At 48.2% G+C, this 72,089-nt stretch overlaps 1 pseudogene; it reads right to left on the bottom strand.

Moving 5' to 3' along the window:
* Window positions 1-46,320: 46,320 nt before the first annotated feature.
* LOC141182934 (U2 spliceosomal RNA) lies at window positions 46,321-46,410 on the bottom strand (annotated as a pseudogene).
* Between the last annotated feature and the right edge of the window lie 25,679 nt (window positions 46,411-72,089).

Raw genomic sequence — 72,089 nt, 5'->3', positions numbered from 1 at the left:
GTCATTTTAGCAGCTAATGGTCAACCACTGAATCAGGTGGGGTTTAGAGAGGTGACAATAAAGCTGGGGAGGGTGAAGATGAGATGCCAGGGGTTATGTGTGGTAGAAGATGACCCCAATAACAAATGTCCTTACATGGTGCTTGGTACTAATGTGATTGAAAACTGCCTTGAAGAAGTGCTGTTTTAACTCCAACAGATTACAGAGACTGCTGGCATTGGGCAGAGGAGAGTCCTACAAAGAGAAATCCGTGCCTTAATTCACAAGCAACAGGTAAATCTGTCTTGAGGGGAGATTGGCAGTGCGCGGGTAACGGACCCGTTTCCCATTGTATTACCACCAAACAGTGAAATGATGATATGGTGTCGAGCAGCTATGGGTATCAGAAGAAAGGAATACCAGGCAATTGTAGAACAGGTATATTCAGAGCATAGACCTACACTGCTGACAGCTAGAGGGGTGGTGGATGTAGGCAGGGGAAGAGTACCAATCCGTGTGTTGAATTGTGGTGAGGAAGAAGTGAAACTACCCCGGTATGCTACTGTAGCAAAGCTGTACACTGTCAGTAATAACAACATACAGACACTAGAGCCCTTGCCCCCGTCAAGTCAGGCGGAGGACAACAACCCCAAGGGACAGCTGGAGGAGTGGTGTCAGTGTGTCACCCCAGGCCTGGATGCCACAAATACTAAAGGCTGTGTCTGAGAGCAGGAGGGAGGTTCCCTGGTCAGGGACAATTAGCATACAGCACCTCCTGTCCCAGGCCAGTAGGGGGAGCTGGCTGCCCCTATAAAAGCTGTAACTGAGGGCAGGGTTAGGGAGAACTGGACGACCTAGCTCAGGACTGAGACTAGTCCCAGAGAAGTAGGGACAGTTCAGCTGTAGCCAAGGAGTCCGTGAGGCAGAGGAGAAGCTGCGAGCCAGGGACAGAGGCGACGAGAGCCGGTCCTGGATGAGAGAACTACACTACCGGACATTGGGGTCCGAGGCTGTCAGGGTTGTAAGCCCAGCAGCAGAGTAACCAACCCGGGAGGGATTTCAGGTCCCTTGGCCTAAGAAGCCTGGAGGCTCCGCCACACAGAGGGACCAGTACAGCACGGAGAAGCAAAAGTTACCTAAGGCCCGAGTCGCAAGCCATACAGGCGAAGTACACGGCCAGCTCAGGAACGTGGGCTATTACACCACGAAAAGGGGGATAGTCAGCAAGGGCAGAGAGAGAACGGTAGGCCTTCACACTCACCCTGACCAGTGGGGCTCGCCCGAATGCTCTCAGACACCCAGGCCCATTCCTACCCAGTACTCCTGTTGGGTCAATAGTAATACCTACAATAAAGACCCTGGACTGTTTGAAGCGGACTCTGAACTCTTATTACTGCGGCCTGCACTATCACCCCCAGCATTCACCTACACTGCCCTGAGGCTACACTCTTCCCGTGGGGAGTTGTCCTACCCCTGTGCTGCACACCAACATCAGCCTCAGTGGTCTGCCTCGCAGCGGCGGTCATTCCTGACCGCAATCCACAGGTGACGTAGTCGGACATTCAAAAACACTGATAAATAGGCTGCCACAATTTGGTCTGACCACCCTGAGCCATGGGATCGGGTTGCCACTACTACCCCCAGCATCGCATAGAAGCCCGGTTCCGGGTACCCCATGGCCCAGGGGGCGAGTCAGCTTTGGCGTAGTCGGCAGGATTGTGACCAACCCGCCACAAACTGGTATTGCGTGCCTGAAAAAGACTTTATACTTACCTGAGTGAAGTTTCCCGCCATGCGTAGCCATTGCCCGCCATCTTCAGCCGTTTCCCGCCATCCTCAGTCGCTTTCCCGCCATCGGGCGCCATCTTCATGACGCCGCGCGGGAAGAAGAGGGGCGTGGACGTCCAAACCGCGCGAGACCCGAAGCACCGCCCTCCTCACCGACGCTGCGCAAGGTCCTGGAAGGAGAGAAAGAGACGCTGACGTCACCAGGACGCGACGCAAGTCCTCGCCCGGAGCAGCACCAGCGGAGCCGCAGCCTACGAAAGAGGAACAATGGAAGGTAGGCCACGGTTAACTAGGGGGAAGGAAGATGTCGGACGCGAAGGGACCTTCTACCACCAGCGTGGCGGCAGCAGCGGTGATGCCGTTCTCCATGCCCTACATCCCCGGAGCGGCCTGGCTGCCCCAATACTCAGGGGAATCCCATACATTAACTGACTTTAAGGAAAGACTGCACAGTTTATTTAAAGTTTATCCCCTGACAAAAGAACAGAAAGTGAGCATTCTGACGGGGCAGCTAACCGGTGCAGCCCAGCGGGAAGTGAAATCATGGTCAGATGAGGAGAAAAGGACTGTAAAGGACATTCTGACCCAGCTGCGGAGTACCTTTGATACCCGTACCTCAGCTGAAATTAAAATGCAGTTCTACGGATGTAAGCAACGGGCACAAGACAGCATTAGAGACTATGCCCTAAACTTGCAAGAAGCCTTGAGAGCAATCAAACAAGCTGACCCTGACAGCGTGCAGGATACAGATAAGCTATTAACTGAACAGTTCATAGAAGGTCTGCTGTCTAGTGCCCACAGAACCCAGCTGCGCCTCATGGCCTTTCAGAACCCTGGCCTGACCTTTGCCCAGTTTAAGGATAGGGCCATCCGGGTGCTCCGAGAACCCGCGCCAGGTGGCGCTATAGCTTCCCGGCGCCCTGCCATCACTTACCACCAGGGGGCAGCGCCCTATCCCGCAGACCTTGTGGGGGCTGATGCGCAGGCCCTAAATCCATCCCCGCCTGCAAACCTGCACCATCAGGTCCAAGAACTAACAAACCGTGTCGCTGTATTGACCAGGACCGTACAGTCGTTACAGATGGACCCATCAGGACCAATCAAGCTGGCTTCAAGTCCGGAGGATGTCCCGTGGCGTCGACAGAGGAGGATCCCGTCTTTCAGAGGGAGGCCCGCCGACCGTTACACTGAGGATGGACAGCCGATTTGCCGCCGTTGCAGCCAGCCGGGACACATAGCCAGGTACTGTACTTTAAATGGGTCCGACCTGGGGCAGAGGGCCAATCCCCAGGCATAAGGTCATCAGGCCCGTATAATTGGCGTGATAAGTACGTAGGGGGACGCCCGGTTTTACCCGTAGTGCTGGACGGTATCCCCATGAGAGCACTGCTGGACACCGGGTCCCAAGTGACTACCATCCCCTATGTACTTTTCAAGCAGTACTGGAGTGACACTGACATAACCCGCTATCCAGACAGTGACTTGAGCATCATCGCCAGCAATGGTCAACCCGTGCCGCAGGTGGGGTTCAGAGAGATGACCATCAAGATTGGTAAAGTTGAACTGCCGGCACAGAGAGTGATCATTGTGGACATTGACCGTCGAGAAAGTCACCCTAAAATAACCTTGTGTACTAACGCGATTGAAAATTGTCTTTCAGAAGTGATTGTAATTTTGCAGCAGGTGGCGATGAATGCGAGCTCCAGCCAACAGAGGGTCCTCCAGAAAGAGACAAGAGCCCTGATGAGACGGCAACAGGTAGAACTGTCTGGTGGTGAGATCGGTAGCGCGAGGATGAGCGACCCGTTCCCCATTGCCATGCCTCCCAAAAGTGAAATGATGATCTGGTGTCGGACTGCAATCGGGTTAAGAGGGAGAGACTACCAAGCCTTGGTAGAACCCGTGTACTCAGACAGCAGGCCCACCATTTTGACAGCCCGGGGGGTGGTTGATGTCCGTCATAGAAGGGTGCCCGTCCGGATCTTAAACATTGGGGAAAGGGAAGTACACTTGCCCCGGTACGCTACATTAGCCAAATTGTTTGCTGTCGAACACAATGCTCTCAGGGTCGTGGAACCCTTGCCTCCATCTCCACCGGTGGAGGGTAATGGCTCCCAGAAACCTAAGGAGGACTGGTGCCAGAAACTCCACGTGGGTGCTGACTCCACTCCCTTGCACCAAAAACAAGGAGTCTAGCACTCGCTAGACTTCGGCAGGGTGAAAGGGGTAGAACACCACATCCCCACGGGGAGCCACCCACCAATAAAAGAGAGATACAGACCTGTACCCCCTGCACATTATCAGAACGCAAAGGGCATGCTGAGAGAAATGAAAGAAGCCGGGGTCATTAGAGATAGCTGTAGCCCCTGGGCAGCCCCCTTGGTTCTGGTAAAAAAGAAAGATGGTACCATGAGAATGTGCGTGGACTATAGACAAGTCAATCATATCACCCATAAAGACGCGTACCCGTTACCTAGGATAGAGAAGTCTTTAGCCGCACTAAAATCAGTTAATTTCTTCTCTACTTTGGACCTTACTTGCGGGTACTGGCAGGTTCCTGTGGCACAGGCTGACAAGAAGACCGCCTTCACCACCCCGATGGAATTGAGTGAATTCAACTGTATGCCATTCGGGCTCTGCAATGCACCCGGGACCTTCCAGAGGCTGATGGAATGCTGTCTAGGGCACCGAAACTTCGAGACGGTCCTACTTTACCTGGACGACGTGATTGTCTTTTCGAAGACTTACGAGGACCTTCTAAAGCACCTGGCCGAGGTGTTCGAAGCCCTGGCAGGCTATGGCCTGAAAGTGAAGCCCTCAAAGTGTCACCTGTTATAACCGAAGGTACAGTACCTAGGGCACGTGGTGAGTGCTGAGGGAGTAGCCCCCGACCCCGACAAGGTTACAGCCATCAAGAGCTGGCCAAGCCCCTCTAACATCAAAGAAGTGAGGCAATTCCTCGTTTTGGTAGGCTACTACCGAAGGTTCATCCCCGGGTTCACTAAGATGGCAGCTCCAATGCAGGACCTCCTGATAGGTCAGTCTAAATCCAGAAGTCACAAGCCACCCTTCAAGTGGGACAAGCCGGAAGAGGAGTCCTTCCGCCAGTTGAAGATGGCCCTCGCGGGGGATGAGATCCTGGCCTACCCCGATTATGGCCAGCCTTTATCCTCCACACAGACACCAGTAATGTGGGGCTAGGAGCCGTACTGTCCCAAAACCAACAGGGCAGAGAAAGGGTGATCGCGTACGCCAGCCGGAAGCTGAGTCCCACTGAAAAGAACCCGGAGAATTACATCTCCTTCAAGCTAGAATTCTTGGTGGAGGTGTGGGCCGTCACAGAACAGTTTAAACATTACCTGGCCTCCGCAACGTTCACGGACAACAACCCGTTGACACACCTGGACAATGCAAGACTTGGTGCCCTAGAACAGCGGTAGATGGCCCGGCTATCAAATTATGACTTCACAATCAAATACCGGGCAGGCAGAACCAATGCCAATGCAGACGCTCTATCAAGAATGCCCCACCTAACCGAAGGAGAAGAAGACTCGGGAGAGCTGGAGGAAGTAGAGCTCCCTGCGTTCCACCGGTATGGGGCCACTCAGTATTCTCACCGGGTAAGAGACAAAGATCTAACCACCGTCATGTTCAACCCCTTACCACACCACGGCTGGGCTGAAACGCAAGATAGTGACCCTGCAGTTCGCCTGGTGAAAGACCTGTTAACCCAGGCAGACGCTAGCCCTGGCACGGACGCTCCAGAGGAAGCCAAGCAGTTATGGAAGGAGAAAAGCAGGCTATTCCTCTACGAAGGTAAGCTGTGCCGAAGGCTGGTCAACCATCGGACGCACGAGCTGACCTGGCAAGTAGTGGTCCCGAGACAGGATGCAGCAATGGTCCTGGAGGCCTACCATGACAGAGCGGGACACTTCGGGTGGAAGACACCGGAGTTCCTACCGAGAGAGCGGTTCTACTGGATCGGTATGAGAGGGGCCATAGAGAAGTGGAGCAGGGACTGCGGCCCATGTCACCTCAGAAGGAAGGACCATACCAGCCAGAAGACACCCTTGAGGCCCATCGTCACCAGGCAGCCTCTTGAGCTGGTAGCTCTGGACCACGTGAAACTGGCTCCAAGCCGGTCGGGCTACGTCTATGCCCTGACAATAGTGGACCACTATTCCCGGTTCCTGGTGGTGGTTCCTGTTAAAGACTTGACAGCCCAAACAGCGGCCAGAGTCTTCCAACAACACTTCTGCCGTCCATACGGGTATCCAGAACAGGTCTTGACAGATCAAGGTCCAGCGTTTGAGGCGGAAGACTTCCAGGAGTTTTGCAACCTCTACGGCTGTAGGAAGATTCGGACAACGCCTTACCACCCGCAAACCAACAGGCTGTGTGAGAAAATGAACAATATCGTCATCGATCTCCTCAAGACGTTGCCCCTGAAAGAACGCAGCCTGTGGCCGGAGAAGCTGCCAGACCTGATAGACTTGTACAACCATATCCCGGTGAATGCTACCAACTGCACCCTGGCTTACCTGATGCAAGCAAGACCAGGTAAGCTGCCTATGGACCTGGAGATGGGAGTCCTGACACCCGAGGACACCTCCCCAGATGCGGACTGGGATACGGAACGGCGGCTACAGTACAAGAAGGTACAGGAGAGTGTGGAGTGGAGTCTGGCTCAAGCGAGAGAAAAGCAACCAACACGCCCCTGCTGGTCCCCTGGAACCTGGTGAGCAGGTCCTGAAGTGGAAGAGAAGGCTTCACAAGCTAGATGACCAGTGGGAGAGCGACCCGTACACAGTACTGCCATCCAACCACGACAACCCTAAAGTATGTGTAATTACCAAGGATGGAGGAGAAACCACTAGCACTGTCTCCAGAGACCACCTAAAACGATGCCCCGAGCAACTGCAGAATCCAAGTGAAGATCAAGATGACCTTGAGCCAGCAGTGGACAAGGAGCAAATGGTCAGCACCATTCTCGGAGAGTTCCCCCGGTCCTGGACTCAGATAAACGATGCCATAGTGGTACCCATCCTACACTTCCTTCAACTTACCCAGCAGGAGCCTACAGGAGAGCAGGAAGAACAAGAAGAACAAGCAGCTCCGGAGGCAGAAGAACCCATGCCAGCAGCCCAGGAGAGTCAACCCTCTGCTGACAGTGAGCCTGCCATGCCTGCGGTAAGCCAAAGGACCCGCAGACAGCTTCCTGCCCTGCCTGTAAACCCAGCTAGTAGCTGTACCCTAAATGCTAGTGGGGAAAGCCAGGTTAGACCACCACCAGACAGTGAGTTACGCAGGTCAACCCGGAGCACTAGAGGTCAAATACCAGCTCGCTGGAGGATCTAAATGCACAGTGTATATATTTAATGTTTTATGTTTGTACCCTGGTTATTAATGATGTGTTTCCAGTTTCCCTAGATACAATGGACTGACAGGTTATGGACTGTGAATAACCAGAACTACCATGTAGATAGTTGCACTTGGTGCCCTCTTGTGAAGATGGCCACAGAAGAAAAACCTGTCCCTTGGCCTAAGAAGCCTGGAGGCTCCGCCACACAGAGGGACCAGTACAGCAAAAGGTACCTAAGGCCCGAGTCGCAAGCCATACAGGCGAAGTACACGGCCAGCTCAGGGACGTGGGCTATTACACCACGAAAGGGGGGATAGTCAGCAAGGGCAGAGAGAGAACGGTAGGCCTTCACACTCACCCTGACCAGTGGGGCTCGCCCGAATGCTCTCAGACACCCAGGCCCATTCCTACCCAGTACTCCTGTTGGGTCAATAGTAATACCTACAATAAAGACCCTGGACTGTTTGAAGCGGACTCTGAACTCTTATTACTGCGGCCTGCACTATCACCCCCAGCATTCACCTACACTGCCCTGAGGCTACACTCTTCCCGTGGTGAGTTGTCCTACCCCTGTGCTGCACACCAACATCAGCCTCAGTGGTCTGCCTTGCAGCGGCGGTCATTCCTGACCGCAATCCACGAGTGGCGTAGTCGGACATTCAAACTTAGTCCTGTTTAGTTTTGCTATCTTAGGTGTTTAGCAAGCTCAAGGTTTCTCATGACATATCATCCTATCCAAGGGCCCCTTTAAGGTGGCATGCCACTCTGCCTCTTCATTGAGGTCCAGGTCGCGCTAATCTCTGTCCCCTTAGTCTCCTTTTGGTAGCTCACCCAACAGCAGCACTGCTCACAGACACTTCTTGCTGCTACTTAAAATATACATATATGTATTTGTAACTTAAACCATGTGTCTTTTAGTACCCTTTTTTAATCAATTTCTATAAATAATTGTGTAACTTTAGAAAGTCATTGCATCACTTATCGTACTTACAGTTGGGAAAAAAAGTATTTAGTCAGCCACTAATTGTGCAAGTTCTCCAACTTAAAAAGATGAGAGAGGCCTGTATTTGACATCATAGGTAGACCTCAACTATGAGAGACAAAATGAGAAAGCAAATTCTGAAAACCACATTGTCTGATTTGGAAAGAAACGGTTTTCAAATTTTGGTGGAAAATAAGTATTTGGTCAATTACAAATAAGCAAGATTTCTGTCTCTCACAGACCTGTAACTTCTTCTTTAAGAGGCTCCTCTGTCTTCCACTCATTACCTGTAGTACTGGCACCTGTTTGAACTAGTTATCAGTATAAAAGACACCTGTCCGCAACCTCAAACAGTCACACTCCAAACTCCACTATGGTGAAGACAAAAGAGCTGTCGGAGGACACCAGAAACAAAATTGCACCAGGCTGGGAATGTTAGAACCCTCCTGTTTGCTTTTTCCCATCTTGTGTTTTGCGGTCACGAGACTTTATATTCTAGCTCCGCCCTTTTGGCTGTGCTGGACTTCTGTGTTTGACTGTTTCTCTAGCCAGGTGCTTCTATGCCTTTCTCTGTCAGTTCATTTGGTCCTTCTAGGACCTCTAGTACTTTTTTGTCTGTTTGTCTTTTTGTGTTCTGCAACAACTTCTCTGTTTAGGAGGTGTCACATTTTTGTCCCAGTCCTTAGTTCTTTTAAGGACCCCTCCCCTTATGCTATAGGTCTTCGTTCAGACTAGCCGAGGACTAAGGCGGGTCTATTCGCTAGGAACAGGCAGCTCACTACATCGTAGGGAGTCAGCTTAGTTTTACTGTAGGGACAGTTTTCCCTGGTCTTTCCTTAGTACATGTTGCAGATCATAACAAGGAAGACTGAATCTGCAATAGGCAATCAGCTTGGTGTGAAGAAATCAACTGTGGGAGCAATAATTAGAAAATGGAAGACATACAATACCACAGATAATCTCCCTCGATCTGGGGCTCCACACAAGATCTTACCCCGTGGGCTCAAAATGATCTTAAGAACGGTGAGCAAAAATCCCAGAACCACACAGGGGGACCTAGTGAATGACCTGCAGAGAGTTGGGACCAACGTTACACAGGCTGCTGTGACGCCCAGCTGCGCTTGGTATCACAGATCCTAGAAGGGTGTATTGAAGGATTCCTCCACAAGAGGCCCCTATAACCGTTCCCACATCTCCACCTTCCACCTCAGACCAGCAGAGGGAGCCCGTTAGGGATATAAAAGGGAAGGTGGAGCCAGGCAGCAGTGAGTTGTGAGTAGTGTTGAGCCACCCCCGTAGTGTTCGAGTTCGGTTCGTCGAACACCCGTATGTTCGCCGAACTGTTCATCGAACACCTTCGAACACCGTTAAAACCAATGGCAGGCAAACAAAAACACATAGAAACACATAGAAAACATGTTCAAAGGTGTCCAAAAGCTGATAAACTGCTCAGAAGACACAACAAACACATGGAGAAGTGACAAGTACATATAGTCATGCGAAAAGAAAAGCGGTGGAGGAGTAAAAGGAGGGGGAAACACAGATATAGGCATATCATGCCCTTCTAAAACCAAAAAACTGCAAAGCCGACACGGCCAATCCGTTCCTGCCCGTACGACCTCCGTGTCGCCGGGTTTGTGCCAGAGCCGCGGTGGACCCTGACGGCCAGCCCCCCTCTCCCAATACTGGTGCCTGTCCGCTGGTGGGTCGAGCGAGCCCCCCTGCGGTGGAGGCAGGTCTAATCTTTTTAATTTAAATTGTCTCTCTAATTTGAATGAGTACACTTTAAATCCTTTTACAAGGATCTATTGGAGGGCAAGTCTCATGCCAGCAGCCGCGTAATTCCAGCTCCAGTAGCGTCCACTAAAGCAAATGCAGTTAAAAAGCTGTTATAAGGATCGAGCTTGGCGGTCCACCGCAAGGCGTCCTACTGCCAGTCCCAGCCCCTGTGCCTTGGGGTGCCTCCCCGAAGCTCTTCACTGAGTGTCCCGGGGGCCCGAACCATTTCCTTTGAAAAAATTAAGTGTCCAAACTACAGGTGGTGTAGCTTGCTTAACAGCTGGGATAATCCGCTGACTAGCAGACACTGCTATTAGGCACAAAGTATTTCCTGGGCTAGATGCAGTTAAAAATTTGTAATTAGATACTCTCGTTGGATGCTGAGAAAGCATTCCATAGAGTCTCCTGGCACGCCATATATTATGCTCTTAAAAAGCTTGGGGTAGGGGTCTAGGGGACCCTTTTATAGGCAAAATCACGGCCCTGTATCGCAATACGTCACCTAGGCTGAAGATAGATGGAACATTTTCATCACCTTTCATAATCACCAATGGGGCAAGGCAGGGATGTCCTCTGTCCCCTCTCTTATACATCCTAGTGACGGAGCACCTGCTCTCATCAATTTGCCATAACCAATATTAGGTGGATTGAGGTGGGAGGCACCGAGTACAAGTGCTCTGCATTTGCTGATGATGTCCTAGTATATATCACTCAATCACATATATCCATCCCTGCTGTTATGGCTGAAATAGATCACTTTGTTACATGGTCAAATTTTAAAATCAATGCAGCGAAGTCTGAGGCCCTCGATGTCTCCCTCCCCAAATCCATACAGGATTCCATCCAGTCCAACTTTCCCTTTGCCTGGCCCTCACAGGGTATCAAATACTTAGGAATTCGTATTCATAGAGACCTCTCCCGTCTATGTTATCTTCATTTTGGGCCCTTTATTGAACAACTCCATACAGACCACGGTTGGCAAGTTAGAACTGTAAGATTCACTACGTGAACCACTGGTGTTTTGTGGAAAAGCACATGTACACTGTGTTCCAAATTATTATGCAAAAAAGTGTTTAGGAGTGATAAGGTAAGAATCTTTTTGTTTGTCAGTTAAACTCATTGATGGTGATGTGTGTCAGGGCTCTTTATATCACTGTAAGCAATTGCAGACACCTGTGCTAATTAGTTTGGCAGGTGTGTCCAATGAAAGGCAAGACTACTTAAGAAGGCTGTCCCACATTATTAAGCAGCCTACATTTTCTGCCAAAATGGGAAAGAAAAAGGATGTGTCAGCTGCTGAGAAGCAACAAATTGTGGAGTGTTTAGGTCAAGGCATGACTACAATCAACATTCCCAAGACACTTCATCCTGATCATCGCACAATGAAGAAGTATGTAGCTGATTCACAGTACACACGTGTGCGTGCTGATAAGGGAAAATTGAGGACTCTTTCCTACAGGCAATTACGTCAGGTTAAAAGAGCAGCGGCAAAAAAGCCTTGTCATAGCAGCAGACAAGTTTTTGAAGCTGCTGGTGCCTCCAACGTCCCCCGAACAACAAGATGCAGGGTCCTTCAGAGGTTTGCAGCTGTGCATATGCCATCCTGTCGACCTCCTCTATCCACTTCACACAAGCAGAAACGGCTCCAGTGGGCCAAACAATACATGAAGACTGACTTCAAAACTGTTTTGTTCACCGATGAGTGCCGTGCAACGCTCGATGGTCCAGATGGATGGAGTGGAGGATGGCTGGTTGATGGACACCCCATGCAAACACGGCTACGGCGCCAACAAGGGGGAGGTGGAGTAATGTTTTGGGCTGGAATCATGGGGATTGTCGGCCCCTTTAGGATCCCTGACGAGGCAAAGATGAACTCCATAATGTATGTGGTGTTTCTCAAACAGCACTTCCTGCCATGGTTCAAGAAGAAGAACCGTGTATTCCGCAGCAAGATCATTTTCATGCATGATAATGCCCGGTCTCATGCTGCACATAACACATCTGCATCTCTGGCTGATATGGGCATAAAAGGGGACAAACTTATGGTGTGACCCCCATGCTCCCCTGATCTTAACCCCATTGAGAACCTCTGGAGCATCATCAAAAGGAGTGTCTATGATGGCGGGAGGCAGTTCACATCTAATCAACAGCTCTGGGAGGGTATTCTGTCCTCATGCAAAACAATTGAAGCAGAAACCATCCAAAACCTGACAAATTCAATGGACGAGAGAGTTCAGAAGCTCCTTTCGAACAAGGGGTCCTATGTGCAAATGTAACATCACCTAGAATAAAGTTTTGAGTTGAAAACTGTTTGATTTCAGTTTCTAATAACCTGCTAATGCTTATAATTTCAAAAATGACCATTTTTTTGTTCTCTATTAAAATGAAAAGGTTGATCGAAGAGTGTGGGGGATCTAAGTGTGTGGCAACCCAGTAGTCAGGATTATTTTGAATTCTGACAATCTGAGGATCATGTTGCAGGTAGTGCAGCAAGAAGGCACTCATGTGTCTTGCGCATCTAGGAGCTCCAAAATTATTTTCCGGGCTAGATGCAGCTAAAAATTATTATTGATTTGAAATCTGGTGGAGTTTAGTATAGATGGCCTAATAGAATCAGTACTGCTAACTGCTACAAGGCCCAAATTATTTTCCAGCCTAGATACAGATAAACATGATTAGCAATTTGAAAGCTTAAAATGGTTGGTGAAGTGATTTTAACAAATCGTCAAGCTTTTACTCTCCCCAGGATGACACAGGGGTAGAAAAGTCCTTTCGGATCCATAATTTGGTCATCTTTATGAACGGGAGTCTGTCTACATTATCAGTGGAGAGCTGCGTGCGCTTATCTGTCAGCACACCACCAGCAGCGCTGAACACACGTTCAGACAGAACGCTGGCTGCGGGGCATGACAAGATCTCCAAGGCGTAAGTGGCGAGCTCCGGCCATTTATCCAGATTGGAAGCCCAAAAAGAGCAAGGGTCCAGGGACACAGTCATGGCTTCAATGTTTACTTGGAGATACTCCTGTACCATCGTCTCTAGGCGCTGACTATGTGTCAGACTTCTTGTCTCCTGTGGCCTTGCAAAGCATGGGCTAAAAAAGTGGTGAAATGATTCCGCAAAATTGATGTTACCAGCAGATACTGTGTTTCTGTTACGGTTTGAGTGCTGAACACTCGACGGTCCCACGGTTGGCAAGTTGGAACTGTGAGATTCACTACGTGCACCACTAGTGTTTTGGGGAAAAGCACATGTAAGATTCTGCAACAGTCTCTGCTGATACTCCTGCATGTGTGCATCTCTTTCTATGGCAGGAATAATTTCTGAAAATTTACTTTTGTACCGGGGATCTAACAGTGTGGCAACCCAGTAGTCAGGATTATTTCTAATTCTCACAATTCGAGGTTCATGTTGCAGGTAGCGCAGCAAGAAGGCACTCATGTGTCTTGCGCATCCAGGAGCACCAAGTCCCTGTTGTGTTGGTGGCGAGGTAACAATCATGCTTCCTTCCTCTGCCCTCTCCCCCCCCAACCTCGCACAACAGAAAAGTGATCAAGGTCTCCCTCATCTGATGAGTCTTCCATCAGTTCGTCCTCCACTTCTTCCTGGGCTCCTGCACCTTCCTCACTAGTTTGGCTGCTACCATGCGCCCTGGTAAAACCATCTCCCCCATCCTCACATGCCTGCCGCCTTGGTGCTGCCGATCGTCTGGACCTTGCAGATGTTAGCCCTTCCGCATACAACTCCTCCTCCTCTACTTCCTCCACCTCCTCTTGTGCCACCACCTGACTCCGAATTCTGTTTAACATGTGCTCCAGCATGTAAATCACCGGAATAGTCATGCTGACAATGGCATCGTCAGCATTAAACATCTTGGTCGCCATTTCAAAACTGTGCAGAAGGGTGCATAGGTCCCTGATCTGAGCCCACTCCTCCAGCGTGATTTGCCCCACCTCTGGATCTCGTTGGCCCAGGCTATACGTCAGAACGTATTGCTCCAGGGCTTGTCGGTGCTGCCACAGTCGCTGCAACATGTGCAGAGTTGAATTCCACCGGGTAGGCACATCGCATTTTAGCCAGTGAAGTGGCAGGCCCAATGACTTCTGTAGAGATGTAAGTCGCTGAGCTGCGGGATGCGAATGGCAGAAGTGAGCACACAGCGACCGTGCCCTCTGCAGAAGGCCATCTAGTCCGGGATAGTGGGTTAAAATTTGCTGGACAACCAGGTTCAACACGTGAGCCATACAAGGCACGTGTGTGACATTGCCCCGGCGAAGGGCCGCACCCAGGTTTGCAGCATTGTCGCACACGGCCTACCCTGGTTGCAGGTCCAGTGGAGACAACCATTCATGAAACTGGTTCTCCAGAGCTGACCACAACTCCTCAGCTGTGTGACTCACATTTCCCAGACATTTCAAAGTAAAAACCGCCTGATGACGTTGAGCCCTGCTGCCAGCATAGTAAGGAGGTGTGCAGGATCCCTTCTGCACAGTTAGAAAGCTTGTGGCATGACCAGACAGGCTTTTGGTGCAGGTGGAGGACCGAGAGGAGGTTGAGGAGGCAGAAGCAGTGGAGGAACTTCGAGATAAAGAGGATTGACGCACAACTCGTGAGGACGGCAAGACATGGACAGCAGCCCCTTGTCTTGCTGTCACCATAGTTACCCAGTGCCCAGTCAGCAACATGTAACGCCCCTGTCCATGCCTACTCGTCCAAGTGTCTGTGGTGAAATGCACCCTGTCACACACAGTTTCTCAAAGAAGCGGTGATGTTGTGTGCGACATGCTGGTGGAGCGCAGGCACACCTTTCTTTAAGAAGTAGTGCCGACTGGGCATCTGGTACTGGGGCACTGCGACGGGCATAAGGTCTCGAAAATCCTCTGTGTCCACCAGGCGGAAAGGCAGCATTTCTGTAGCTAAGAGCTTGCAGATGGTGAAATTCAACCTCTTAGCTTTCTCATGGCTAGGAGGAAATGGTCTTTTACTTGTCCACATCTGAGGGACCGAGGGCTTGCTGTTGTGCTTAGACAGGGTTGAGATGGGTGTACCCGGCAAACTGCCGGTCTGTGAGGAAGATGCAGGCGGACATGTTAGGTTGCCTTGATCCAAAGGTGGTGCTATCGATGTCGGACAGCGCTCAACACCAGCTGGTGTTTCCACCTCCAAAGAAAATGATGACCTGCCAATCACGCTGGCTGTTGTGGGTAAAGAGGTGGCAGGTCTGCGTCCCAAAACAGGTGTGACTGCTGTCCCTCCCAGTCACAGAGGATGAAGAGGCCGCGGATGCACAAGATGTGGCAGACAGTGGTTGGCCCGGCCGGTAAGGCCGCATTATAGCACAGTGAGCTTCCCACTGCAACTTATGCTTCATATCCATGTGCCGGTTCATGCATGTAGTACTCAAACTATGTATTTTTTGGCCTCTACTTAGCTTTTGCTGACAAATGGTACAGATAACACGAGTTGGGTCATCCTTATCCATCTGAAAAAATGCCCAGGCTATGCAAGGCATAGCACCCATGCGACCTGAAGAGCCACCACGACTTGTGGTCAGAGGCAGAGTTGTGTTTGAGGATGCAGTTGTTGACGTGCTTCCAGTACTACGTCTCTGTCCAGGAAGGCGTAACCTAACCTCGTCGTCACTAGCATCCTCCTCCACCTCCTCTGCTGACCTAATCGACTGGCTGACTGTGGGTTGACAGTAAGTGGGATCTCCAACCTCGTCATCATCACCCTGTGTGTTATCACACCCGTCGTCCTCAGAGCCAACCTCTTCCTGCCCTGACCGAAAAGTCAAGTTGTCGCTCCAATCAGGTATTTGAGTCTCAACATCGTCTTCCTCATTGTCTCCACCAACAGGAGTTACTGTTTGGGAACGAGGGTCTACACTATGGTCAGAACCTTCTGCGTCTGGTCCTGGATCCGACTCAAAGATTCTGGGCATCAGTGCAGATCATTTCTTCGTCTGGATTCACAGAAGCTCTGGAGCCGACCTCTGATTCCCAGGCTATAGTATGAGTAAACAGCTGTGCAGACTCAACCATCTGTGTTACCCCATACTCAGACGGGCAGCTGGAGACTTGGGAGCTGTGAGGAAGCAAGTGCCATTGGGGTGACACCTCTGAGGACTGGAGTATTTGTGATGTTGAAGTTGATGTGGAGGAGAGCCCACTTAAAGGAGCACTTGATATCCGTTGAAGCACCTGCTGTTTTTGTGCCTCATCTGGAATTTTTAGCGATTGGCGTGGCCGTAAGAAAGGGATCTTATCACATTGTCCGCTAAAAGAAGTAGACATTTTAGTTTGGCTGGAAGATGGTCTTTATTCTGCAGATGTTACTGTTGCTTTAACACCTACCCCACGGACACAACCTTTTTTTCCCTTCCCAACACGCCTATTCCCCTTTCCACCAGCAGCAGGCCTTTTCCACTCATTTTGGTGGTTAACTAATTGACAACTCTGGAGTTGTTTGCACAAAAAACAATGGATGGGAACCGAGCAGAGCTGAGTACCAAACTGTGGTATTAGCCCAAAAGTATTGGCTGGGTTAGATGCAGAAAAAAAATATATTGAATTTGCAACCTGGTGGAGGTTAGTATAGATGGACTAATAGAACAAGTCCCACACACTGCTACAAGCCAAAATATTTTTTCAGAGCTAGATGCAGAAAAAAATATATTGAATTTGCAACCTGGTGGAGGTTAGTATAGATGGACTAATAGAACAAGTCCCACACACTGCTACAAGCCAAAATATTTTTTCAGAGCTAGATGCAGATAAAAATTATATTGAATTTGCTACCTGGTGGAGGTCAGTATAGATAGACTAATAGAATGATGCTATGCCCAAAAGGTTTTACTTCACTAGGTGCAGTAAAAAAATGTGTATTCTATACACAGGGGGTGTAGCTTGCAACACAGATAGGCTACTCCATTGACTAACACACACTGCAAGAGGCCAAAAAGGATTTGCTTTGCTAGATTTAGCCAAATGCTGTGAAAAAAACTTGAACAGCACTGACAGACCTGCCTGGCAAAGAGTGATAGGAACTGATGTAACCTAGCCCTGAAAAGGACTGCAATTACAATTAGTCTTTACTCCCAACCTATCTATTTAAGAGCACAGACCTGCCTGATAAAAGTCGTAGGAAATGATGTAACCTAGTCCTCAAAAGGACTGCAATCACAACTATTCCCTACTCCCAAGCTATCTGTAGATTTGTGCGAAAATTGTCTTGAAATTAACAAAGTATAGCGCACACAGCAACAGCGGTGCCGTCTAACACGCAGCTGCAGCAGTGAGAAAATGGTGGCGACGTGGAAAATGGCTTGGTCTTATAGGGCAAGGACATGTGACATACACTGCCAATGACACATGCCCTTGCTTGTGTGAAAAAAAGCAGTTTGCTCCGTGTGTGCGCTGCTGATAGGCTGACAGATTGCACCTCCCCACTGTAAATGCAGGAAAGAGAAAAAAAAATGGAGATCTTCATTATTCCTGCAGAGATCTATCCCCTGCCCCTCCCCCCGCTGTACACTCAAACTGCGTATTAACATTAATTTTGATCATTACTGAGAAAAAATCCAGTTATGATTTTGGTGCACGAACAGTTATCGAACATAACCTCGAACAGCCGAATTTTTTTCAAATCGTGCGTGTTCGCCGAAAGGCTCGAACACCGCCCAAAACAGCTCGAATTTGAGATTGGCGAACAGTTCGAGTCGAACACCTCTCATCTCTAGTTGTGAGTCTATTCTGGTTTAGCAGTGAGTCCAGTGCAGTCTGAGAAGAGTTACCTCAGAGGACAAAAGCCTGTTCCAGCTCCTGCAATTGCTATCCTGCAGTGGAGCTTATCCAGATCAAGACTCAGTCTTACAACCCAGTAAGATATAACTGGAATCCCTGGAGAACTACAAGTCCCAGGATCGCTAAAGTGCTGATACGTAACAGAGCCAGGAGACACATAGGCCCGCAGCTAAGGTGCGTGTACTCCAAGAGAAGGCCCTACCACAAGGTCAGCCAACGCAGGACAGAGACAAAGTTAGGCCTAGCTCCAGGCAGGTCAGAAACTTACTACGCAGAGGCAAGAGACAGGAGGCCCAAAACCCGCTTATTGGGGAAGATCCTGACATGCACCCTTCACCCTACAGTGCTCAGGAACGTGCCTGAATTCCATCAGTAAAAGGTACTGAAGTGACTACCGTGTCTATTCCTGTTCTTGCTCTGACCCGGCTGGGTCTCGTCTGTCCTGCATTCCCCGTCCGCACGCTGCCCTGAGGCCTAGCTCCACCTGTGGGGAGCTATACCATCCAGCTGCCTTATCACCGGCCTCAGTGGACTGCGCAGTGCTGGTGATCCTCACCAGAAGCCACAGGTGGTGTCACAAACTTTCATAAACTTAAACTTCATAAATCGCCAACCCTTTTTAAAAGGAGGGACTCCAGGGTATGGGCCCGGGAGCCGACCACTGCGACATCCCCAAGGCAAAGTCCCGGGTACAGAGTCTTCCCGTTCCCCTGGGTGAGTCACTACCATCAGTAACAAACTACGCCGCCAGGGACTCAGATCCTGCAGTGCCAGACGTGTCCCCCTGCTTAAGACATTACACGTCCGGACCCATCTGAAGTTTGCTAGAGAGCATTTGGATGATCCAGAAGAATATTGGGAGAATGTCATATAGTCAGATGAAACCAAAGTAGAACTGTTTCGTAGAAACACAACTTGTCGTGTTTGGAGGAGAAAGAATGCATCCAAAGAACACCATACCTACTGTAAAACATGGGAGTGACAACATCATGCTTTAGGGCTGTTTCTCTGCCAAGGGACAAGAATGACTGATCCGTGTACATGAAATAATGAATGGGGCCATGTATCTTGAGATTTTGAGTTCAAACCTCCTTCCATCAGCAAGGGTATTGAAGATGAAATGTGGCTGGGTCTTTCAGCATGACAATGATCTCAAGCACACCTCCAGGGCAACGGAGTGGCTTCTTAAGAAGCATTTCAAGGTCCTGGAGTGGCCTAGCCAGTCTCCAGATCTAAACCCTATAGAAAACCTTTGGAGGGAGGTGAAAGTCCGTGTTGCCCAGCGACAGCCCCAAAACATCACTGCTCTAGAAGAGATCTGCATAGAGGAATGGGCCAACATACCAGCAACAGTGTGTGCCAACCTTGTGAAGACTTACAGAAAACGTTTGACCTCTGTCATCGCCAACAAAGAATATATAACAAAGTATTGAGATGAATTTTTGTAATTGAACATATACTTATTTTCCACCAAAATTTGAAAACAATTTCTTTCCAAATCAGACAATGTGATTTTCAGGATTTGTTTTCTCATTTTGTCTCTCATAGTTGAGGTCTACCTATAATGTTAATTACAGGCCTCTCTCATCTTTTTAAGTGGGAGAACTTGCACAATTGGTGGCTGACTAAATACATTTTTTCCCCACTGTATGCCCAGTTATCTTGTATTACATCCCAGATCTACATTCAAAATGATTTATGCTTCAAACCCCACATTTTCCTGAATAACTACCACATACTCACCTTTTTATGTAGATTAATTCTATATATAACTTTTAAATGAAAATGTAAGGTGACTTACCCTTGAAGACAATGTAGTTATATATGCAATTAATCAGCTGGATTGCTGTGCTAAATACTTAAACCAGAGGCTGTATAAAGTAGGCTCAAGAATATCTATCAATCAAACATTGAAAGCACTCCAAAGTATGGTGGTAAATAAGTCAGCATTCGTGTATAAATCAGGAATGGTCTATGAATTAGCAATGGTGTATAAATCGGCAGTGGTGTATAAATTGTCAGCAGTGTATACACCAGCAGTGGCTTATAAATCGGAAGTGGTTTACAAATCAGCAGTTGTGTAGAAATCAGCAGTGGTCTATGAATCTGTACTGGTGTATAAATCAGCAGTGGTGTATAAATCAGCAGTGGTGTATAAATCAGCAGTAGTGTATAAATCAGCAGAGGTCTATGAATCAGCAGTGCTGTATAAATCGGCAGTGGTGTATAAATCAGCAATGGGGAATCATAGATTCATAGAAAGGTAGAGTTGGAAAGGACCTCCAGGATCATGTCCAACCCCCTGCTCAATGCAAGATTCACTAAACCATCTCGGACAAATATCTGTCCAGCCTTTGTTTGAAGACTTCCATTGAAGGAGAACTCACCACCTCTCGTGGCAGCGTGTTCCACTCATTGACCACCCTCACTGTCAAAAAGTTTTTTTCTAATATCTAATCTGTATCTTCTCCCTTTCAGTTTCATTCCATTGCTTCTCGTGTTTCTATATGCAAATGAGAACAAGTATGATCCCTCTACACTGTGACATCCCTTCCGATATTTGTAGATAACTATTAAGTCTCCTCAAAGCCTTCTTTTTTTGCAAGCTAACATTCCTAGATCCTTTAACCGTTCCTCATAGGAACCATCGTGGTAGCTTTTCTCTGAACTTGCTCCAGTTTTTCAATGTCCTTTTAAAAATGTGGTGCCCAGAACTGGACACAGTATTCCAGATGAGGTCTGACCAAGAAGGAGTCGAGGGGGATAATTACTTCACGTGATCTAGACTGTATGCTTCTCTCAATACATCCCAGAACTAGGTTTCCCTTTTTTGCTGCTGCATCACACTGTTGACTCATGTGCAGTCTATGATCTATTAGTATACCCAAGTATTTTTTACATATGCTGTTGCTTAGTTCTTTTCCTCCCATTCTGTAGATGAAATTTTCGTTTTCTTACCCAGATGTAGAATCTTGCATTTCTCGCTGTTAAATATCATTCTATTAGTTGCTGCCCATTGTTCAAGCTTATCTAGATCCTTCTTAATCCGTTCTCTGCCTTCTCTAGTGCTAACTAGATTTGCATCGTCTGCAAATTTGATTAGTTTACCTTTACTTCCCTTATCTATATAATTTATAAAAATGTTGAATACTAGGGCCAAGACGAAGCCTTGTGGTACCCTTGAAACACTCTTCCAATTGGATTTGCAACCATTTATTACCACTCTTTGATTATGATCACTGAGCCACCTAAAGGTAGCCTTGTCAATCCCATACTTGGTCATTTTTTTAATAGGGATATCATGAGATTCTTTATCAAATGCTTTGCAGAAGTCGAGATATACTATATCTACCACATTTCCCTGATCCACCCCGTCAGAGATTCCATCATAGAAGGAAATTAGATTAGTCTGGCTGACTTGTTTGCTACAAACCCATGCTGGCTCGGTTAATTACTGTATTCTTATCTGAGTACTTACATACACGCTGTTTCATAATTTGTTCACAGACCTTTTCTGGTATAGAAGTAAGGCTCACTGGCCTGTAATTTCCTGGCTCCATCTTTTTTGGTTTCTGAAGATTGGGACAACATTTGCCCTTCTCCAATCTTCTGGGACTTCTCCTGTTTTCCAGGAATTTTCAAAGATTCTGGCTAGTGGTTCTGCAATTTCCTCTGCTATCTCTTTCAGTACCCTAGGATGTAATTCATCTGGACCAGGAGATTTAAATTCATTTAAAATTAGCCAAGTGTTTAGTCTCCATCTCCCTGTTTATAGATTTTGTGGATTCTTTTACTCATTTCATAGCACAGTGAAGATCAGTCGATGTTACATTTGCTTTATTAGAGAACACAGATGCAAAATAGGAATTGATGGATCCAGCTATACCCAAAGATCTTAAGACTCACGGCAACTCTTCACTCTTTCCACAATACACCGGAAATAAGCAAATTACCCTCCTCGAGCTTCAATTCCTGGTTTGGAATAAATGAGTAGTGATGTATAAATCAGAAGTGGTCGAAGAATCAGCAGTGGTGTATAATCTCGACAGTGGTGCATAAATCGACAGTGGTTTTACTCACCATGTGACATGTGATGTTTTAATTCACAAATATGCCTAAGGCTATGTGCCCACGATGCAGAAATGAAGCAGAAAATTTCTGCAGCATTTCTGCATCTCCCTGGCAGAAAAAACGCATGCAGATTGTGCATGCGTTTTTCCTGCAGAATACATGCGGAATACATGCGGATCTACATGCGCTAACGCATGTGTTTCCGCATGCGGACTCACAAGCACTTTCCAGGCGATAGCGTCACTTGGAAAGTGCTTGACAACTAGGTCACACTGTATAAATCCATGCAAACTGCATGGATTTATACAGTGTGACCGTAAAAATAAAAAGCTATACTTACCTCCGATGCCGCCGCGTGTGCTGTCTCGCTCCTTCCTGGCTTGCCGGCATCTCGCGAGACCAAAATTAATGAACATGCTGCGGATTTATGAGCGCAGCATGTGCATTGACATTGCGGAATGCCATTGGGGACCATGGGGTGCGGATTACCATGCGTTTTTGATGCGTTTCCGCTGCGGAAATTCCGCAGCTGAAACGCATGAAAAACGCATCGTGTGCACGCAGCCTTAGTCTTTCTCCAGCAATGACAAAGACTTCGACATATTTGGGAGTTGAAGCATCGCATCACATGCAACAAGGATGAATAAACCACTGCTGATTTTTTTTACCACTATACTTTGGAGCACTGCCAATTTTTGGATGATTGATAGGGATTCTTGGTTAAAAATATTTGCTTTCAAAGGCTCAGACATATTTAGTCGAAACATCACATGTCACATGGATAAATAAACCAATGCTGAATTTCTACCACCATTCTTTGGAAAGCTGTGTTTTTTTGGATTATACGCAGGAGGATTTTGAAAGGTAAGCAGCGGTATTCAAATCTTGTCAATACTTAAAGGGAACCTAACAGCAGAATTGAGACCTATAAACTAATTGAAGGGCTGCTTTTGTCCTTTAATGGTGATTACAGACAATCCCAATTGTGTGGAACAAGTTCACAGTATATCGCGATTCTCACCTTTTCAAAGATAATTTTTCGCACATTCTTGTGAATTGGACTAGTCCAAGATGCGTCCAGATTGAAAGCAGTGCTGTGCTGAGCACTCTCCAGGGTAAGTGTAGCACCCTGAGGATTCGGCTGCTACAGGAGTATTGCACCTCAACCCAGAGGTGTGATATTCCACTCCCGGACAAGGATGGAGTGTGGAGCTGAGCTCGGTAGGCTGCATGCACTACACACATCCCATTTCCGGGGAACAGGCCGACGGTACTCCCACTTAGAAATGTGCAGGTACGACCGAGTCTGTTCCTGGCTGGAGTGGGAGGGGGGTGGTACATCCCATGTAGTGTAGGGGCAGATAGGGGGAGCAGCCTGGGTAAAGATAGGAGCTCATTGGGTGCTGGTCACCTGAGCTCACACATAGAGGGTGTATATAAGGTGGGCACCAACTAAGATCAGGGTCAGATGCAGAGGATCAGATGCAGAGAGTCAGTCAGCTGCAGAGAACAAGTCAGGAGCAGAGGAGAGAAGAAAGACAAAGACCCAGAGTGAGAGAGGAGAAAAGAGAGAGACCCAGAGCACAGAAGAGAAGGACTCTGAGATCCCAACTAAAAGCACCGGGTGAAGAGTCGGCATCAGGGTACCGGAACCCAAGCTGGTGGGGGTAAAAACATTCCCCAGCCAGAGACCGGAGACCGTGGGCAGCGTCTGCCACGGTCACCCATCACATCCACCCCGAAGGCACACCACATGAAGGGTCAGGGAACCCAGGGCCAAGGGTGTCCCAACAGAAGGCCCGAGGGAGCTGGACCTAGGTGGATTACCGGTGGGGACGGCCAGAGAACGGGACAGAAAGAGAGCTCAGGGCCACGCTCCGGACTTGTTTGGGGGTTGGCTGGATCCAGGACCTGGTGGACGCAGCACGACTCGGGTGGTCACTAGCAGCTGGAGTGACCAGTACAACATCTGCAGTAAGTAAACACCCTTAACTGCACAACCCGACTCTGTCTTCACTGCCGTCTGCACTACACCACCACAACCCCCATCCTCTGCGCCTGTCCCCTCTGAGGCTATACCCCTCCCGTTGGGGGTTATCCCACCAAGCTGCGCACCCACCATCAGCCTCAGCGGACCCTGCTGCAGCGGCGGCCACAGTGACCGCATCACAACGGGTGGCGTAGTCGACACAAAAGAACTCTTAATAACATCTGTAGGACTGCCACATAACACTGAGCTTGACGCCCTGGGCACGGGCCGGGTCACAGCCGCTCGGAGACTACAACCCCCCATCTGATCCGGTGCCGGGTATTCCCCTCAAAAAGGAATATGTCCCAGGGGGCGCGTCAACTCTGGCGCAGTCGGCAGGATTACGTGCCCGCAGCACCCGGGTACTGCGTGCCTGAAGAAAAGTGCAAGTTTACCTCAGAAAGAAGTCTCCCGCCGGTTCCGGAGGGTCCACGCCATCGGACTCCATCACCAGTCGTTTCCCGCCGATTGTCCGCCATTTCCAGCTTGTTCCCGCCATCTGCAGAGTTTCCCGCCACTGGGCGACGCTTCCCGCCAAAACCGCAGATTTCCCGCCTTGGAAGAGCAGCGGACGCCATTATGGGCGTGCCAAAGGAGGGCAAGAGGCCACCTCCCATCGTGGGCCAGGACAGAAAATGGCGCCAAAAGTGGAAACCGCCCCCACCAACAGAGACTGTGATGCTGGAGGTGTCTGTCAGCGTGAAAGAACTACCCCTGGAGCTGACAGTCACCGAGTTGCCCCGGGACCGCCCTCGAAGTGGGAGGAGACGAAAGAAAAGAACGAAGATGGGTGCCGCCTGGAGCAGTCTGGAGCGAGCGCACCCGGAGACAAGAAGTCTGGAGAGGAGTAGCAGAGAAGCTCACCCGGAGATGTCCAGAGAGCAGAGCAGCACCGGCCCGCTGGCCAGGAGCCTGCTGGAAGAAGAGCAGAGCAGCACCGACCCGTTGGTCAGGAGCCTGCTGGACACCACGACCCCACTAGGCCTAGTGGAGGTCCTTGCACAGCTCCCCCGAGACCGGGAGTGTGCGCAGACTGCCCTGGAGGGCCTCGCACGGAGGATGGCCCGGGTACAGCGCGAGATATTGGCGGAATGGAGCCGGGAGATGGCCCAGCAAGCTGAAACCAAGACCCGGAGCACGCCAGCCGAGATGAGGAAGGAGACCGCCTCCGAGGATGGCGCGGGAGGACCCAAGGCCGGAGACGGCGCCGAGGAGGGAGCCGAACGCATGGAGGCAGGTAAAGGGGACGCCTATACCCCAAGCCGTGACACCGCTTACCTGCCCCAGCTCCCCGTCGCAGAGCCCGAAAGTCCCCCTGCTGTGCCCGAAAACGCCATGTCACCGACGCAGACTAGGCCCCAACCGGAAGCCGCCGCCGCGACCCCTGTGACGTCACACGCCTCGACCCCGAGCGTGACCAAGCAGGAAGTTCCACCAGCCTGGTCGCAGGGCCTAGAATTCCCGGGCGCCGCAACACCAACAGCGCCCCCTACCTCCGCGGAGCCTCCGGCCTGGCCGCAAGGCCAGGTAGCCCAGGGTGCCGCCGTATTAACGGTGCCCTTCACCTTCCAGGTGCCCCAGGCCTGGCCGCAAGGCCTGGGCAATCCGGGCGCCACCACCACCGCGCCCGTGCCCGTAAAACCAAGGGTGCCACACCTGGGGGAGGACTTGTTCAGCCAGCTCACATGGCCGGACGGGTCTGAAGTAACAACCAGCTGTAAGCAAAGAGCAGGAGGAAGACGCCGTTGAGTGCGGCAGAGAAGTGATGTAAATAGTTACCCGACCGGGTACCAAAGAAACTGTTGATACTTATATATAGTCCCCATTGGGACCAGCTGAGTGAACTGTTCACCCGTTAACCCCTTAATCCCACAGGCTGAGGACTGTGAGCAGCCATTCCCTTTCCCTCCCTACCTGGCCGAGGACTGAGAGCGGCCAACTTACCCTGTATATAGTTGCGCTTCCTAAAGCGCCCCCTACCGGTTTTATAGAAAACCAGTTTTTCTAAGAGACTGTCGCACTTTTCCCGGACACACGTTGCACAGTGTCCGGAGGAGGAGGAACCAGGAGCCTGAGACGACGAGAATGTTTATATGAAAAGTTTTATATATATAATGTTTTATATGTTTTATTATGTTTATATGAAAATTTTGTATGTTTTTGGTGTTTTTGTCTTTACAGCCCGAGGACGTGCTGTGATTTACCAGGGGGGAATGTAGCACCCTGAGGATTTGGCTGCTACAGGAGTATTGCACCTCAACCCAGAGGTGTGATATTCCACTCCCGGACAAGGATGGAGTGTGGAGCTGAGCTCGGTAGGCTGCATGCACTACACACATCCCATTTCCGGGGAACAGGCCGACGGTACTCCCACTTAGAAATGTGCAGGTACGACCGAGTCTGTTCCTGGCTGGAGTGGGAGGGGGGTGGTACATCCCATGTAGTGTAGGGGCAGATAGGGGGAGCAGCCTGGGTAAAGATAGGAGCTCATTGGGTGCTGGTCACCTGAGCTCACACATAGAGGGTGTATATAAGGTGGGCACCAACTAAGATCAGGGTCAGATGCAGAGGATCAGATGCAGAGAGTCAGTCAGCTGCAGAGAACAAGTCAGGAGCAGAGGAGAGAAGAAAGACAAAGACCCAGAGTGAGAGAGGAGAAAAGAGAGAGACCCAGAGCACAGAAGAGAAGGACTCTGAGATCCCAACTAAAAGCACCGGGTGAAGAGTCGGCATCAGGGTACCGGAACCCAAGCTGGTGGGGGTAAAAACATTCCCCAGCCAGAGACCGGAGACCGTGGGCAGCGTCTGCCACGGTCACCCATCACATCCACCCCGAAGGCACACCACATGAAGGGTCAGGGAACCCAGGGCCAAGGGTGTCCCAACAGAAGGCCCGAGGGAGCTGGACCTAGGTGGATTACCGGTGGGGACGGCCAGAGAACGGGACAGAAAGAGAGCTCAGGGCCACGCTCCGGACTTGTTTGGGGGTTGGCTGGATCCAGGACCTGGTGGACGCAGCACGACTCGGGTGGTCACTAGCAGCTGGAGTGACCAGTACAACATCTGCAGTAAGTAAACACCCTTAACTGCACAACCCGACTCTGTCTTCACTGCCGTCTGCACTACACCACCACAACCCCCATCCTCTGCGCCTGTCCCCTCTGAGGCTATACCCCTCCCGTTGGGGGTTATCCCACCAAGCTGCGCACCCACCATCAGCCTCAGCGGACCCTGCTGCAGCGGCGGCCACAGTGACCGCATCACAACGGGTGGCGTAGTCGACACAAAAGAACTCTTAATAACATCTGTAGGACTGCCACATAACACTGAGCTTGACGCCCTGGGCACGGGCCGGGTCACAGCCGCTCGGAGACTACAACCCCCCATCTGATCCGGTGCCGGGTATTCCCCTCAAAAAGGAATATGTCCCAGGGGGCGCGTCATAAGCATGTATGATAGACTGGAGTTTGTGGCTGTTACTGGGGAATAAGTGCACAAACGACAGATTTAACTTACATGCTCTAAGTTGTAATGTTCAGGATACAGTTTTCTGGGAGGACAGTGTAAGGGCGACTCAGGGATCGGACCACAGCTCAGTGGGCATGATACGGACAGGTTGGATAGGACTGGCCCGCACATAGCAGAAATTTCAGACTAGTCCAATTCACAAGAATATGCGAAGAACAATCTTTGAAAAGGCAAGTATTGCAAAATTCTGTGAATTTGCCCACACAATAGTTTTGCCTGTAATAACCATTTAAAGACAAATGCAACTAGATAATTAGTTTATAGGTTTCAATCCCGCTGTCAGGTTCCCTATAAGAAAGTATGAACTAGGTTTGATTACCTCTGATCACACAGCTTTCCAAAGTACAGTAGTAAAAAAATCAGCATTGGTTTTTACCCATGTGACATGCAATGTTTCGACCTCTAAGCATGTCTGAGCCTGGAAAGCAGGCAGTATGATGTACACGCATTGGGAGACAGTTTCCTTTGTATTGTGTAGTTATGAATAAGTCATTGAGAAACATCTAAAATGCTTTGAAATTACAAATAAAAGACAATAATCTAATGCAAGTAGTCGACAAAACGCAGGCTCTGGTATAAATATTACATTGCTTTACTGCTCTGGTTTAGCAATGCCAGCAGACAACAAATTGCAGACTCCGGTATAAATATTACATGGTTTTACTGCTATGGCTTAGCACAGCTACAAAAAGATCAAATATTAGAGACCGTCTTACTAACTCTTTTCTGTCTTTGAGATATGTGTCACGTTGAGTGTTTCCTATTATGACACTGCAGCTAGATGATTTTGTTTTTCTAATTAAAATAATTCACTTAAATATCGCTATTTTATTGACTGCGTGCTTACAGTAGTTAAAGATGACCCATCATTTACTCATAAAAAATGGAGTTTATTTGTCTTGTAAAAATCTTTGAGCTCCCCTGAATCTACCACTTTTTTTTTTTTATTTTGCGATGTATGACTAAATTGCAGAGATATTCACATTTCTTGCTTTTGGAGTGCAATATGTGAAATCTCTGCTTGCAGTTCTTCAGAATCAGAATCTTCTCTGGATTTGCTCTTTCACTTCTCCCTCCCAATTCTGGCTCAGTGGCGTCTAAGAGTACTAGACATCTAGGTCAGCAATGCTGTGCAATACTGAAAAAGCAGTGGAATCAGAGAAGCTCAGGGCTTTTTTTTTTACAAGTTATTTAACTCATTTTTTAGCAAGTGACAAGAACTTTTTAGAGATTTGTGGATGTTTTGAGATTCAAATTCGCCTGCTTCACCAAATTTTCCCCCAAAATTTGATTTGTGGCAAATACATTCTCGTGAATCTCAATACTGGAAAGCTTTTAATTGCTCAGAAAATACAAGTGGGGAAAAGAGAGAGAGAGTGGAACCCACTGACCTTAAGAGCTTACACATACTGTAGTAGGTGCTTCAGTAGGAAAGCAATGCTGATTTTGTTGTTTTAAAGCAGATCAAGATGTTCAGCCACTTTACTACAAAATTGGACAACCACTTTAAGTTGTTCACAGGTGTATGATTTTTAAACTTTTTTTTCTTAAGAAACAGTATAGTAAAGCTGGTCATATACATGTCATAGCTGTCAACTGAATGTTCGTTTGGCTGAACAGTCTTGCAACTCCCCCATATACATACACCAAAAAAATGACACATACACACGCGGTCAAAATTGTTGGTACCCCTCGTTTAATGAAAGAAAATCCCACAATGGTCACAGAAATAACTTGAATCTGACAAAAGAAATAAATTAAAAATCTATGAAAATGAACAAATGAAAGTCAGACATTGCTTTTCAAGCCTGCTTCCACAGAATTTAAAAAAAAATTAAACTCATGAAATAGGCCTCATCAGAAATGATGGTACCCCTAAAAATAATGTGACAAAAGGGACACGTTAAATCTAGTTGTGTCCACTAATTAGCATCACAGGTGTCTACAATCTTGTAATCAGTCGGTGGGCCGGTATATAAGGCTACAGATACTCACTGTGCTGTTTGGTGACATGCTGTGTACAACACTCAACATGGACCAGAGGAAGCAAAGTAAAGAGTAGTCTCAGGAGATTAGAAAGAAAATTATAGACAAGCAAGTTAAAGGTTATAAGACCATCTCCAAGCAGCTTGATGTTCCTGTGACTACAGTTGCACATATTATTCAGAAAATTAACATCCATGGGACTGTAGCCAACCTCCCTGGACGTTGCCGCAGGAGGAAAATTGATGACAAATCAAAGAGACGGATAATATGAATATTAACAAAAGAGCTCAGGATAACTTCTAAAGAGATTAAAGGTGAACTTCAAGCTCAATGAACATCAGTGTCAGATCGCACCATCCGTCATTGTTTGATTCAAAGTAAACTTCATGGGAGACGACCAAGGAGAACACCATTGTTGAAAACAAATCATAAAAAAGCCAGACTGGAATTTGCCAAACTACATATTGACAAGCCACAAAGCCTCTGGGAGAACGTCCTGTGGACAGATGAGACAAAAATGGAAGTTTATGGCAAGGCACATCAGCTCTATGTTCACAGATGGAAAAATGAAGCATATCAAGAAAAGAACACTGTCCCTACTGTGAAACATGGAGGAGGCTCGGTTATGTTCTGGGGCTTCTTTGCTGCATCTGGCACAGGGTGTCTTGAATCTGTGCAGGGTACAATGAAATCTCAAGACTATCAAGGGAAAGAGAGAAATGTGCTGTCCAGTGTCAGAAAGCTTGGTCTCAGTCGCAGGTCATGGGTCTTGCAACAGGATAATGACCCAAAACACACAGCTAAAAACACCCAAGAATGGCTAAAAGGAAAACATTGGACTATTCTGAAGTGGCCTTCTATGAGCCCTGACCTAAATCCTATTGAGCATCTTTGGAAAGAGCTGAAACATTCAACCTTCAAACACGAGACAACTGGAGTAGTTTGGTCATGAGGAGTGGGCCAAAATACCTGTCGAGAGGTGCAGAAGTCTCATTGACAGTTACAGGAATCATTTGATTGCAGTGATTGCCTCAAAAGGTTATTCAACAAAATTTTAAGTTAAGAGTACCGTCATTTCTGTCCAGGCCTATTTCATGAGTTTAATTTTTTTTTAAATTCTGTGGAAGCAGGGTTTAAAAGCAATGTCTGACTTTCATTTGTTCATTTTCATAGATTTTTAATTTATTCGGCCACGCCTCCTGCATTCACCATCTTCCACCCGACGGGCAGCTGCTTGCACTGCGCCGCGCCCTCCTTAGGTATGCACCTCCCACTCCAGGCTGGATCCTAGCTGCAGGGCACATCCTTCTTGTGGCCGACACCCTTGGGGGCTGGACACATTTTCGCGCTCTCGGGCGCCATCCACGCCCATGATAGGTGGTCTTTCTTCTTCTCTTCACCGCCGCCGTTGCCATCTGGGAGTCCATGCTTCTGACCGCCATCTTGGGCCGCATGTATTGAGGCGCCCTCTCATCTGTGCCACGGGTCTTTTCCTCGCATGAAGAGAGCGGGGTGGAGCTCGCATCCTGCCGACTACGCCATATGTAACGGGACTCAGGGTGGTAGTCATGGGAGAGGATCACTTCTTTCACACCCCGGCCCACTACAGGAAATAGTGTACTGTGTGGCTGCATGTGCAACGATGCTTTGAGATCTGAGATCTCCACAATCCCTGTTAATGCGTTGGCTGCAGAACTGTCCCGTTTAACCCTCTCAGTCAAAAAGCCAAACCAACTGTTATAAACAGTGTTCTTTTTATGCACAGTCAAACAGGTGAACATAGAGTAACAGGTTATGCATTCTTCATCACTTGCCACACAGTATTCAGGCTCCATTCTCAGAGTTACAGTCTGCACTTTGTTTCTGGCAACAGGTACGGCACAGTAGTGAGGAGAGATCTTAAATGCCTGCATTTTCTTAGGGGTAGAGTCATACGGGTCCACGTGTGTCGCTATGCCCTGATCCCCTGTGTCCTTGCTTATATCAGTCCCAGGGGCCGCTCGTAGAGACGTGCTCCCTGTTTCAGTACCCACAGCAGGGCGATGCCTTGTCCCAAGGTCCCTTTCTCGCTGGACAGTACGTTTCCTGGACTTCTAAGCTTTGCTCCTTCAGGTTTCCCCACTTGCCTGCGTCGTCCTGTTGCCTCTGTAACTAGATCCTTGTCCTCATGAGCCTTGTAGTTCCACACCAGGAACAATGTCTTTCCTCTTTCTCTTACTTTTTCTAGACTGACTAAAATGGATCCCTTCTCCCAGAAGCCACAAAGCTCCCTCCCACTATGGGCTGTACTTCTAATTAACCCTCAAACTGTCTGTGTATCTGATGTCTGTATCTGGGCAGATTTCACCTACACTCTGTACCAGAGTGAAAAGAAAGAGTGACATCTTGTGGCCTCCGGTCAACACTGCAGTCCAAAGGGAAATAACCATTAAATACATAGCAGTAACATGCATGTAAAATACATTCAACCAACAGAAATATCAGAGGAGTGAGATGCCATCCTCACCACCCTTACAGTGTGTTTAGAACCAATGTAGCTGGATACGGATGGAACCACCACACTAATAGGAGAAATCAGGAAAAATGATCAATTAGCAAAAAAGGACAATGTATGAGGCAGTGACGCACACTGAGCGCACTACAACCAGACGTGGCTGAAGCACACACTACAGGGTGAGCTGCACTCACACACACAGACCTTGCAGACAGCGGTGAACAGCACAGAGAACTGTGCACTAGCGCTGCAAGGCACAGCGATTTATAAAGTAGCTTGGGTAAAGCAGAATACAGCAAATAGGTAGATTAAACAGTCCCTCAGAACAACAGCGTCCTATCCCTAACTGAATTCACAGCAGAGTGAGCTCAAAATGGCGGCGGCGGCTTTTATAGTGCATCATAACATCATTTCAGCAGCCAATCACAGCCATGCCATTAGTCAACATGCCTACATGCCTAACAGGATGTGCCCACACTTAGGATCCTCATTGGCTGAATAAAATGAAACTGGCTCATTGCATTATGGGAACTTCCGATTCCGGTATACGATATTCTAAAAGTATTGGAATTAAGTATCGGAATTCCGATACCGCGAATATCGGCCGATACCCGATATTTCAGTATCGGAATGCTCAACACTACTCAGGAGCAATTGTACAACTGTAACATACCTGGCGGCGTCCTTGCATGGTGGTCCATCTCCCACTGTGCAAGAGAGCGCACTTGATCTCCTGTCCAGAATGTCTCTCTGGCTTCCCTCCATGCTGTCTGTTTGTGTCTGTCTCTGCTGCTTAAGGGCGGCGCCCGATCACTTCCTGCTTTTTGTACCTGCTGTGGGTCACGCCCCTTGTGCGTCCTCAGCCTATTGCTGTCTGACACTTGGTATATAGCTCAGCAGCTCCCTTCTATCCCGGCCTGAGCATAGTGTTTTCCTTCAGTGTGTGCTTGCACTCTGAAGGTGCCAGGTCCCGTCTTTGTTCCTTGTCTGCCTTTCCTGGAGGCTGTATTTCCAGGCTTGTCTGAACTGTGTCCTGTATGTCTCCTGCTTTGCGGTATTAGTTCCCGTGTCTGAACTAAGTCCTGTATGTCTCCTGCTTTGCGGTATCAGCTACCGTGTCTGAACTGTGTCCTGTATGTCTCCTGCTTTGCGGTGTTAGTTCCCGTGTCTGAACTAGTCCTGTATGTCTCCTGCTTTTCGGTATTAGTTCCCGTGTCTGAACTGAGTCCTTTCTGTGTATCTTGTCTGTCCTGTCTGAACACGCTCCTAGCCTGTTCCTCCCGCCTTCTAGGGGCCGATTACCTAGACCCGCTCCTGTATTTTGTCTGTCCTGTCTGAACACGCTCCTAGCCTGTTCCTCCCGCCTTCTAGGGGCCGATTACCTAGACCCGCTCCTGTATTTTGTCTGTCCTGTCTGAACACGCTCCTAGCCTGTTCCTCCCGCCTTCTAGGGGCCGATTACCTAGACCCGCTCCTGTATTTTGTCTGTCCTGTCTGAACTCGCTCCTTGCCTGTTCGTCCTGCCTCTCTGGGGGCAGTATTCCCAGACCCGCTCCTGTATCCCGCTGCAGTGTCGGTCTCCTCCGTACACTCAGTTCCAGTCTGAACTCTCTCCTATCCTTTACCTGTTTTGCCTCTATGTCCGTTCCCTTCCTTTTTCTGCAGAGTCTGAACTCGTACCTAACTCCTGCCTGTTGTCTCTGTACTCCCGTTTGTGAGTTTGTGGTCCACTCGCTACTTCACTGCAAGTACCCTGTGGGTGTCTGGCTCTGTCTTTCCCTTCCTGTCTGTTCCGTGTGAACAGAGTCCTGTCCTGCCCTGCTTCTGCCCGCTGCTCCGGCAGTCCTGTCCTGCCCTGCTTCTGCCCGCTGCTCCGGCAGTCCTGTCCTGCCCTGCTTCTGCCCGCTGCTCCGGCAGTCCTGTCCTGCCCTGCTTCTCCCCGCTGCTCCGGCAGTCCTGTCCTGCCCTGCTTCTGCCCGCTGCTCCGGCAGTCCTGTCCTGCCCTGCTTCTGCCCGCTGCTCCGGCAGTCCTGTCCTGCCCTGCTTCTGCCCGCTGCTCCGGCAGTCCTGTCCTGCCCTGCTTCTGCCCGCTGCTCCGGCAGTCCTGTCCTGCCCTGCTTCTGCCCGCTGCTCCGGCAGTCCTGTCCTGCCCTGCTTCTGCCCGCTGCTCTGGCGGTCCTGTCCTGCCCTGCCTGTACCCCTCTGCCTGTAATGTTCCTGAGTCCCAGTGTGTACTGGGTCCTATCCTGCCTGTATTGTTCCTGAGTCCCAGTGTGTACTGGGCCCTATCCTGCCTGTATTGTTCCTGAGTCCCGGTGTGTACTGGGTTCTATCCCGCCTGTGTTCCTACCTGCTAGTGCCTCCCTGTCTGCACTCTAGCTGTGCTTGCCTTTACCCCCCTGCCTGCATACCCGCCTGCCTGCATACCAGTCGTGCCTGCCTATACCCTCCAGTCTGTGTGCCAGCCTACCAGCCTGTTCCTGTATTCCCCTGTGTGGGTCAACAGCCGTGTCCGGGGTCTGTCCTGGAGTAGCACCTGGTCCCTCTGCTCGGTTCCTCCTTGGTGCACTGGCGTCGTATGCCGTCGTGCGACCCTGGTCGGATCGGGTGAATACTTAGTCACGCCCCTCCAGGCATACACTCTCCGGCACGGTCCAGTGGAATCACTACCAATCACACGCACACGCCGCTTAGCCCGGGCGTGTGCATAACAGCATGCTCAGGCCCTGGTTCCCGTTGAGCCCCACGGCCTTCGCCCTCTGAGAAGTTTTCCAGCGAATATATGCATTAAAATAAATAAATAAATTTTTTTTCCCTTAGCTGAGTTCCAGGCGAATTACGCACCGTCCAGATGGATCTATCAGCTCTCGTTCCTGCGGATCCGCCACGTTACTATGGGGATCCAAGACAGTGTCGTGCATTTGTGGAGCAATGCATGCTACACTTTAAGGCCTACCCTCTTTATTTTCCTTCCGATTGGGCTAAAGTGGCCTTTATGATGTCTTACCTGGCGGGTGATGCCTTGGAATGGATCAACCCCCTATATGAAACACAGGATCCGATCCTCCGGGACCTAATGGCCTTCCTGGTGGCCTTTCTAATGGTCTTCGATGATCCTAACCCGGAGGCTCCTGCTGAAGCTTCACTTCCCAATATCCCGGAGCAGCCCCAATGGGTAATGTGTGTGGGTAGCGCAATAGTCCTCCAGCCCAATGAGACTACTGCCCACCCAGAATCCTCACAGGGTGACTACGCTTTCCGGAATACTTCTCTCAACCTCAAGAGGCAGTCCAGACGTGCTAGACTTAGAGGCAAGCCGTCACGCCAGGGTCTGTCCTCCCTGAGACCTCCTGACCCCAACCTTGAAGTCCCTACTGAAGCTTCATCTCCCTGTATCCCGGAGAAACCCCAATGGGTAATGTGCGTGGGTAGTGCACCAGTTCTCCTGCCCGAAGAGACTTCTGCCCATCCAGACTCCACACAGGAGAACTTCCTGCACCCGGCATCAGTTGCTTCTCTCTCTTTAACCAGTGTGCATGTCCAAGGATGCTCCAAAGCTGTGGTTACCTCAGAGTCTGTGCACCTCTACTACCTGGCGGAGGATCCCCTGTTGCCTCCAGAATCCTCCGGGATACCTCTCGATGACAAATGGAGAGAGACTTCTCTACACCCGGTACTCAATACTTTGTCCGCTTCGTCCTGTGAGCCTGACAATGGGTACCCCAAAGTGGTAGTTACCCCCGAGTCTCTACACCCCTCCGACCAGGCGGAGGATCTCCAGTTGTCTCCTGAACCCTTCGGGGTGCTACCTGGTAGCGAAAGGACAGAGACTCTCCTATACTCTGTACCTGATACCTCGCTCGCTTCGTCCAGTGAGTCCAACCTAGTGTACTCCGAAGCAGAGGTTACTCCCGAGTCTCTACACCCCTCCGACCAGGCGGAGGACCTCCAGTTGTGTTCAGAACCCTTCGGGGTGCCACCTGGTGGTGAATGGACAGAGACTTTCCTATACTCGGTACCCGATACCTCGCCTGCTTCCTCCAGTGAGTCCGACCTAGTGTACTCTGAAGCAGTTGTTTTCTCTGAGCCTCTGCACTCTTCTGACCCGGCGGAGGACCTCCAGTTGTTTCCTGAATCCTCCGGGGTACCACCAAATAACAAAGAGACAGTGACTTTTCCTCATTATGTACCTGATAACCCGTCTATTTTTTCCTGTGAGCTTGACAAGATGTACCTCGAAGCAGAGATTACCCTCAAATCTCTGTCCCCCTCCAACCCAGTGAACGACTGGTCCTCGAATTCCCTGCGGAAGATTCTGGCAGGCCTGAAGAAGAGGGGGCGTAAGGGGGGAGGTACTGTAACATACCTGGCGGCGTCCTTGCATGGTGGTCCATCTCCCACTGTGCAAGAGAGCGCACTTGATCTCCTGTCCAGAATGTCTCTCTGGCTTCCCTCCATGCTGTCTGTTTGTGTCTGTCTCTGCTGCTTAAGGGCGGCGCCCGATCACTTCCTGCTTTTTGTACCTGCTGTGGGTCACGCCCCTTGTGCGTCCTCAGCCTATTGCTGTCTGACACTTGGTATATAGCTCAGCAGCTCCCTTCTATCCCGGCCTGAGCATAGTGTTTTCCTTCAGTGTGTGCTTGCACTCTGAAGGTGCCAGGTCCCGTCTTTGTTCCTTGTCTGCCTTTCCTGGAGGCTGTATTTCCAGGCTTGTCTGAACTGTGTCCTGTATGTCTCCTGCTTTGCGGTATTAGTTCCCGTGTCTGAACTAAGTCCTGTATGTCTCCTGCTTTGCGGTATCAGCTACCGTGTCTGAACTGTGTCCTGTATGTCTCCTGCTTTGCGGTGTTAGTTCCCGTGTCTGAACTAGTCCTGTATGTCTCCTGCTTTTCGGTATTAGTTCCCGTGTCTGAACTGAGTCCTTTCTGTGTATCTTGTCTGTCCTGTCTGAACACGCTCCTAGCCTGTTCCTCCCGCCTTCTAGGGGCCGATTACCTAGACCCGCTCCTGTATTTTGTCTGTCCTGTCTGAACACGCTCCTAGCCTGTTCCTCCCGCCTTCTAGGGGCCGATTACCTAGACCCGCTCCTGTATTTTGTCTGTCCTGTCTGAACTCGCTCCTTGCCTGTTCGTCCTGCCTCTCTGGGGGCAGTATTCCCAGACCCGCTCCTGTATCCCGCTGCAGTGTCGGTCTCCTCCGTACACTCAGTTCCAGTCTGAACTCTCTCCTATCCTTTACCTGTTTTGCCTCTATGTCCGTTCCCTTCCTTTTTCTGCAGAGTCTGAACTCGTACCTAACTCCTGCCTGTTGTCTCTGTACTCCCGTTTGTGAGTTTGTGGTCCACTCGCTACTTCACTGCAAGTACCCTGTGGGTGTCTGGCTCTGTCTTTCCCTTCCTGTCTGTTCCGTGTGAACAGAGTCCTGTCCTGCCCTGCTTCTGCCCGCTGCTCCGGCAGTCCTGTCCTGCCCTGCTTCTGCCCGCTGCTCCGGCAGTCCTGTCCTGCCCTGCTTCTGCCCGCTGCTCCGGCAGTCCTGTCCTGCCCTGCTTCTCCCCGCTGCTCCGGCAGTCCTGTCCTGCCCTGCTTCTGCCCGCTGCTCCGGCAGTCCTGTCCTGCCCTGCTTCTGCCCGCTGCTCCGGCAGTCCTGTCCTGCCCTGCTTCTGCCCGCTGCTCCGGCAGTCCTGTCCTGCCCTGCTTCTGCCCGCTGCTCCGGCAGTCCTGTCCTGCCCTGCTTCTGCCCGCTGCTCCGGCAGTCCTGTCCTGCCCTGCTTCTGCCCGCTGCTCCGGCAGTCCTGTCCTGCCCTGCTTCTGCCCGCTGCTCTGGCGGTCCTGTCCTGCCCTGCCTGTACCCCTCTGCCTGTATTGTTCCTGAGTCCCAGTGTGTACTGGGTTCTATCCCGCCTGTGTTCCTACCTGCTAGTGCCTCCCTGTCTGCACTCTAGCTGTGCTTGCCTTTACCCCCCTGCCTGCATACCCGCCTGCCTGCATACCAGTCGTGCCTGCCTATACCCTCCAGTCTGTGTGCCAGCCTACCAGCCTGTTCCTGTATTCCCCTGTGTGGGTCAACAGCCGTGTCCGGGGTCTGTCCTGGAGTAGCACCTGGTCCCTCTGCTCGGTTCCTCCTTGGTGCACTGGCGTCGTATGCCGTCGTGCGACCCTGGTCGGATCGGGTGAATACTTAGTCACGCCCCTCCAGGCATACACTCTCCGGCACGGTCCAGTGGAATCACTACCAATCACACGCACACGCCGCTTAGCCCGGGCGTGTGCATAACAACAACAAATTTTGTGGTCCATTTTCTCCTGTTACCCTTGTGAAAATAAAAAAATTGGGGCTAAAAGTACATTTTTGTGGAAAAAAAGTTTGATTTCTTAATTTCAAGGCTCTATGTTATAAACTGTTATGATCTGCAGCAAGTACTAAGGAAAGAAAAGGGAAAACTGTCCCTACAGTAAAACTAAGCTGAATCCCTACGATGTAGCGGGCTGCCTGTTCCTAGCGAACAGACCCGCCTTAGTCCTCGGCTAGTCTGAACGAAGACCTATAGCATAAGGGGAGGGGTCCCTAAAAGAACTAAGGACTGGAACAAAAATGTGACACCTCCTAAACAGAGAAGTTGTTGCAGAACACAAAAAGACAAACAAACAAAAAAGTACTAGAGGTCCCAGAAGGACCAAATGAACTGACAGAGAAAGGCACAGAAGCACCTAGCTAGAGAAACAGTCAAACACTGAAGTCCAAATTAAATAAAAAAGCAGTCTAAATAAAAAAGCGGTCTATAATTTGGACCACTTTCAATCCCGCTTGGGGGTTAGCGGCAGGAGCAGCTTTTAGTCAATCATTCTTAAATCCCACCACTATTAACTTCCCCTTTGGCTGCTCAACTCAGGACCTGCGGTTGGGGGCTGCACTCTCCTAGCTTTCAGGACCTGTGGTGATGCACATCTGATCTGTGGGCGGACAAGTGGCCTTCAATTTTTGAACCCGGAAACGGTGAGCACGAGCGGCGGTCTGCAGCACACGGCACGTGGTGTGCCAAGCTACCTGTACCTTGCGGTGAGACGTGCCTGCTCCTTCCATTTCCACACTAACACCGGAGTTGTGCAGGGGTGCACAACTCCAGCAGGTGAGTGGCCTTTTGTCTGTTTCCATCACATCTACCGATCAAGTCCTTCACATAGCGCGCTTTTTCTCCCTTTCTCTTCCAAACACTGAAGTCCAGCTCAGCCAAAAGGGCGGAGCTGGAATATAAAGGCAGATGGTCACGTGACCACAAAACACAAGATGGAAAAAACAAAACAGGAGGGTTCTAACAAACTTCTATGCACAACGAATGGCATGGGACAAGTTCTCCTGTTACCCTTTTGAAAACGCAAAATTGGGTACTGAAAAACATTTTTATGGGAAAAATGAAATTTCTATCTTTATGGCTCAATGTTATAAACTTCTGTGAAGGCGTTGGGGGTTCAAGGTGTTCATCACATATCTAGATAAGTTCCCTAAGGGGTCTAGTTTCCAAAATGGTGTCACTTGTGGGGGTTTCCACTATTTAGGCACATCAGGGGCTCCCCAAACACGACATGGCGTCCGCTAATTATTCAAGCAAATTTTACATTCAAAAAGTCTAATGGTGCTCCTTCCTTTCCGAACCCTGCCATGCGCCCATACTGTGGTTTTCCCCCACATATGGTGCATCAGCTTACTCAGGAGGAATTGCACAACAAATCTTGTGGTCCATTTTCTCTCGCTACCCTTGTGAAAAAAAAAATTGGGTCTGAAGTAAACATTTTATGAAAAAAAGTTAAATGTTCATTTTTTCCTTCCACGTTGCTTCAGTTCTTGTGAAGCACGTGAAGGGTTAATAAACTTCTTGAATGTGGTTTTGAGCACTTTGAGGGGTGCAGTTTTTAGAATGGTGTCACTTTTGGGTATTTTCTGTCATAAAGGCCCCTCAAAGTGACTTCAAAATGTGATGTGGTCCCTAAGAAAATGGTTTTGTAAATTTTGTTGGAAAAATTAGAAATCGCTGGTCAACTTTCAACCCTTATAACTTCTGAACAAAAAAAAAATTTTGGTTCCAAAATTGTGTTGATGTAAAGTAGACATGTGGGAAATGTTGATTATTAACTATTTTGTGTGACATATCTCTCTGATATAAGGGTATGAAAATTCAAAGTTTGAAAATTGCAAAATTTTCGACAAATTTCCGTTTTGTTTCACAAGTAAACGCAAGTCTTATGGAAAAAATTTTACCACTATCGTGAAGTAAAATACAGTACAGACCAAAAGTTTGGACACACCTTCTCATTTAAAGATTTTTCTGTATTTTCTTGACTATGAAAATTGTACATTCACACTGAAGGCATCAAAACTATGAATTAACACATGTGGAATTATATACTTAACAAAAAAGTGTGAAACAACTGAAAATATGTCTTATATTCTAGGTTCTTCAAAGTAGCCACCTTTTGCTTTGATGACTGCTTTGCACACTCTTGGCATTCTCTTGATGAGCTTCAAGAGGTAGTCACCGGAAATGGTCTTCCAACAATCTTGAAGGAGTTCCCAGAGATGCTTAGCATGGAAAATGGATCAGTTAATTAGCCATTTTCTTTCATTTTTAACAGATCACTTTTTCATACTGGATCCAGTGAGTAAAAACGGATCCGTTACGAATTGCAATCTGTTCCGGTGAGCCTTGACATAGGTCATCTTGATTAAATGCACAGGCCGCGTGCAGAGAATCGCAAGTATTGCTGGTTGCTATGGACAATAGCTGTTTTGTTTGACTGAGCTTACGGAAACTAAGGTGTGTCCTGTGATTAGCATCATAGGTGACTATAAACTTAGCGCTATATCGCTATGTCATCTACAGCCGGGTACAAACATTTTGCATCAGCTGCTATCCAGGCGTCACAGGGAATGTGATCTACAGTCCCCTCACAATCCTGATGAACTAAGTGTTTGTGTATCAAAATGGACAAGGAACATAACTCCTCATAAAGTATCGCTATGCTAATTGTAAGGTTTTGCTACTGTAGGAGTAATAGCTCTAAGGATTAACATTTTTGTGTCCTGTTTTTCTTGGCCATGACAGGGCATGTCCCTGTGCTGAGATAATCTTATATAAAATTATAAAAAAATATAAACATTTCACTGCCTGTTTTTTAAACAAAGTTTCACTTCAAAGAAAGAATCAGCTGTGATCCAGTGCTGTCCTGTCTGTATACTCTTTTGCTTCCTCCCCTGCCCAGGAGCTGTGGTATGATCAGACCATGTTCTGTACACGGTCAGACACGGCAATTACACAGTGCACAGCAGGGGCAAATTTATAAGTTTATCTCAGCACAGGGACATTTTATTTAAACACATCCAATTGTGGAAATTATTATCATTCCAAGATCTATTGATTAATATGAACTTTTGTTCATGGAAAAACCCCTTTAAGGAATTATACATAGGGCAATACATATATCTTTGTCATACTCATTTGATAAAGACACACAAGGTACAGTATGTATATCTAAGTTTTTTTTGTTTGTGGTTCAGTTAAGTGTTTTTTATTGTACAAATAATAAAATTGTGATTTTAGGGAATTTTTAAGTTAGTCCTATTTTGGTGGATTCTCTTGCAGACATATATATTTGTTACCCTTTAATGGAAGACAATTATAAGTGGAAGACATTATAAGTTTATAGGGGCGAGAATGGGGGATATTATAAGTGTATGGGGTACAGAATTGATGACATTAGGTCCATAATTGGGAGATATTATTAGTTTATGGAGTCAGAATTGGGTACTGTCAGGTTTTCCCACAGCAACGACATCAGGGAGATCACGCAATATCTCACCGTGCCGTCACTGTGTCATGGATTTCGTCCGGAATCACGAGCATACGATCCAGACTACTCTCTACTTAGGTATCGGCAAATGACCAGTGAGCGTATGGCGTCACACCTCGGGATTCCAATGCATGGAATACGTGTTTACGCCCTCTGTAGGTCACTGTCAGCTTTACAATAGCTGCCACCATCATCCAGCTTTGAAATATAATACAGGCCTGGGCGAATGCCTGCATTCTGGTAGCGTATGGCTTTGGGGGAGGGAAAGATTACAGGACAAAAGAAACAGAACTATTCAATTTTATGTTTAATCCAAAAGGGAGGCAGTGTTTAGGAAAAATATATACAAGGATTTTACAAAGGAGACATTAAAATACCTAAGCAGTTACACAAAATAATAAGGATTAAGGAAGAAATTTACTATACGATCCCCCATATCTTCTCTTTTTCTGCAGAGTCTGAACTCGTACCTAACTCCTGCTCGTTGTCACTGTACTTCAGTTTGTGAGTTTGTGGTCCACTCGCTACTTCACTGCAAGTACCCTGTGGGTATCTGGTTCTGCCTTTCCCTTCCTGTCTGTTCCGTGTGAACAGAGCCCTGTCCCCTCTGCTCTGCCTTGCTCGCCGCTCCGGTGGTTCTTGCCTGCTCTGCCTTGCTCACCGCTCCAGCGGTTCTTGCCTGCTCTGCCTTTGCTCACTGCTCCAGGTGGTCTCGCTCTGCTCTGACTCTTTGCTCACTGCTCTGGCAGTCTCGCTCTGCTCTGACCCTTTGCTCACTGCTCCGGCAGTCTCGCTCTGCTCTGACCCTTTGCTCACTGCTCCAGCAGTCTCGCTCTGCTCTGACCCTTTGCTCACTGCTCCGGCAGTCTCGCTCTGCTCTGACCCTTTGCTCCCTGCTCCGGCAGTCTCGTCCTGCTCTACTCTCGCTCACCGCTCCAGGCGGTCTCGTCTTGCTCTGCTCTTGCTCGCCGCTCCGGGCGGCCTCACTCTGCTGTGTTTGTCCACCGCATCTGCGGTTCTGTTCCCGAGTCCCAGTCTGTACTGGGTCCTATCCACTCTGTGCTCCAACCTGTCGTACCTGCCAGTACCTCCCTGCCTGCATACCAGTCGTGCTTACCAACATCCACCTGCCTGCATACCGGCCGTACCTGCCAGTACCTCCCTGTTTGCATACCAGTCGTGCTTGCCAGCATCCACCTGTCTGCATACCTGCCGTGTCTGCCTGTACCCACCAGTCTGTGTGCCAGCCTAACCTGCCTGTTCCTGTATTCCCCAGTGTGGGTCAACAGCCGTGTCCGGGGTCTGACCTGGAGTAGCACCTGGTCCCTCTGCTCGGTCCCTCCTTGGTGCACTGGCGTCGTATGCCGTCGTGCGACCTTGGTCGGATCGGGTGGATACTTAGTTACTCCCCTCCAGGCATTCACTCTCCGGTACGGTCCAGTGGAATCACTACATATACACGCACACGCCAGTCAGTCCGGGCGTGTGCATTACACAGAATGGATGACATTACAAGTGTCTAGGGCCAGAATGGGGGATATTACAAGTGTGTAGGGCCAGAATGGGGAACATTTCTAGTGTACGGCGATATAAATTGGGGAATATCAGTATAAGGGGCCACAATGGGGGAAATTATTAGTTTATGGGGTCACATTAATAATGTCTGCAATTGTTGCCTCACACACTAGTAATACCCCAAATTGTCGCCCTATAACTTAAGAATGTATGCGACCACAATTAAGGACATTACAACTGTAGCAGGGCATAAAAGGTGTATGTTACTACTGTATGAGTGCCACTGGTAGGGTCGTTACTGGTGTATTTGGGTGCAAAGATAAACATTACTACTATATGGGGGCACAAAGAAATATTAATATTGTACTTGGTACTACATAAGGGGACATAAGCATTAGTATTGTATGGAGCCACAAAGAGGGATATCACTACTTACGGTATTGTACGTTATTGACAGGTCAGTGGTCGGGTATGACAGCAAACGGCAAGTCAATCAGCCGGGGGAGGATGCAGTTTGGTAGTGAGTACAACGTGAGGCTGAAAAGCTAGAAGTATATTGTCAGGTCCCAATGCACTTCCAGACATCACTTCAAAACACAATTTCTCACTGCTGGATCAATGCTTTGGGTTCATAAAAGGATCAACTGGTGTAGCCTTTAAAGGTCTGCACAATCATATTAATGATTTTGGGGTGACTGAGGGTGGGGAGTAAAGGGTTTCTGACAGATTCCCTTTAAATGTGATTTAATCAGCATTTAGAAGCGTTGGCACACATCAACGCATTTCTTTACTATAGGGAAGAGTTGGTTGCTTCATCCATTATCATATTTGTTTCTTTCATTGTAACAAATGTTTGTTTTACTAGCTTTGACTTCTCTTTTCTCTTTCCATGGAAGTTTTTTGTGGCTTTATATCATACAGAACAGTACTATTTGGCTGCCTGTTCTTCTGCGAAAACACGTGAATGTCAAGGGAATGATTGCCATCGGCCTTGTTCTTTCATCTAGAATGATCCATTGGCACATTCCTCACAATTGTGAAATTTAACTTTTTTTTTTTTAAAGAGAAAGCCTCCATGGTTACTATAAAGAGAAGCAAACAAAAATGAGAAACAAGCATGAATATTTGCACATTTAATAAAATATAACAGTTTAGCAGGAATGACCATCAATATTATCAGTGCCGCAATTTCTTTTATTTGATCACATTCCGGGATGTGGTTAAACATAGCATCCAATGATTGTAGAAGCAGTTTGATTAAAACAAAACAATTGCAAATTTTTGTATGTGGTATGTGTAGGGGTTTTATTTCTTGTTTTGATTTTTTTGTTTTTTTTAGTGGCCCTGTGTTTGCATAGTATTTTTTTTGTTTTATTTTCAGTTAGTCATCAGAAGGTGCTGAGTAGAGATGAGCAGATATTTTGAAATTAGTATTTGCCAACTTCGATGAATTTTGCCCAATAAGTTGATTGGCGGTGAATAAATTTGAGAGAATCTCAATACAGGAAAGCTTGTAATTGCTCAGCAAATACACGTGGAGGAGAAGAGAGAGAGAGAGAGGACCTGGCTGGTATAGCTTACACTCCACAGGAGAGAGAGAAAAAGAGAGCGAGAGGACCCCACTGACCACAAGAGCTTCCATTCTAATGGAGATGGAGGACCCTGCTCACCATTAGAGCTTACACGCTACAGGAGAGAGAGAGGACCACGCTGACCAAGAGAGCTTACACTGTAGTATACAGAAGAGATAGTGGACCCTGCTGATCATAAGAGCTAACACTCTACAGGTGAGAGAGAGAAACTTAGGCGTCACTCACATGAGTGTATAACTTGGACTAGTGCTGTCTGATGTTTATTCCAGGGACAAATAGCCACCTCCAGCCAAAGCCAGAGGCGACCCAATCTTACCCCCAGCGCCTGCCCGAGTTCTCACCCGAGCAAGGCAGTGGGAGCCAAAGACTGTGCTTCCCTCCCGGAAGAGGGAAGCCAACAATGCTCTCCTCCCGAAAGAGGAGAGCCAGGGTGGTTCAGGGGGGAGTGGAACCTGATGGCCACACACTTTCCCCCTAGACCTGCCAAGAGAGGAACCAGTTAGGGAAAAGCATACCGACAAAATCCTAGAAGGACGTGACACAAGTGAATAAGTGCACACACAGTGACAAAAAGATTAAATAAATAGCGAAGGTTTCACAGTATAATACTGCCTGGACCTTCGACCGGGAATTGAAAAATTCCAGATCCTAAGGCCAGAAGGCCCGGAATAAGGGTGTGTGCAAAGAAAGAAAATTTGAAGTGCTTGTGCAAATGTGCCAGAAACTCAAGTGGGGTTCCCAATACCAGTGAGTTAAGGCACCCCAGGGTCACCAATCCTGGGGCACTTCACACTTCGGGCTTTCGATCTTCCCCGGCCCAATGGCGTCGATCCTGGGGGGCCATGCTTTCCACTAGATGACTATATTAGCCACCTGGCGTACTAATAAGGGCCTAAACCCCAGTGTCCATCAATCTGCTAGGGTGGCCGACGGCCAAAGCCGCCTTTTCGAAAGGTACCGAGAAGCGATTACCTGAATTGGTTATAGCCTATTGCTGCACCATAGCCCCAAGAAGGCACCCATTGTAGGGATAGGGACAAAGGCTCCCCTTAGGAAGACATGTTGTTCATCAATAGGCACCTTAAAACCCACAACTATACTGCTTGTTGCAGATGCACCCCACATGTTTTTAATCTGCATAAGTCCACCTATTTTCACACATTCTCCTCTTTTCTCCCCCCTAATGTCCCACGCGCCTCAAAACCGGGAAGGGTGGGGGGTAGAGAGAATAAATAATTAATGAACAAACGAGCAGCGGTCCCCAGTGCTTCCCAGTCTGTAGGCTCCCTACAGACTGAAGTTGGCTGCTGCAGCACTGCCAGATAAAAGCCAGGAGCCCATTATGATACGTGCAATGTCTGTTCCATTCTTCCATTGTCCCATTGTTCCATTGCCCCCTAACAATGAGACAATGGAAAAATGCAAGAATGGAACGGACATTGCACGTGTCATAATGGGTATGTAGGGAGCATACTGGGGACTGCTGCTCGTTTGTTCAATAATTAGTTACCCTCTCTACCCCCCACCCTTCCCGGTCTTGAGGAGCATGGGACATTAGGGGGGAGAGGAGAATGTGTGAAAATAGGTGGACGTATCAGATATTAAACTGATAAGAAAAGATACTACACTTGATCTTAGCCAAAAGGCCGAGAAGCGATTACCTGAATTGGTTTTGGCCTAGAGCTGCACCCTGGCCCAAAGAAGGCACCCATTGTAGGGATAGGGACAAAGACTCCCCTTAGGAAGACATGTTGTTCATCAATAGACACCTTAAAACCCACAAATATACTGCTTGTTGCAGATGCACCCCAAACGTTTTTAATCTGCATAAGTCCACCTATTTTTACACATTCTCCCCCCCCTGCCCAATGTCCTACATGCCTCAAGACCGAGGGGGGGGGGGGTAGAGAGGATAACTAATTAATGAACAAACGAGCAGCTGTCCCCTCCCCCCCCCCGGCTTCCCAGTCTGTAGGCTCCCTACAGACTGAAGCTGGCTGTTGCAGCACTGGCAGATAAAAGCTAGGAGCCCATTATGACACGTGCAATGTCTGTTCCATTCTTCCATTCTTGCATTATTCCATTGCTCCATTGTCCTATTGCTCCATTGCCTCCTAACAACAGCGCTGGAAAAGGATGAAGGTGGCGGCAGGCGAGTATGAGATGGGGAAAGGGGAATCACATTTAACCCCTTTACGACGTGGTGCGTATTAGTACGCACCACGTCGGTACCCCCAGTTCAGCGCGGGCTCCGGCGCTGAGCCCTCACTGAACCGGGCACATGTCAGCTGTATAAATTAGCTGACATGTGCCAGCAACAGCTGCAGGTGGAATCTTGATCCACCCGCGGCTGTTAACCAGTTAAATGCCGCTGTCAATTTCTGACAGCGGCATTTAACTTGCACTTCCCGGAAGCGCGTCATTAGCCCAGCCCATCGATGACCCCGTCACGTGATCGCAGAAGGCCTCTGTGGTTGCCCAGTGGTCGGCGCTCATAGCAAGTGAGCATTTCTGCTGCATATAGGCGATCTGCTCACCACCTGTATGCAGCAGAGGAGATCAAACAACTGCTGCTTCAATAGTCTACTATGGAGACTATTGAAACAAGTAGAAAGTGTAAAAAAAGAAATGTATTTAACAATATTAAAAAAGTATATAAAAGTTTATATCACCCCCCTTTCAGCCCATTCAAAATAAAACAATTGAAAAAAAACCCCACATACACATATTTGGTATTGATGCCTTCAGAATCACCCGATCAATATAAAAAAAGAATTAATCCGATCGGTAAACGGCGTAACGAGAAAAGCATTCTAAACGCCAGAATTAAAGTTTTTTTGGTCGCCACAACATTGCAATAAAATGCAATAACGGGCGATCAAAACATCTGGTAGTGGTCCTGGTCGATTGCGAACCTGAGAAATCTCTGATGGGCAGGGTGCAGGTATGAGTCTTGTATGTATATGGTGGTGAGAAATTCTCCCTTCTCCATGGACGCAATGATGGACCGAAGGGACTCCAAGCGGAAGGGACGTACCCGTACCAGTACATATTTGTTGAGCTGTTTTAGGTCCAGTATGGGCCGTACGCCGCCTCCTTTCTTGGGGACTACGAATAGATTGGAGTAGAACCCTCGGAAGAGCTCGGCCGCGGGGACCAGTAATATGACTCCTGCTTGAAAAAGAAAGGAGACCGCTTGGCGGAAGGCACAAGCCTTGGCTGGCAGCTTTGGGGGAACAGAAGGAAAGAGTCTGTTTGGTAAGTTGGAAGACAGACTTTATGAAAGAGCAAAAGTCAGCCGACAGGTCTTGTCCGACTTTTGCGTCGACCGCAAGTTGTCCCTGCGTGGGGAGCGGTTGCTATTTTGTGCTGGACGCGAGACGGACCAGCCCGAAGAGTTCCGAAAGGATCGGAATAGAGTTTGGTTACGCTTCTTGTAGGTGCGTTTGGGTTTCAGTTGGGGGGAGAGAGGTACTCACCCCCGGTGGCGTTGGATATCATCGTGACCAACTGTTCACCGAAAAGTCAACCACTGAGGTACGGGAGGTGCGTGAGGGACTTCTTTGAGGCTGCGTCTGCTTTCCATTCCCGCAGCCAGAGGATACGCCGAATCGTGATGGCGTTTGATGCTATTCCCGCTGCACCCCTTGCTGAATCCAGAGCTGCATGAAGCATGTAATCTGCTACAACTGCTATTTGAACCGCTTGGTCCGACCGCTCAGGAGCAGATACTTGGAGGCCAGCTTGTAAATTTTTGGGCCCAAACCAGGATGGCCTTAGCAGCCCAAACTGAGGCGAACGCGGGAGCCAGGGAGGCCCCATGCGGCCTCGAAAATTGAACGAGCCATGCGTTCCACCTGCCGGTCTGCTGAATCCCTGAGGGTTGAGCTATCTGGCAGTGAAAGGAGTGACTGTGCTGCTAGTCTAGAGACTGGGGGATCCACTTCGGGTTGATCTGTCCATTCCTTGGTGACCTCCTGTGGGAAGGGGTACCACGCCTCCAGATATTTGCGATTGGTAGAAATGTCCAGCACCCGATGGATGGATGAGATTACGTCCTCAACTAGCGCTGTATTGCTAGGGGGGGGGGGTTGGGATCAGGGAACCTTCAGTTTCCTTGTCCGAGTCGGAATCACAGATGCCTTCCGAATCCTGTGCATCGCTAAGGCATCTCCTGCTGGGTGAAGCGGGGCGGAGGCCTTCTCTGGTCAGGGATCGCTGCGGAGATCTGCATTGTCTGTCCCTGGTAGGGGACGGTCTAGATGACCTGGAACTACGGTGTCTTTCCCTAGAAGGGGATGACCATGTGCTATGGGATGATGCAGATGAACGTGACCTGTGGGTCCGCTTGCGTCCAGATCTAGACGTGGATGTGCCCGGGTCGTCATGTCCCTGAGTCGAGCTTTCCCTTTGCAGGGCAGTGTTCATAGCCGAGGCATGACTCTGCCGAGCCTGAAGCAATGTGGAGGCTAGGTTATCTATAGACTGCGTCATAGATTGTGACCCATCCCGGCATGTCATTAGACACCGAAGCATTGGCAGGGGCTTCCTGGGGCTCTGGCACAGTAGTCTGGGTGCAGTCCTGGCAGTGCGGGTACGTGCTGCCACTGGGGAGGGTATTACTGCAGGCTGTACAGAGTGCATAAAAGCAGTCCTGCCTGGTTCTCTTGGACCTTGAGCCCGGCATAGTGCACTGGGGTGGCTATGCAGAGGGCCCTACAGGGGTGGCTATGCAGAGGAGCCTATAAGGAATAATGGATTCACAGCCGAGGAAGAACTCCAGCTGTGATCTTATCCCACCAGTGTGTCCCTGGGTCCAGCGCCGAAGATCCACAGTCCTGTGCCCCCCTGGAGACTGGCTGGCCTGGTCTGGGTCGGCCGACCAGTAACTGCAGGGTTAATCCCTTATCCTGCAGCAGATAATGGCCGCCGGAGTAAGGTTAAGAAAGAAGGGGGAGCGGAGAGCTGAAAAGGGCGGCAGAGCAGTGTGAAATCGCACCCTTTCAGTCTCGATCCGCCCACTTTATGACACTGTAGAGTGTCATATTTGTCATCCGGGGGGCAGGCGGGAGAGGAGGTGGCGGCCTCGGCTAGGCCGAAGCCGCGGCCTAAATTAGATGCCTGATGCCCAAAGGGGCTGCAGGCCGGCGTGGAAGTCCGGGAGGGGGCCAGATCTGAACCGGGCCCCCCCGGATATAAAGGCAGGATAGCGGTGGGGTATTAGCGGAAGGGGGGGCCCTGTGAAGAGTCCCCCTGAGGCACCATAGAGCTGGTGCTGCCGCAGAGACAGGGCACAGGGAGGCCTGTGCCTCTCATGTCATGCCTGCCTGCACTCCCCCCGGCCCCGACAGGAGCCCGCAGCAGGGCTGGGGTCCCTGGATTCAGGCGCAGTGTGCTGGCTGCTGGGAGCTGCAGAGTGCTGCCTGTACAGGCCCTACCTGAGGCGTTTCAACCTAATACCCCCAGAGGGGGATTAGGGAGGTGATGCTGTCACCATCAGGGGGCTATATCCTCGCCTCGACCTCAACCCAGAAACCAAAAGGAATTGGGGAAGGAGGGGGGTCTCGATTTCGAACCAGCACCCGAGGGGCTGGGGAAGGAGCGACATGGGGAATAGCCATCTCGACTTCGACCGTGCACCCTGTAATAAGGGGCCGAGGAAGGAGCCATGCCAGGAGTCTCGCAGAGACCCACTTTTCTTTATCTGTAATCCCGTCGATGAAAAAGGAGTAAAAGTTTTAGGTGTGCCTCCTATGCGACACTAAGCAAAAACTGGAGATGGCTGACGCCGTCCAGGAGTGTATACTGCAGAGGAGGAGCCACGGTAAATCTTTTTCAGATTATGCATAGTGTTGCCTCCTAGTGGACAGCAGCATAACACTCATGGTCCCGTGTCCCCCAATGAGGCGACAGAGTAAATTAAGTTTTTTTACATTTCACTTTGCATTAATACCTGTGTTGCACCCGAAGGGTTGAAAAAAAAAAATTTACAGCTGTTTTGAAGTATTTGAGTTGTGCGGTTTTTACTATGGTATCATTTTTGGGGAGTTTCCAAAATGTAAAAGCCTCAAAGTCCATTCAAATCTGAATAGGCCCCTAAAGGAACATGTTTTGTTAATTTCTTGAAAAAATGAAAATTTGCTGCTAAACTTTTAACCCTTCTAACATCCTATCAAAATAAAATGATGTTTGAAAAATGATGCAGATATAAAGTAGATATATGGGAAATGTTATCTATTAATTATTTGTACAGCATGACTAACTCGTTTAAGGATATAAGAATTAAAAGTTTGAAATTTGCAAAAAATATTGACCTAAATTTACTACTACTGTATGTACAATGTGTCATGAACAAAACAGTCTCAGAATCACTAAGCTACATTGAAGCATTTCAGAGTTATTACCACAAAGTGACACTGGTCAGATTTCAAAAATTTGGCCTGGTCATTAGGGTCAAAATGGACTCGGTCACTAAGGGTAATGGGAACCAGGAGAAAACACACATGAGCCACTGTTGTAGTATGGCTTCTTTAGAAAGAAAGGACGTATAGTTTCTGTAGTGATCTGAATACAGAGCTCATCTGACAGTTTTCCCAGTGAACTCAAGCCGAATCAGCCCAGTTTCAAAGAAGATATGAATGCAATTATTAAAATTAACTCATTTTTATTTCCAATAATTTGTTAAAAAAATTATACATAAAAACAGGTACTTTCAAAAATCACAAAGTCAAATCTCAATTACAAGCTTGTATTATTATAGTAAGTTGTCTCCTTTAATAAATCGTGTCAAGATACTCTACTCCATTTCTATTGCACTTAATCCCTAGTAATAAAGTGCTGATAAAGTGTTTTTTAATATAAATTAAAACCCCTTACTCAAAAATTCAGAGATAAAAAGTGCAAGTGCAAAAAAGTTTTTCCTCTCTGTGTTGAAAGGTATGTAAATAAATATATTGATGGGTATACAAATATATGAATTTTTGGTTGCATTTTGTATTTTTCAGTAGTGTTGAGCGATACCTTCAGATATCAGGAAATATCGGATCGGATTAGATCGGGCCGATACCCAAAAAGTATCGGATATCGCCGATTCCGATACCGGAAACCAATGCAAGTCAATGGGACACAAATATCGGAATGAAAATAAACCCTTTCTTTCCTTGTAGGTTAATTCTATATGAAGGAAAACAACTAACAATAATGTAGAATGTATTGGGGGAGGTGGTTGCCCAAATCGATGGGAACAGTGCTCACAGTCAAACATGAAAAGCCGGCAATTCAGCAGCGGCATACACCGGTACCCGACAATTTAGAACAGAAAGAATAGAGCATCACACATAGATTAGATAGATAGAAACATGTCAGTCACATATATATGAAGTACAGTGATAGTGTTGGTTACTGTACCTGTCATTTAGTGTTAAAATAAAGGATTTATTAAAAAAAAAATTAAAATTACGGGGAACCCTACGCCAGTCTCTAGCGGAGGTTAAGCTGACAGCTGGGGCAGATGTTTGAAGCCTGGGAAGAGGGTAATACCCACGGAGCTTCCCAGGCTACTAATATCTGCCCCCAACTGAATACCTAGCCTTTACTAGCTATTAAAATGTGAGAACCCCCAAAAAAATGACGTGGGGTCCCCCCTATTTTAATAGCTAGCAAAGGCTAGGCAGACAGCTGGGGGCTGATATTAATAGCCCAGGAAGGGTGCCATGAATATTGGCCCCCTCCCAGGCTAGAAACACCAGCCGTCAGCCGCCCCAGAAATGGCGCATCCATAGGATGAGCCAATTCTGGCACTTAGCCTCGCTCTTCCCACTGCCCTGTAGCGGTGGCAGTGGGGTAATAGGGCTGGGGTTGATGTCAGCTTATAATGCCAGCTGACATCAAGCCCAGGTTAATAATGGAGAGGCGTCTATAAGACACCCCCATTACTAACCCCATAGTCAAAGTTAAAAAAAACACAAACACCCAGAATAAAGTCCTTTAATTGAAATAAACACACAATTCTTTATTGTTCTAAATTAAACCATACTTACCATCACGCCCATTCCAGCTGAAGCCAACGATCTCCTGCAATAAAAGAAAAATAATAAAGCAACATCATCCTTACCTTTTGATGGTTCCCAGGACAGCTCCAGCTCTGCTACATCGAGACGACAGGCAGGACCGCAGCAGAACGCTGCCATCCAGCCCGTCATCCTGCAGACACTGAGAAGCGCAGGCATGCTTGCGCTCCTCAGTGTCTGGCTGTGACGGCATCCAGATGAGCCGACAATGAACTCAGCTCACCTCATGCACGTCACTGACAGCGTGGGAGAATTCTCCTGCGCATGCGGTGAGCGTGAGAGACTCGGCTCATCGGGATGCCGTCACAGCCTGACACTGAGGACTTTATTCTGGGTGTTGTGTTTTTTTTTTTTTTAAATACTTTACTAGAAATTCATGGCAGTCATGTATAATATTGGCGTGACCCCATGAATTTCGGGCTTAGGGCCAGCTGATAATGCCAAGCTGGCCCTAACCCCTTTATTACCCAGTGAGCCACCGCACCAGGGCCCTGGATGAGTTTGGTACAGCGCATCTATGAACGCGCCATTTTCCGGGGTGGCTGCGGACTGCAATTTGCAGCGGGTGGGGCCCAGAAAGCTTGGGCCTCCCTGCGCTGCAGATTCCAGCCCCCAGCTACCTAGTTGTACCTGGCTGGACACAAAAATAGGGCGAAGCCCCACGTATTTTTTTTTTAATTATTTAATGAAATTCATGAAATAATTAAGAAAAAAAGGGCTTCCCTGTATTGTTGTGTCCGGCCAGGTACAAATAGGCAGCTGGGAGTTGGGGGCAGCCTGTTCCTGCCTGCTGTACCTGGCTGGCATACAAAAATATGGCAAAGCCCACGTCAACATTTTTTGGGAAAAATTAATTAAAAAATAAATAATAATTTAGGGACTGCATCTTTATTAACCCCTAAGTGCCAATTCTGGCACTTAGCCTCGCTCTTCCACGCTGCCCTGGTGCGGTGGCAGGGGGTAATAGGGTTGGGGTTCATGTCAGCGCCAGCTGCCATGCAGCCCAGGGAAGCCCAGGTTAGTAATGATGGGCGTCTATAAGACACCCCCACTACTAACCTACAAAGTGTTAAAAAGAAAAAACACACACTACACCCAGAAAAAAATAATTTATTTGAAATAAAACACACCATTTTATTTAATTCTTAGTTTACTAAAAAAAAATAGTTACCTGTCCACGTTCCTGCGCTGATCTCCCATGCACAGCTGTCACATCTGGAGATGGTGAGAGCTGTGCATGGCTGCTGTAAGCTCACACTGCCGGGAACACGTCCGCTCCCGGCAGCGTGAGCCCCTGACTGAGGTCACCGGAGTGCATTCAGTCAGCGCAGCTCCGGAGACCTCCTTTACGGCACTGCTGTACCGTGGGAATTTCTGACCGGAGCAGCGCTGCCTGAACTCCGGCGAACCCGCTTATGCTGTCATTCTAGCGGCGGCAGCGGTTCAGAGCGGTCACATTCTATGTGGCTGCTCTAAACTGGAGATCATCGTGGGACACTCGTGGACTACTACGGAGGGGTAAGGATAAGGTTGTGGTTTATTATTTTATATTTTATTACAGGAGATCGATGGCTTCGGGGAATTAGGTGTCTAGGTGAGTATAGGTGTAGTTTTTTATTTTTTACTTTATTTTAGGTGGCGATCGGCGGGGACAGGTAATGTATAAACTAATTTATTTTAGGTAACCACTGGCCACCAATGACATGTATTTAAAATTTATTGGGGGACCAAAGACAAATATATATGGGGGCATAAAAAAACACGTATAGGGGCAAAAATAACACATGGGGCAGTTTAAATAGCAGGATCAGGCTGATGGGAACTACTGCTCCCATCAAGCTGATCCTGCTGGCACGAGTGGACGCGGGGCAGACATAGGCCGATGGGAGTAGTAGTGTCACATCGGCCTATGTCTACCTGCACGCACACACCCGCAGACATCGCACAGACACCGCGCACACACCAATCATGACGGGCTGATGGTCTGGGAGGTATGGCTGACCTGCGCGGCCGTGGGAAAGTTCATGTGAGTTCATGCAGTCAAGCATGAACTCACATGAACCCTCTGAGGGCACTGCGGCTACTACAAATGAACAGCTGATCGGCATCACCTGATACCTCAGCTGTTCATTTGAAATAACCGGCGGGAAAGCGCAGCACAGAACGGGAAAGCCGGCGGTGAAGTCTTTTCACCTCCGGCTTCCCCGCCCGGGTCTTCGCTCCCCGCTCCTTGGTGCTGCGCTCCCCGCCCGGTCCTAACTTACCATGGGGATGGGAGGTGGCGAGGGGAGCGGAGGATCGGGGTGGGAGGCTGCGGGGAAGCAGTATGGGGCTGTGTGATTGTTTAAAAGCCGGCGGCTTTTTACAGCCCGCCGGCTTTTAAACAATCAGGAGAATTCTCTCATGCTGGGATGGCATTCTGATGACAGGCTGGATCGCAGCTGAGCGCTGCCATCCAGCTTGTCATCCTTCAGAGACACTGCAGAGCGCTGGCATTATGGGAACTTCCGATTCCGGTATTCGATATTGTAAAAGCATCGGAATTTCGATACCGCGAATATCGGCAGATTCCCGATATTTCAGTATCGGAATGCTCAACACTATTTTTCAGACAAGGTAATGTCAAAAAAACAGGGAATAAAACCCAGCAACAAATAGTTAATTTCATGGATAAGGAGCTATGCATATGGAGGCAAATTCATTCAGAGTTCACAGGTAGCAGGCATTCTAAGGGGAGTACTTACATGGCTCAATGTCTAGCTCCTGAAGAGGAGACTGATTGGGGAGATTTATTAAAGGAGACAACTTACTATAATAATACAAGCTTGTAATTGAGATTTGACTTTGCGATTTTTGAAAGTACCGGTTTTTTTATATATAAATTTTTTTTTTTAACAAATTATTGGAAATAAAAACGATTTAATTTTAAGAATTGCATTCATATCTTCCTTGAAACTGGGCTGATTCGGCTTGAGTTTAGTTGTTGATGTTGTATCCTGAATCGGAAGTTGTAATCTACTGACCTCCTTTTTGATATATTAGTTTTCTCAGTGAACAGGACTGAGCAGCCTGCAGTGTATTAGAACTTATGGAGGCTGCAGAAGACAAAATGCAAAACAACTGCAATATTGTTATTTGTTTGCTATCAATGTTTACAATATTCACTTTGTGGTACATAGTTAGGAAATCACCAGTAAATTAAATTAAATGTCTGGAATAATCATCTATTGTAAATTTAAAAAGGGAAAAGATATAGACAAGATGGACCACGGGGTCTTTTTTCTGCCAATTATCTTCTAGGTCCTGGCAGCAGCGGGCAAACAGAATTTTAGCATTTAGGGTTGCACTATCATATAAATTGGGCGAGTGCTATCCAATTGTTTTATTAGATAGCATTCAAACCAATGTTATTCAATAGAGCAGTGGGGGGGGGGGGGCGAAATGACGAATGCAGCTGTGCCGAAACGCGCATCGGGGTGTGTGCCAATGAGGAGTGTGCTATTATCCATAGTGGATGTAAGTAGTTGCTGTGCATTATATACATCAATGTTTTGGCTGTCTGCTTGGTTTCCTTTTGATGTCTTTGATATAGAGGGACATACTGATTTGCCCTTAATACATAACAGTGAGCTATGTGCTCGATATATATTCTCCTGGTATCTTATTGATTTATACTTTTTCTGTTCTATTTAAATCCACTACTACTTTATATGATTCAGCCATTGGCATTAATATGATATTACATAGTATTTAGTGGAATTCTGTTATATTTTTCAGGCACTTGCACTTTAATAATTACCGCACTTTATTTATGTATATACTATATAGCAGCCTACACTGATGGATTCTTGATAAGATTATTCATACCTTGTCTATACTTTGTGATATTTACCGCACCCCCTTCCCTAGTGCCCCTCTACCGCATTGTTCTTACATTTCCCGGTGTTCTGTGATTTATGTTTTCACAGATCAATTGGACCTTGTTTCGCATTGTGTTTCTCTTGTTTTTCAGTTACCATGTTTACTTCGGTGGTCCGCTCTATTTCTTTATAGGTCCATGATTGGGTTAAGATAGAATACTTTACGATATACTTTATACCCGTTTGTTTCTCTCTTTCTCCTCCTATTATTTTATTAAAAAAAAACTTATGGTGCACTGATGGTACAAACTGATGAGTGAACAACAAATAGATTGAAATCGGATCCAGAGAACTGATAAAAATATCTATTTCTTGTATGCAAAAAAAATGAATGAGGCTTTAGGCTGACTTACCAGTAGGGTGCATTAAAAATAAATGACATCTTGCTGGAATCAAGGTCTCGGCCCCTACATCATGCTGCTCTCAGATTAAATAGTAACCACCTGCTGATGGATTCCATTTAACTGTGGAATGTAGTGAATGTAAAATGTTGGCAATGAAAGTACCTAGAATGAAGGGGGAAGGGAGGAATTTAGCCAAATTTGTCATGGTCACTAATGTACATCGTAATAATTAATGGAATTTGTGTATTTCAATATGAGATATATTTTTTCCATGTACAATAGGAAGAGGAACATACAGCTTCTAGAAATGAAGATTGAAGAGGAGAACATGGCCCTGAAAAACATTAGTCTGTCTCTGTAAGTGCTGAGATTTGAGCTAATAAAAGCAAACGTTATAGATAACATAACAATATACATTCTAAGACCATGTTCACACGTTGCATTTTTGCTGCGTTTTTTTCTGCAGGCAAAACCTGCTCTCTTGGCAGTAAAGAAGCTGCTTACAAAAAGCAGGTGTTGCTGTGTTTTTCAGGATCCCAAAGTTCAGCTTTGCTTCCAGCACAGAAGCATGAACACAGGTCACCAATGCAAGACATATGTGAAACCAGACAATCATTTTTGGAAAAAAAAGGTCAATTTGATCAAATTATATAGTGAAAAAAGATTTTTAAATCTGAAAAAATAGTGACTATTCTGAAGAAAAAAGTTCATATGAGTTCATGAAAAAATACACAATTACAAATGTAACAGGGGGGAGGTGAATAGGTCAGGAATAGCTTACCTAAGATGTTGGCAAAACACTGAGTTTGTAAGACACTGTTTACTTTCACACTTTACTCAGCCTTTGAGTTGACCAGGTATTGTTCAATTTCACACCTTGGTCGGCCAATGTTTATTTTACACACATCACTAATTTAATTAAAATGTACTAATCCTAACTGCCATTCTCAGGTGATGAATCATAAAATGTTAGAGTTGGAAGAGACCTCCAGGGTCACCATGTCCAAACCCGTGATCAAGACATTATGGGTTTAAACTTGGGAAAATCATAAAAATAAATGTGTTTCACATACTGCTGTACATGCTTTTTTTTACTGAAAACACAGCAAAACCTGATTCCTGCGTTTTGCTGCGTTTTTGAACTTACTCATTGCTTTCTATGGGGGAAAAACACTGAAAGAAGTGACATGCTGCAGTTTTCAAAAACGCAACAGGTTTTCAATTCAGTCAGGAAAAAAAAACAATGTGTGTGCATGAGATTTCTGAAATCTCAGCTTTTGCTGGTACTGTTACACGCAGCTTAGATTTTGCATAAATTTGCTGAAAAAAAAATGCAGAAAAAACAGAACATGTGAACATAGTCTTACGGGTTTCCTCTACGCTCGCACTATGGACTGTAACTTAGTGTAAAGTTTAACCAAGCAACGCACTAAGTTATATGGAAACTATGACAATTTGACCGAGTGAAACAATAGTTATTGTCAAGATTCAATGAAAAAACCCGCCAACTATGCAGGGACTACAGCACAGCTCTATGTAGGTGATTGGGACAGTGCTGCACCTAAGGCCACGTTCATACGTTCAGTATTTTACATCAGTATTTTACATCAGTATTTGTAAGCCAGAATCAGAGAGTGGAACAATTGGAGGAAAAGTATAATAGAAACACGTCACCACTTCTGTATTTTGTCATCCACTACTAGTCTTGGCTTACAAATACTGATGTAAAATACTGACCAAATACTGAACGTGTGAATGTGGCCTAATACAGACATGGCTGAGAGCACAGTGTTACATAGAATAACTGAGGGGATGCAGCACTAAACCAGCACTGCGGACCGTTCACTCTCAGGAACTGTAGTACTGGTAGTCGGACCCCCACCAAGTTAGAAAGTGGAGTCGTCCCCAGATTTGGTCTTAGAGTAAAATTATAGATTAATGAATATCAATATTACTCACTTATACGGTGGTTATAAGACACACACAGGACTGGTGAATGCCTAGATGTAAACACATTAAAGGGAATCTGCCACCAGGCTATTGCTGCCCCATCTCAGAGCAGCATGATGTAGGGGCAGAGACCCTGATTCCTGAGATGTATCACTTACTGGGTTATTTACAGCAGTTTTGATAAAATCACTGCTTTATCTGTTGCAGATCTACCAGTTCTCTGAATGCTGAGCTCAGAGTAACTCCACCCCCACCACTGACAGCTTTCTGCCTATGCACAGTGTACACAGAAAACTGCCAATCTGTGGTGAGGGCGGGGTTATACAGATATTATCAATATGGAGGACTACATGGAGGGAGGTTTACTAGTCCTTTACTGTTAATCTACTGCTGATAAAACAGCAAGCAGCCCAGTAAGTGACATATCACTGGATTTAGAGTAAAAAATGTGGTGACAGATTCCCTTTAAATCAGAAGTATGTATTGTAATATAGTATATAATGAGTGAGTCATGATACGAGGCCTCATGTATGAAAACTGCTTTCTGTTACATTCCTGAAAAAAAAAGAAGAAAAAGAGATGGCTTTGCTGGTGCCCAGCCATCTAGTACGTACTGTATTTTTCAGATTATAAGACTCACTTTTTCCCCCCTACATTTGGGGGGAAATGGGGGTGTGCCTTATAATTCGAATGTAGTTACCGGGGGGGGGGGGCAGCTTCTGTGGAGCAGGTTCCCAGAAGGCACAGTCGCTACTGCAGGAAGCTGGCGGCGGTGTCAGAAGTGAATTTGGGGAAAAATGGCCGCCAGAGGCGGCACATGCACAGAGTGAGGTCTCGCCTCCTGAGATCTCAATCTGCACATGTGTCGCCTTTGGCGGCCATTTTCCCAAAGTTCACCAGAGTGAAAAGGATGGGAAGTGCGGGGACTCCTCTGACATTTTGTCATTTTGTGAAAACCCGAGGCCCACCGCACCCTCGCATCACTGAATACCCCCTCCTCCCGGCCGGGGGCCCACAGCATCGCCCCACTTCTGACACCGCCGCCAGCCTCCTGCAGCAGTGACCCCGCTCCTCCACAGCCGCCCTCCCCTGGTAAGCTACAGTAAAAGTGGACTATAAGACGCACCACCATTTTATTAAAAAAGATAATATTTATTTTCCTCCCCAAAATTTGGGATGCGTCTTATAATATACCGTATTTTGCTGACTATATCAGAGAACATAGTATTATAAAGTAATATATGTAAAGGAGGATACAAGGGCCCCGAGGGCGGGACGGTTTTGGTCTAGTGCATATATTCTCTGCACTATTCCCTGCCTAGTGCCGCCTAGTGCGCCAATATTATCAAGATCAATTTATTCAGCAGCGCTGCCTGATTTAACGGGATTTATTCTTGGGATACAATATCATCAGGTCGGTGGCAGTCTGAAAAAAATCCGACTACAGCATGCTGCGTATGTAAAAAAAAAAAAAGCCTCTGACCCCCCCCCCCAAAAAAAAGGTAAAGTGAAGAATAACACCACAGGAAAGATGCACCGTTTGGAGGATTTTAAAGGAAACCTGTCATGTCCTCAAATGCTATTAGCCTGTAGATATAGGGTAAATGTGCAGGTTAAGGGCTCGGACACATGAGCGTATATAACACGGCCGAGTGCTGTGTGATACAACATTGCATAGCACTCGGACCGGTGTTATTCCCTGGTACAGCTCAGATCTGCGATTATCTTCTCATGAAGATTCAGCGTGAGAAAACAATAGCATCATTCTGCAACTGCATCCGAGAATCGGATCTCAATCACCCATACAAGTCTATGGGTGCAAAATATCGGACTGCACTCAGATGTCATCCAAATGCAGTGCGATTACCACGGATGCTGGCAATGGAGGAGCCACCAGCTTTCAGTCATAGAGGAGTGTCTGGCACAGCTTCAGTCACCACTCAGTACACAGAGAGCGGCAGATGTAACCACACCCCGACACTGACTGACAGCCGGCTACGCACTGATGCACTTCTGAGCGACCGGTCAGTCAGTGCTGGGGTGCGGTTACAGCCGCCACTTTCAGTGCTGTGAGCCGTGACTGTAACTCCCCCAGGCACGCTTCAATGACTGAAGAAATAAAGTTGATTTTCTCCAGGTGACGCACTTTCAGAATAGCGGCCGGGCACCTTCATAACGCAATTAACAAGTGTTGAGCCACCCCCGTAGTGTTCGAGATCGGTTCGTCGAACACCCGTGTGTTCGCCGAACTGTTCGTCGAACACCTTCGAACACCGTTAAAACCAATGGCAGGCAAACAAAAACACATAGAAACACATAGAAAACACCTTCAAAGGTGTCCAAAAGCTGACAAACTGCTCAGAAGACACAACTAACACATGGAAAAGTGACAAGTACATATAGTCATGCGAAAAGAAAAGAGGTGGAGGAGTAAAAGGAGGGGGAGACACAGATATAGGCATGTCATGCCCTTCTAAAATCCAAAAAGTGAGAAGCCGACACGGCCAGTCCGTTCCTGCCTGTGCCACCTCTGTGTCGCCGGGTTTGTGCCAGAGCCGCGGTGGACCCTGACGGTCAGCCCCCCTATCCCAATACTGGTGCCTGTCCGCTGGTGGGTCGAGGCCCCCCACGGTGGGGTGGGGGGGGGGGGGGGGAGTAACATCTGCAGAAGAAAGACCATCTTCCAGCCAAACTAAGATGTCGACTTCTTTTTGATGCGCCCCCTGGGCCATGTTGTTAGGGATACCCGGAGCCGGATCAGATGGGGGTTGTAGTCTCCGAGTGGCTGTGACCCGGTCCGTGCCCAGGGTGTCAAACTCAGTGTGCGGCAGTCCTTGCAGATGTTCTTAGTGTCGACTACGCCACCCGTTGATTTGCGGTCAAAAGGCCGCCGCTGCAGGATGGTCCGCTGAGGCTGGTGGTGTGTGTGCAGCTGTGGTAGTATAACCCCCAACGGGAGGGGCATAGCCTCAGGGGGTCAGACGTGGAGGATGGTGGTTATGAAGGTGCAGCAAGGAGACTCAGAGGCATGAAATGCAGTTTCAGGGTTTTTACTCACTGGTGTTGCTCGGGTCACTCTGTACAGCAGTGACCACCCAAGCCGTGCTGCGTCCACCAGGTGCGGGACTCGGTCAACTCCCGGGCAATTCTGGAGCGTGGTCCTGAGCTTCTTTCTGACTCTCCCCTCCTCTGGCCGTTCCCACCAGGGATCCACTTATGTCCGGCTCCCTCGGGTCTCTTGTTGGTCAAGCCTCCTCTGGGCTCCCTGACCCTATGCTTGGTGTGCCTTTCTAGTGGATTTGGTGAGGGTCGTGGCAGATCCTGCCCACAACCTCCGGTTCCTGGCTAAGGTTTGCTTTGGCCTCCGCCAGCTTGGGATCCGGTACCCTTTTGCCGACCCTTCACCCTTTTGTCCTTATTCTGGGATCTTGGGGTCCCCTCTCGTCCTGCGCCTCTGGGTCCCTCTTCCTTCTCCTCTCCTGGAGTTACTGCTGACTCACTGACTGACTGACCCTGTCCTAAGATGGTGCCCACCTTATATACTCCCTCTATGTGTGAGCTCAGGTGACCAGCACCCAATGAGCTCCTACATTTACCCAGACTACTCCCCCTATCTGCCCCTACACTACTGGGATGTTCCACCCCCCTCCCACTCCAGCCAGGGACAGACGCTGTCGTACCTGCACATAAACTGGTGGGAGTACCGTTGATCTGTCCCCCGGAAATGGGATGTATGTAGTGCATGCAGCCTACTAGCTCAGTTCCACACTCCATCCTTACCCGGGAGTGGAATACCACACCTCTGGCTTGAGGTGTAATACCCCTGTAGCAGCCGAGTCCTCAGGGTGCTACATTTTCGTGGACAATGTGATACGATCCCATTCTTACGGACACGCCCATCGCTACAAATTCTAGATGAGGCACAAAAACAGCAGGTGCTTCAACGGATATCAAGTGCTCCTTCAAGTGGGCTCTCCACCTCAATTTCAACATCACAAATACTCCAGTCCTCAGAGATGTCACCCCAATCGCACTTGCTTCCTCACAGCTCCCAAGTCTCCAGCTGCCCATCTGAGTATGGGGTAACACAGATGGCTGAGTCTGCCCAGCTGTTTACTCATACTATAGCCTGGGAAACGGAGGTCTGCTCCAGAGCTTCTGTTAATCCAGATGAGGAAATGATCTGATCCGATGCCCAGAATCTTTATAAGTTGGATCCAGGACCAGATGAAGAAGGTTCTGAGCATAATGTAGACCCTTGTTCCCAAACTGTAACTCCTGTTGGTGGAGACCATGATGAAGATGATGATGAGACTCAAATACCTGATTGGAGCGACAACTTGACTTTTCGGTCAGGGCAGGAAGAGGTTGGCTCTGAGGGCGACGGGTGTGATAACACACAGGGTGATGATGACGAGGTTGGAGATCCCACTTACTGTCAACCCACAGTCAGACAGTCGATGAGGTCAGCAGAGGAGGTGGAGGAGGATGTGACTAGCCCTGGGGATGGGGATGACTCGGTACCCGGGCATTTGCCTGGCCTTGGGGATGTCGCGGTGGTCGGCTCCCTGGCCCGTACCCTGGGGTCTCTCTTTAAAAGGGTGGATAATTGTTAATTTTATAAGAGTTCATGACGCCACCTGTGGTATCTGGTGACAAGCACCAGCGCTGCAGCAGTCCACTGAGGCCGGTGATAAGGCAGCTCGATGGTATAGCTCCCCACAGGTGGAGCTAGGTCTCAGGGCAGCGTATGCAGGGGGAATGCAGGACAGGCGAGACCCAGCTGGGTCAGAGCAAGAACGGGAACGGACACGGTAGTCACTTCAGTACCTTTTACTGGTGGAAATTCAGGCACATCCCGGAGCACTGTAGGGTGAAGGGTGCATATCAGGATCCTCCCCAATGAGCGGGTGTAGGGCCTTCTGTTTCTTGCCTCTGCGTAGTAAGTTTCTGACCTGCCTGGAGCTAGGCCTAACTTTGTCTCTGTCCTGCGCTGGCTGACCTTGTGGTAGGGCCTTCTCTTGGAGTTCACGCTCCCAGTATGCGGGGCCTAAGCGTCTCCTGGCTCTGTTACATATCAGCACCTTAGCGATCCTGGGACTTGTAGTTCTCCAGGGATTCTGGTTATGCCTTACTGGGTCATAGAGATCCCGGTAAGCTCGGATCCTGTGTCCGGTAAATGCTTCGGGGTGAGCTGGTTAAGCTCCTCTGCCCCTTATGTACTAACTCGCCACTCGCCTTCGGCCTACTCGGGCCCTCACTAGGCGATACACACTAACGGCAGCTTGCCGCGCTTCACTGATCTTACGGCACCGGCACACCTTAAGCTCTATCTGGGCTCCCTGAATCTAGCAAGCAGGAGCCTCGTGCTCCACTGCTGAACTATTAACTGCGTTCTCTAGACTAGACTGAGCTCCACTGCAGACTGACCTCTCTTAGGCTTCTCTACTGCAGGAACTCTTCAGAGGAACTGAACTGCCTAGCTCCACCTTCCCTATTTATATCCCTAACGGGCTCCCTCTGCTGGTCTGAGGTGGAAGGTGGAGATGTGTGAATGTTTATGGGGGCCTCTTGTGGAGGATTCCATCAATGCACTCTTGTAGGATCTGTGATACCAAGCGCAGCGGGGCATCACAGATGCTATTGACGACGAGGTTAGGTTGCGCCTTCCTGAACAGAGACGGAGTACTGGAAGCACGTCAACAACTGCATCCTCAACCACAACTCTGCCTCTGACCACAAGTCGTAGTGGCTCTTCAGGTCACATGGGCTCTAAGCCTTGCATAGCCTGGGCATTTATTCAGATCGATAAGGATGACCCAACTCGTGTTATCTGTAATATTTGTCAGCAAAAGTTAAGTAGAGGCCAAAAAATACATAGTTTGAGTACTTCATGCATGTACCGTCACATGGATATGAAGCATAAGTTGCAGTGGGAAGCTCACTGTGCTACAATGCAGCCTAGCCGGCTGGGCCAACCACCGTCTGCCCCATCTTGTGCATCTGCAGCCTCTTCATCCTCAGCAGTCACACATGTTTTTGGACGCAGACCTGCCACCTCTTTACCCGCAACAGCCAGTGTGATTGGCAGGTCGTCAGTTCATTGGGAAGTGGAAACACCTGCTAGTGTTGAGCGCTCTCCGACATCGAGAGCACCACCTTTGGATCAAGGCAACCTAACATGTCCGCCTGCATCTTCCTCACAGACCGGCAGTTGCCGGGGACACCCTACTCAACACCGTCTAAGCACAACAGCCAGCCCTCGGTCCCTCAGATGTGGAAAAGTAAAAGACCATTTCCTCCTAGCCATGAGAAAGCTAAGAGGTTGAATTTCACCATCTGCAAGCTGTTGGCTACAGAAATGCTGCCTTTCCACCTGGAGGACACAGAGGATTTTCAAGACCTTATGTCCGTCACAGTGCCCCAGTACCAGATGCCCAGTCGGCACTACTTCTCAAAGAAAGGTGTGCCTGCGCTCCACTAGCATGTCGCACACAACATCACCGCTTCTTTGAGAAACTCTGTGTGTGACAGGGTGCACTTCACCACAGACACTTGGACGAGAAGGCATGGACAGGGGCGTTACATGTCGCTGACTGGGCACTGGGTAACTATGGTGACAGCAGGACAAGGGGCTGCTGTCCAAGTCTTACCGTCCCCACGAGTTGTGTGTTAATCCTCTTTATCTCGAACTTCCTCCACTGCTTCTGTCTCCTCAACCTCCTCTCGGTCCTCCACCTGCACCCAAAGCCTGTCTGGTAATGCCACCTGCTTTCTAACTGCGCAGAAGGAATCCTGCACACCTCCTTACTATGCTGGCAGCAGGGCTCAACGCATCAGTGTTTACTTTGAAATGTCTGGGAAATGTGAGTCACACAGCTGAGGAGTTTTGGTCAGCTCTGGAGACCCAGTTTCATGAAAGGTTGTCTCCACTGGACCTGCAACCAGGGAAGGCCATGTGCGACAATGCTGCAAACCTGGGTGCGGCACTTCGCCGGGGCAATGTCACACACGTGCCTTGTATGGCTCACGTGTTGAACCTGGTTGTCCAGCAATTTTTAGCCCACTATCCCGGACTAGATGGCCTTCTGCAGAGTGCACGGTCGCTGTGTGCTCACTTCCGCCGTTCGCATCCCGCAGTTCAACGACTTACATCTCTACAGAAGTCGTTGGGCCTGCCAGTTCACTGGCTGAAATGCGATGTGCCGACACGGTGGAATTCAACTCTGCACATGTTGCAGCGACTGTGGCAGCACCGACAAGCCCTGGTGCAATACGTTCTGACGTATAGCCTGGGCCAACGAGATCCAGAGGTGGGGCAAATCACGCTGGAGGAGTGGTCTCAGATCAGGGACCTATGCACCCTTCTGCACAGTCTTGAAATGGCGACGAAGATGTTTAGTGCTGACGATGCCATTATCAGCATGACTATTCCGGTGATTTACATGCTGGAGCACATGTTAAACAGAATTCGGAGTCAGGTGGTGGGACAAGAGGAGGTGGAGGAAGTAGAGGAGGAGTCGTATGCGGAAGGGATAACATCTCCAAGGTCCAGATGGTTGGCAGCACCAAGGCGGCAGGCATGGGAGGGTGGGGGAGAGGGATTAACCAGGGCGCATGGTAGCAGCCAAACTGTTGAGGAAGGTGCAGGAGCCGAGGAAGAAGTGGAGGACGAACTGGCAATGGGCATGGAAGACTCATCAGATGAGGGAGACCTTGATCACATTTCTGTTGTGCGAGGTTGGAGGGAGAGGGCATAGGAAGGAAGCATGATTCTTACCTCGCTACCAACACAACAAGGACTTGGTCCTTCTGGATGCGCAAGACACATGAGTGCCTTCTTGCTGCACTACCTGCAACATGACCCCCGGATTGTCAGAATTCGAAGTAATCCCGACTACTGGGTTGCCACACTCTTAGATCCCCGGTACAAAAGTATATTTGCCGAAATAATTCCTGCCATAAAAAGGTATTGACGAATGCAGGAGTATCTGTTGCAGAATCTTACATGTGCTTTTCCACAAAACACCAGTGGTGCACGTAGTGAATCTCACAGGTCTAACTTGCCAACGGTGGGACTGTCGAGTCTTCATCACTCAAACAGTAACAGTAACACAGTATCTGCTGGTAACAGCAATTTTGTGGAATAGTTTCACCACTTTTTTAGACCATCCTTTGCAAGGCCACAGGAGACAAGAAGTCTGACACATAGTCAATGCCTAGAGAGGATGGTACAGGAGAATCTCCAAGTGAACATCGAAGCCATGACTGTGTCACTGGACCCTTGCTCATTTTGGTATTCCAATCTTGAAAAATCGCCGGAGCTCGCCACTCACGCCTTGGAGATCTTGTCATACCATGCAGCCAGCGTTCTCTCTGAACGTGTGTTCAGCGCTGCTGGTGGTGTGCTGACAGATAAGCGCACGCGGCTGTCCACTGAGAATGTAGACAGACTCACGTTCATAAAGATGAACAAATCATGGATCCGCAAGGACATTTCTACCCCTGTGTCATCCTTGGGAGACTAAAAGCTTGGGGATTTGGTAAAATCACCTCACCAACCGTTTTAAGCAACAGTGGGGCAATTGATGCCACTTAACCCTAGAACGCATGACCATAAAAATTTACACCTTCATATACCTGGGGCCTTTTAGGCCCGTGTGCAAATAACATGGAATAACTCAAACTCAAATGACAAACAACTATATACATGAAGAATACCTAGAGTTTCAAAATTCTAACTAAAGCAATCTTGCAGAAAATAGAAAACAATTAACTGGGCGGGCCTGCAAGGCCACAGGTATGCGTTCTAGGGTTAAGTGGTGTCTGTGCCACAATTTTGGGAGTCCCCTTGCTGTGTCTTACGTGACGTTGGCATCATCAATTCCAGGTGGGTTGGGTCGCACCCCCCCCTTTTAACTGTAAGAAACTACATACACTATGGCTTGGGGTAACACAGATGGTTGAGTCTGAAGAGCTGTTTACTCAGAGGTCTGCTCCAAATCTTCAGTGTCTGCTAGTCAGCGTAGAATTTTTAACTGCATCTAGCCTAGGCAATACTTTGGGCGTAGTAGCCCAGCTGCGAAGCAAGCTGCACCGCCTGTGTATCTAATAAGAATTTTTAAATGCATCTAGCCTAGGCAGACTGTGGGGACCCCCAACCAAACCCAGATGCTCAGCCCCCCTACCGCCCCCCTTTCATGGACAACCCAATAATGTAACTCTTACAACTGGATGGGTGAGGATCGGTCACAGCTTTATTAACTCTTTATACTCATTCCATTAGAAAGGCATTTTATTTCTAAAATAATTCAGCTTGTTGCAGCATGCCCTGGGTCCCGACTCTGGCAAGTTGGCCAACAAGTGTAACTCTCCAACATGTCCTTTCTATTTCCAGGCCACGGAGGATCCAGCGTACTCGTATGCAGGACTCTGACCCCCACCCATCACTCTTAACGCTTGTTCCACTCCGTCCTGGAGTCCTGACAGGAATATGTCCAGTCTAATATCTATTAAGTGAACACCGTCGGGCCGTATGAGGCCTGCTTTATCTCCTTCCAGTTGTCGGTGTCGTATCACTACACCGCCTCTGTCTCTTCTAAATTTTGCCATCCGAATATTTATTACCCGCCTTGTCCATTCGATGACCGTGATGTCTCGCGCACCTTGCCATACCGCTATCGGCACAATCTCTGACCATACTATAGCTAATTTTGTGAAAAATTCTCTGAAGCGCTCAGTGTCTAGTTTCATTATTGCCATTAGTTATGCGCTCTTGTGATGACCTAGGTTGTTTCCCCCGGCCTGTATAACTAAGATGACCGGACCTCTTGCCTCTCTCCCTACCTTGATTACCTCCATTAGTACCTGTGGCCATAGCAGGCCTCTAATACCTCTCCAGTTGAAATATGTGTTATGAAACTCTAATTTCCTCCCGCCTGGGCGGACTTTCGCCCTTTTTTGTGCCCAATATATATATACGAGTGGCCTATCACTCACACTGTTGGCTTAGCGTCACCTGTAAAAGAAACAAACCACGTTAGGATAACAAGTCCGGTCTTATGTATCTCGCCAAACACGTGGATCGCCATCTCCCTATCCTCTGAACTTCCGTTTCTGACAGTCCTGCTCTTGCTGCTTCCGTGGCCGCACCTATGCGGAATGAGTGTGTCCCGTAATCTTTGGGGTGGTTCCCTGCCGATGTTATGCATTTATTAAATATAGCTTGGAACAGGTATCTTGATAATGCCGTTCCATCAATGTGTGATACGAAGAAATTACTTTGTGATCTGATGGTTAGATATGTTTTTACTATTGTTACCCGACTCAGTTTTACCGTTTGTGGGTTGTAGAAGTACCCAAGTACCCCTGCCCGCTGGAACCGTTTTCGATTGGTGTATGCGTACACGTATTGCATTATTGGCTATGACTACTTCCTGGTGTAATAAGCGTCCACTGGTGGTAATTTTGGATTGAGGGACTAATTCGCTTATACATAGCACCCCGAAGAAGGCGATCACAAATGCAGTAGACATTAGTGTTGCTTCAAATTGTGAGTGTCATGTTAATGGTGTTAGGGATAAGATGTGAGAAATCAGTTTTAGTGACACGGGACGGGACGTCTACATTCCTGACTTGGCTGACCCCTTTTCCACCCTTTTATGGATTGTCTGATGATGAATCTTTGTCACATCTCCCCAATTCAGTAGTTGGAAGTGAAATGCTACTCCGGTCAGACACCGCTGCGCTGACGCCCCTGATATGCCCCTCATCATTAGCTGGTGGAGAAATTCTATGGTGACTTGTGATCTGGCTTGTTCACATTGGTCAACCCGTCTGCCTGCTACTAGTCATGTCCACTCTTCCCATGCCTTACCGTATGCATGCCACGTTGACGGGGCAACTGACGCTCTGATTAATGGCATCAACTATTCGCCACTAGATCCCATAGGGAGGGTGGGCAACTGTTGTCCGATGGGTGGGCGTTGTGGAAGAGCTCTGTGAAAATCTGCCAATTGAATTGTTATAAAGCATTAGCAGCAGCTTTATACCCCTCAGCATAGTGGCTAGCGCGGACCCATACATTGTGTTTTAGGCACAGGAATACTAGCCTGCGTAGCAGACCTAGCACTGGGAGAGACGATGATGCCATCTTATTAATACAGTGCGCTAGGCTGGTGTTTTGTGTTATGAAGCGTATATTTTTGTTAGCCAGGCACGCGCCCCATATTTCTATTGCTACCACTATTGGGAAAAATTATTTTCAGGGCTAGATGCAGCTAAAAATTATTATTAATTTCAAAGCTGGTGGAGCTTGGTATAGATGGTCTAATACAATGAGTCCCACACACTGCAGGTAGATGCAGAAAAAAATATATTCAGTTTGCAACCTGATGGAGGTCAGTATAGATGGACTAATACAACAAGTCCCACACACAGCTAGAAGTCCAATATTTTTTCAGAGCTAGATGCAGATAAAAATTATATTCAATTTGCAACCTGATGGAGGTCAGTATAGATGGACTACTAGCATCATTCTATGCCCAAAAGATTTTACTTCACTAGGTGCAGTAAAAAAATTGGTATTCTATACACAGGTGGTATATCTTGCAACACAGATTGTGTTAGTCAGTGGAGTAGCCTCTCTGCAATAGGCCAAAAAGGATTAGCTTTGCTAGATTCAGCCAAATGCTGTGAAAAAAACTTGCACAGCACTGGCACAGACCTGCCTGGCAAAAACTGATAGGAACTGATGTAACCTAGTCCTGAAAAGGACTCCAATTACAATTAGTCTTTACTCCCACAATCTATCTATTTAAGAGCACAGACCTGCCTGATAAAAGTCGTAGGAAATGCTGTAACCTAGTCCTTAAAAGGACTGCAATCACAACTATTCCCTACTCCCAAGCTATCTGTATATTTGTGCGAAAATTGGCTTGAAATTAACAAGGTATAGCGCACACAGCAACAGCGGTGCCGTCTAACACGCAGCTGCAGCAGTGAGAAAATGGTGGCGACGGGGAAAGTGGCTTGGTCTTATAGGGCAAGGACATGTGACATACACTGCCAATGACACATGCCCTTGCTTGTGTGAAAAACAGCAGTTCGCTCCGTGTGTGCGCTGCTGATAGGCTGACAGATTGCACCTCCCCACTGCAAATGCGGGAAAGAGAAAAAAAAAATGGAGATCTTCATTGTTCCTGCAGAGATCCATCCCCTGCCCCTCCCCCCACCCCGCTGTACACTCAAACTGCGTATTAACATTAATTTTCATCATTACTGAGAAAAAATCCAGTTATGATTTTGGTGCACGAACAGTTATCGAACATAACCTCGAACAGCCGAATTTTTCTCAAATTGTTCGTGTTCGCCGAACGGCTCGAACACCGCCCAAAACAGCTCGAATTTGAGATTGGCGAACAGTTCGAGTAGAACAACGCTCATCTCTACAATTAACCTGCAGATTAATCCGATATCTGCAGGTAATAGAGTTATAAGACCTTACAGTATAGTCCGAAAAATACTGTCTGCACATGATACACCGTATATCTACTACACAGATACAGTAGTTGCCATTTACTGGGTGTCGCTCATGTATCATATTTTATTGTAAAAAGAAGGCAAAGAGTTTTTATGGGATATAATAAACATTATAGGAATTGTTATTTGAAGAAGAAAAGAAAAATGAGCCAATATCTTAATATCATATACAAATAATGGACAAACCAAAAACAATAATGTTAAAACACCATTAAAAATAGTGGAAAGGTCCACTACATGAGGAGCCCACTACTTAAGAAACCTTCCTATGTTATAATGAATGGTATAAAGTGCACAAGTATGCAGACAAATAGATAAGCCCTCACAGGCTATGGGAAATGTCTGTGGTGGTCACTATTGCACAAACCCAGAGTATTCTGTATAAAGAATACAAAAGAAAATATATATGACGCGCCCCTGGGCCTTCTGTGTCGTGCGGCATCGCGCGCACGGGGGCTTACCCGGAGCCGGATCAGATGGGGGTAGTAGTCTCGTGGCGGTGACCCGGTCCGTG

Source organism: Phyllobates terribilis, unplaced genomic scaffold (assembly GCF_046119375.1).
Source record: "Phyllobates terribilis strain yellow unplaced genomic scaffold, ASM4611937v1 Scaffold_37__1_contigs__length_12642776, whole genome shotgun sequence".
Classification (NCBI taxonomy): Eukaryota; Metazoa; Chordata; class Amphibia; order Anura; family Dendrobatidae; genus Phyllobates; species Phyllobates terribilis.
The sequence above is the reverse complement of the archived record's forward strand: the minus strand, read 5'-3'. Positions and strand labels throughout refer to the sequence as shown.